We start from the raw sequence: 70881 nt of genomic DNA, 5'->3' as shown, positions 1-70881 counted from the left end.
ATTAGGTTTATTAATATACGAAGCTGTTCATGCGTGTTTAGTGGAACGTATATTTTGCAAAACAACATAATATTCCATACATCAGAATTTCAGTTTGGTAAGAAATGTTATTTTATCAAATGCAAAATACAATTTTATTTTTAATCAGACACAATATTATTATCGTTGAAGATAAGCATCATACTTCCCTCATCAAAATATCATTTTGAGTAAGAAACATCATCCCATCAAAAATAAAATACAATATCATTTTCAGTTTGATATGATATCATTATTGCTGAAGAATATCATTTTACTATGGGCATCCACGATGGGGTGCCCTATGCGATGTCCTAAGCCCCGCCCTATGCACCGTCACATCAGTATTTTATCCTCCGCCCCTTCCACCTGCAGTGGGGCGGACTATACCCCGCCCTAAGCGACGCTCTAAGTATTTTACTTCTATTTTGTATTTATTTATGTTTGCAAATGTAAATAAAAATAAACAAATAAAAACAACACAATTAAAGGAAAATTCTAAATTTACTTAATTAAAAAAAAGTTACAAAATTAGAAATAAAAAAAGCACTAAATACAAAAAAAGGAGGCTAGTCTAGAGTAATCCCAACTTGCGGCTGAAGTCATCGATCATCCGCTGGATGCCTTCGATTTGAGCCGGGTTGGTCGCCTGCATGAGGGCGGTGTGCGCGTCCAACAACGTCCTGTAGTCGCAGACGGCGTCGAACTCGGGGTCGATGACGGCGGAGGAGGATGTGGCCTTGCCCTTGCCCTTGGCAGCCTTGACGCCAGGGGGACATCGGTGTGCCGGAACTCTCATCCTCGAACACCGGACTGTTGAGGTCCATTGGAGACGCGCCGCTATCGCTACTTGCATAATCAGCGAAGGTGCGCTTCGACGCCCTCCTCCTCGCCGCTGTTGATTAGGGAATCACACCACCAACGAACTCCTGCTTGTCCCTCAAGAGCGCCCAGGACTGGTAGTGCTTGAAATCACCGTACAATGAAATGTACGACTGCATCGCTTTGTCCCGCACATCCGCGAGACTCTCGCCACTGCCCTGCTCCCTCTCGCACTTCTCGTATTCCCCCGCGAACAAATTTACCTGCTTCTTTATTTGATCCCAGTGCTTGCGGAGCTGCTCCCTGTGGTGCTTTTACGCGTACGCCGGCTTGGCCGCGTTGTATTTCTCGGCGATGCGCTCCCAATACGCAGTCACCTTCTGGTTGTTGGCGTACACCGGATCCTCCGAAACATCAATCCAACATTTCGTCAAGACGATGGATTCGGGATCGGAGTAGTTCGTCCTTCCCGGGGCGAACTCTTCACACACCTCCGTTGTAGGCAACTTCTGGGCTCGTGCCTTGGTCCGCTTCTTCTTGGTGGGGGACCCAAAGGCGGCGGCGGAGGGAGCGGCGGCGGGCCGGCCGCGAGGTGCGGCGGTGGCGGAGGGGCGGTGGGGAGAAGGCTCCATGTGGGACAGCCTATACGAGTCGGTGCTGAAGTCGGGATCATACTCGGCGTTGGTGTCGAATGGCCGGTATTCGTCGGGTTCTGTACCCGGCCATCGTGCACCACCGAACATCAGACTATTCGGATAATCTCCGGAATCCATTTTGCTTAAAATGTAGAAAATGTAGTGTGACGTGTGAATTTGAGAGTGAAGTGAGTGAAAAATGAAGTGAAAAGGAATATATAGGTTTTGAAAATTTAATAAAATAAAAAAAAAACGGAAACGCGTCGCCCACAGTGGCGGATGATGCAACGGACGATGGGTATCCTCCGCGCATCGTCCGTAGACGATGTATCGGGCGCGGACGATAGGTAACCCATTGTCCGCGATGCTGCAGTGGCGGACGATGCATCGTCCGTCGCATCGTCTGCCCCATTGCGGATGCCCTAAGAAACATCGTTCCATCAACAATAAAACACAATATCATTATATGAAGACAAACTTCAATTTCCTTTATCAAAATAATATTTTAATACTATAATTGAGAGATAAAATAATAACATATCTATTACCCATCCAAAATGGAGTACCAAATTACCTAGCACAGATCTAACAACATTTTGTTAGAGTGTCCACGGTAGGGAGGCCGTGGCGGCGCCACGGCGGACTATAGCTGGAAAGAATGGAGCCACGACGGGGGTTGGTGGACGGACATGAGCCGCATTTGCGGCGAGGAAGATTTTTGAATTTTTTTAAAAAAAAATTATCTATAAATAATCTATTCCCAAATCATTTTTTCATTCCATTCTATTCTATTTATTTTTGTCCAATTAATTTTGTTCCATTCCAATTAAAATATACCAACAATTGATAAAATAATGTGATTTGTGGCTATGGCATGGTCACTGTTAGGTTGGACAAGTTTTTGTGGCCATGGAAGAATTTTTATGGCTGTGCCTTGGCGAGATTGTGGTTGTGCCACTCTATTGTGGACACTCTTAAAACTCCAACCTTTGACCCCACTTTACAACCAGAGGCTTGAGGAGTGCTATTTCAAAGTGACAAGTTTAAGTACCCAGTCCCCAATTCAGGCCCCAAGTCCCCTTCACGTTATCATTCCCCTAAATTTGAGTCTCAGGCCACAACTACTCTAACCCTGCAGGCCCCATCCCAAGCCACAACTATTAAATTGCACTATTCACAACTTCAACCTATTTTACTCATAAAATAGAATAAGTTGAACAATTAAAATCGGAAAAATTCATTGTTCAGTCGAAAAAAGAAAATTACCAATCCTAAAAAAAGAAGCCGGAAATCGTCCATCTGTCGTTGAACGTTGTTAAACCACTCCATAGAAGCCGAAAATATTGAAATACAAGAGGATTGAAATGGAGAAAGTGTAGAAGAATGGTGCACAAATTGAGTATATATAGGCAAATAAAACAGAAAAAAAATGGAGGGGACTTGCGGCCCAGCCCGCAAGACATCCAACGCCGGGCTGGGACTTTTCGTGTGCTTGACGTGCGTCACGGGCACGCCTAACGCCAGGCCGGGACAGACCCTGGGCGCGGCCCCAGGACACGACTGCGTCACCGGGATGCTTTTAGTTGGTGTAAAAATTTCCGCGCGTGATTCGAAAGCACAATTCTAACATTTTCTTGAGTCTAGTATCAATAATTCGAAAATTGATCAAACAGTCTTACTTGGATAGAAATTGATTTCAACTCAAAAAAGCACCACCAAAATGCCTTTCATCGGAAGGCTCCAAACTTAATCAAGGAAACAAGAATAATATTTCTAGCTCGACACTTTCAAATCTCATCATTGACTATTGGTTTGAAACAAGGCGAGGACTAAGTTCCATTGAACTTAAATGGTTTTAGAGGGATCAAGTAAAACCCATAAAGCATGAGAATTTACTTCAGACGAGAGTTCGAAAGAACATGAGGTAGGTCATGAAAATAGGATGAAACTACCATAAATCTCAAATTCCATAGAAGACTGACCGATCAAAATTTGCAAAAATTCCGGACAGCAATGAATGATATCGTTCAAACATGTCAAAGCCTAAAACAATCAGTCGCGGCAGAATTTAGAAACATAGACAAATGTCATGAAGTAGCACTATCAATGGTTCAATGACATCATGTTATTTGAAAAATGAAATCACATCAATGGATTCACGGGTTTGTTGAGGGCAACTCAAAGTGATTGGAACATTTCAGAAAATTAACACGATCAAACCCGTTTTTTTTTTTTTTTTTTTCAATTGAACACCTTCCTGGTGGAGGGTTTGAGTAGGTCCCTCATCCCATATATATCATGTCAAAACAAATTACAGTCAGGCAAACCCAAAAGTGGAGTGCCAAAAATCAAGGAAAGGGATTACAAGGAAACTATCCCTTTCCAAACACAAAGCAAAAAAATCAAAGAACAAAAAAATCAACCGAAACTGAAACTAGACATACCTATCTGATCTAGTTGCGCTAAAGCTTTCACTGTAGCCGAGGCCGATCCTGCCGTAAATGTAGTTAGTATCGAGCCATATTTTCCCAGCGAAGCCAAATGATCTGCTGCTTTATTCCCCTCTCTCCGTATATGTGAAATCCTCCAGGTGGTATCTCGGAGTGCAATTCTAATCCTTGCCAAAGTGTGTCTGGTTTTTGCCGGCCCCAGTTGCCCTTTTTCAAGAAATGATCCCAAGGTCTCTACGTCTGTTTCTATCCAGATGTTTTGACTGTGACGTTTGGCCATCATGACCCCTTCCAGCAGCGCCATCACCTCGGCCTCCCATCCAGAATCTGCCTTCACAGGAGTGCAAAAGGCTTCTACTATATCTCCAAAACAGTTGCGAAGGAGGCCTCCTCCCCCAGCCCTGTTTGTTGAACCTTCAAACGCCCCATCTATGTTTAATTTCATCCAAGACTGCTCAGGCGGCCTCCATTGCACTTTCACTACTTTCTTAGGCTTGTTCCGACCAGCTTGAGCTTCCATAAAATCCACTTTTGGCACACATCCACTCCACTGCTCTGGACCAAGATGACCTGCAAGCACCAGATTTCTGAGGTGGGCCATAACCCGGTGACATACATTCTCAACTTTAAAAACTATTTCCCGATGAACACATCCATTTCTCTCTGTCCAGATGTACCAGAGGATCAGGCAGGGAATGAGATTGCAGATGTGGTGTTTGTTCCTTTCTCTCATGTGTCTCTGCCACCATCTCAGCCTAGCTTCTAAGTTGTACTCAGTTCTTCCGAAAGCCGGCACAAGGGGAAACCATCGTGCAAAATGGTTCCAGATCTTCCTTGCTGCCTCCCCATTCACGAACAGGTGTAACCTCGACTCGGTGTCTGGCTTCACACAACAACGACACTTAGACGCCAAGGATACCCCCCTCTATTGTACCTTTTCATCCACTGGAATACGATTGACTAGCAGCCTCCATAGAAATACCAATATAGTAGGATTGATTCCCTTGCTCCAGATGATTTTAAAAACTTCCATCTCCTCCCCTCTGTGACGTACTTCCTCCCATGCTGAAGCAACAGTGAAGTTACCATGTGGGGTCAGGTTCCACCTTGCCTTATCCTCCCCATTAACATCTACTGGGATGCCTCTAATTTCCTCCAAAACCTCCCCTGGAACTCCCCAATCATGAAGTAAGTCCTGGAGGGCGTCTTCATTCCAGCTTGCTTCTATCCAAAGGTCCTTTACCCAAATGAAATCTGGAAGACCCTCCTTCAAGCAAAGGTTCACAAGTGGCTGTTCTTTCACCCATATATCCTTCCAGAAGTTTAGTCTCCCCTTCCCCAGCAGCCAGCTGATCCTACTTTGACATTTTAGCCCAACTTTATACATCCTCCGCCACGTAGGGCTAAATCGACCAGAGCGGTAAATGGAGAGGGAAGATGAGATAGACCAGTATTTCCTATGCATATATTCAGCCCATAAAGAGTTTCTCTCACGAAATCTCCACCAAAGCTTGAAGCTAAAGCTTCCACTGTGTCTACCATGCGTCGTATTCCCAATCCTCCCTCTGCAGTAGGTTTGCAGACATCTAGCCATTTTATCCAGTGCGTTTTAGAAGAAGTGTTGCAAGATCCCCAAAAGAACCTAGCCAATACTTGTTCCATCATCTTCATGGCTCCTTTTGTGGGTTCAAGGACCTGGAAAATGTGGATAGGTATTGCCCCCAAAATGCTTTTTATTAAGGTTAGTCTTCCCCTAAAGGAGAGTTGTCTGTGACACCAACTATTAATCTTTTCAGAGATTTTGTCTCTGATGAACATATATAGATTTTTCTTGTTTCTTCCACGGAAGATGGGGACCCCCAAATATGTACACGGCAGTTGCCCTTGTTGAAAACCTCCAGCCGAGATAACACCTGCTGCCCATCCCTCGTACTTCTTGTCTATATAAAAACAACTCTTCCCTTCATTTATCAGTTGTCCTGAAACTTCCATGTAATGCTTGAGGCAGCCTTTGAGCTTCCGAATTGTTGCTCTTCTTGCTTGTGTAAAAATAAGGATATCGTCCGCATATGCAAGGTGAGACACACCCATTGTATACCGAGCTGTGCAGAAACACATCTCCTTCTTTCCTAGAATGAGCCGATCCAAAAGGCGTGATAGGTAATCAGCCGCAAGAATAAACAGGGAAGGGGATAGGGGGTCTCCTTGTCGTAGCCCCCGTGAAGACTTGAAGAAACCCGATGGTGATCCATTAATAAGAATCGAAAACCAACATGAGCTAATACACCTCTCAACCATCCCCAACCACGTCTCTGAAAACCCCATTTTTTCCATAACTTTCAATAAAAAAGGCCACTGAACCCGATCATATGCTTTCGCCATATCTAGCTTAAGTGCTAGGTTAGGAGAGGGATTACATTTCCACATTTCATGGAAAATTTCTTTTGCCAAAAGGACATTGTCACTAAGGAGACGTCCCTTGACAAACCCGCTTTGGTTAGGGGCAGTTACCATTGGGAGGAGCGGCGCCATTCTTTTAGCAATGAGCTTGGATATGATCTTGTTTGAAACATTGCACAAGCTTATGGGCCTGTACTCCGCCCACGTTGAAGGGTTTTTCTTCTTAGGAATCAGAATGATCATCATCGCCGCAATTCCCCTTGGTATCTGAGATCCCTGGAAAAAGTCAATAACTGCTTCCAAGACATCCGAGCCAACAATCTGCCAGCAAGTTTGGTAAAATAGAGAAGAATAGCCATCCGGCCCCGAAGCACTCTCCGGATTGATGCTAAAAACCACATCCCTGACCTCCTGCTCTGAAGGCCTCTTCTCTAATTCTTCCATATTAAAATCATTGGGCAGAGATTCCAGAATTTCCAGATCCGGCTCCTGTAGAACATCAATATCAGATGTTAGCAAACTTTGGAAAAAATTAACAGCTGAGTTTCTAATCTCTCCATCTTCCGAGAGGGTTTGATCTCCCTCTTCAATAGAGTGAATTCTAGCCTTAGTTCTTTTATGTTTAACCCATCCTTGAAAGAATTTGGAGTTTCTCTCTCCATCCACAGACCACCTTATAGCCGCCTTTTGTTTCCAATAATCATCCTCCATTTTCAGCCGTAGTATAAGCTCAGCCGCCTTCCTATTCATCTCTGCTCTGTCAAAAGGGCTCTGACTTCTTTCAAAGTTCATAATGGCTTCTTGTGCATCCACCTGTGCCTGCTTTATCTTCTCAAAGATGTTACCAAACACATTCTTATTCCAGATCCTCAAGCATTTCTTTAGTCTGCTAAGTTTAACTTGGAGATTTATCATGCCCCTTTCCCCGGTAGGAGTTAGCCAGCTTCTCTCTACCTCCTGCAAAAACGCGTGGTGTCTAACCCACATATTTTGGAACCTGAAAGGAGGCCGAACAGGCGGCCCAGGGACCTGGCATTGTATGAGCAACGGGTTGTGATCTGACATCACTCTAGGAAGGTTGGTGACTCTAGTTGTCGAGAAGAGGTCAAGCCATCCTTCTGCTATCAGAGCCGTGTCTAGTCTTTCGAAAGTATCCCCTCTGGACCAAGTAAATTTTGCACCATCTGCACCAAGGTCAAGAAGTTGACAATCATTAATTACATCAGCAAAATCCATCATTTCCCCAGCTCTGTTTAGGGTGGACCCCTGCCTCTCCTCGTCCGAAACAAAAATATTAAAGTCTCCCCCCACGAGCCACGGTAATCCTTCCATCCTAATAGCTATCTCTCTGAGTTTATCCCAGAGCGGTCTCCTTCCAGCTCTAGAATATTTACCATACACTATTGATAAGTGAAAAGGGGTTGGATGCACCATGGTGGAGAAACGAGCGTGCAACACTTGTTCCGAGATATCCCATTCGTCCACCTCAACCTCAAACTCTGCAAAAAGCCAAATCTGCTCATTCTCATTATTCCCCTTGTGTTGTAGCCCAAACCTTCTACTGAAAAACTCAGGCTTCGACTTTATCATTGGCTCAATGATGGCCAAAATCGAGACTCTATGGGTCCTTATCATATGTTTGATGATGCTTTGGGTGCCTGCGTTAGCTACACCTCGAGCATTCCAAATCATAATGTTGTAAGGCATATTAACACAACTGTGGTATTTCGGAGGTCTCAAACCTCCCTTTCTTCTGTTTTCCACTCTCTATTTGTAGTTCTGAAACTTCCTCCCTCGCCTCCCTCTTTTCCACAAGGATTCCTTGATCTGAGGTACCCTCTTCAACCTGCTCCTCATCTGGATCCTAGTCATTTTCATCCTCATATTGCTCTGTATCAAAGTCTCCATTAGGGAGCATTTTAAAGAATTTCGGATTGGATAAGATCATATTTTCCACATCCCCCATCGCCTCTCTCAAGTTTGCCTCAGATTTTCCATAAGCTTTCTCAAAATACCCAAGAGAGCTCTTATCCAGCTCTCTCTGAGAAGACCCTCTCCCTCCCCCTCTGCCACGATCAAAAGAAAGGGATCTTCCAGCACCTCTGCCTTTATTTCTTCCCTGTCACCCTCTTCTACTCCAAACCGTCTGAAAACCACCCTCGTCCCCCACACCAGCATCGTGTATGCCTGAGAATGGCAAAGAACACACACTTGGATTCCCTTCTTTCCCCCCCTCGCTGACCATTGCTATTATATCCCCTCTAGCCTGCTGACCATCTTCTACCCCTTCTATCTGCTTCTCCTTTTCTCTCTGCTGCACAACCCCTTCCACATCCATATTATTATTCCTGCTCACATTATTCCCACCTTTGTGATCTGTTTGTTTCCTACTATTTTGGGGTTTATTATAATCCCTCTTGGTCGGCTTTTCCTTGTTACCATTTGCATAACATGCATCTGTGGAGTGCCCCACATGCCTACACTCATGGCAATATTTCGGGATCCTGTCCCATTTGACCTTTTGTCGAAGCTCCCGTCCTTGGATGTCAATCACAATTTCCTCCGGTGGCGATCTCGATATATCAATCTCAACGCAAATTCTTGCAAAGGATAATCTCTCTTGAGAGATTGTTGCATAATCAACCTGAATTGGTGTCCCCAAAAGGCCTCCTATAGCAAATAAGGCTGACTTCTCGTATAGATGAATTGGGAGACCAACTAGGTTGCACCATATTGTGGCAATCGGGGATTCAAAGAAAGGGTCGAACTCCGGCGTCCATTTGAATGTTCTCATTGGATGTCTTTCTATAAACCACACCGGCAATCCATTTGGTCCACTTAGCATTTTGGCATAATCAGAGATCATCCTAAACTGGATTAGGATGTGTTTTGCATTGATATAACTCCAAGTATACCCCCCTAGAAATCGCAAGCCTTGAAGTGCCTTTTGGTTTTGTTGTGATGACGGAAAAGAATGAGAAAATTTCTCTACAATTGCATATCCAAGTTTCTCAGCAAGAAAGTCTGCATCAGCACCTGAGAAATAGATAGCCGGTAGGCCTGACCTCTCCCCCACCGTCCCAATTCGTTTGATCTTATCAGGCTCAAATGTAAACGGGTCTTTCTCCCCTGCCTTAAGAATATCTGCAATTGATTGCTTCTGTCCTTTCCCGATTATCCCTCCTGTAGAAGGAACCCGTTGTTGCTTCACTGACTCAGCTCCAAACTGAGGGGGTGAGCTGTGACCACTCTCTGCTTTAGCTCCAGCTCTCTGATTGTTCTCTCCCCTCCCCAACTTCCCCTGTTGCAGAGGTGGCTGGTATATAGCCTTGCCCTTTCCCCTCATGCTAATCCCTTCTTTTAGAGTAGGGAAATCCTCATCTAAAAACTTCCCTCCCGGAGGGGACTCAGGCTGAGTTACTCCCCCATTTGCAGCCCACATTGAACCTTCCCCACCATTCCCTATTATAAGCGAACCGTTCACCCTCTCATCCTCCCCAGTTTTTAAAAAATTCATGTTCTGGAGGGGCTGAGCTTCACAGAGATCCAAAGCAATGTCGGAATCATTCAAGGCCAGGCCATCGTTCACCACCATCGTCAAGCCCTTTTCTAGCCCCTTATCTAACCCCCATTGCACCTGCTCAACCCCTTCCTCCACAGACTCACACTCTCCATCCACTCCACAGATCCTCAAGTCAAGAGCCATACCCTCAAACCCACCCCCTGCCTCAGGCAAAACATCAAGCACATTGTCTGCAAAAATCTCAGAAGACCCACCCTCACCCAACAGCCCATTCTCCTCCTTCTCAGCCATCACAACAACCCCTCCACCAGTGGACTCAATTCCACCAGAGTTAACCTCTTCTCCCAAGCCCTCCCCCAGACCAGCATCATCCTCACCACATTCCGAGATTGTCGCCAGAATCTGTAAACCCCTTCCTCCGTACCCCTTCTTCCCCTTATTGGTTTTCAGGTCCGACCCCTCCAAGCCCTTCTTCCCCGAGCTGCGCAGAGCTCTACCTCGCAAGCCACCTTTTCTCATTTCTGCCATTCTCATCATTGGCGACTTCGGCCCAGATTTTGCCCGACGGCCACGAGAAATGGCGGATCGCAAAGAAATCTTCCTCTCCAACCTCCTAGATTTGGGCGAGTCGATCTCCACACCTTTGCTCAGAATCGGAGATCCCTTCTCCTCACTCTCTGAAGGTAATTCCTCAATCCGCGAAGCTCCATCCACCGGAAACGCCTCCATATTACCCGAATCAGCCATCCCACCCGAAACACCACAAACAACAGCAAAGGACACTCGCTGGAACCAACCGCCTCCTCCCTCCCACCGAGGAAAGCGGCTATGGAACAGAAATCCGATGAGACAAAAAACACCCCGATTACGAAGAAAAGAAATCCGATGAAACAGTAACGAGAACGTAGCAAATCCCAGCGAGAATTAGGAAAGAGTTACTGTGTGAAAATCGCACACACTAGGTGTGTAGATCCCCCATTCTCTGCTTTTGATTATACACAATCAAACCCGTTAACGAAGAAGAGAACATCATATCATCAACTTGGTGTTGGCGAAAGAAAAATCATTGAGCTACAAAGAATTTCACTTCTGCAAGAACGAACTGGCGAAATGAAGAGGTGAACAAAATTCCAAGTAGAATATTCCATCATTTGAATAAATCAGGTCTGGAGATGTGATCATACTAAAGGTCATAACTGCAAACAACTTTAGGATCAAAGTTCAATGACGGAGGCTCATAAAATCAAATATCGTCCTTATGAATGACGAATTAAAGAAGACTACTCAATCCAGATGTCCAAAGTTACAAGGGCAAACACCAAATTTTCAAGCCAAGTGAGTCATGACTTGTTATAGGAAAAGAAATAATGGATATCACTTGCAAATTGTGAATCAACTAAGGCGTTTAAATAGACAATGGCTCACGGTTATTCAAAACGTCCCGAAGAACTTAGGATCCAAGTAAGTACTGTTGATTTAAAGATCGGTTATTCAAGCTACGAAGGTCGCACTCTCTCGCACATTTTTCGCGAGCATGAACATGGTAACATCGTTCTATGAAACCGTGGATTCCAAATTGAGATTCATCGTATCATCGAAATTAATAACTATTTTTTATGGTCGCATCTTCAAAGTCTTCTTCTTGCCATGCCACATGGTCATTTTCGATTGCCATTATACACGCGATCTTAATGTGTCATAAACGTCGTCGTATTTGTGTCGCGTCGCCACTTTGGCAGGGTATGCAAGACTGCATAGTTTTATTAGCTCTTAGGTATGATCTCACCATTGTAAGGATACACCAAGTTCAACATATATATATTTTCGTTGGTTTTATCACTCAGGAAAGTGATATTGCAGTTGTCATCTTGCAACTGAGTTCTAGCACGTTCAGTCTGGCCTACTTCTTAGGCACTCTATAATTTCAAGCATAGCTTGAAGTCTCACACTTCAACGTATATTTGATCATTACTTAACTCAAGCTCCATATGGCTTCTATGTTCGCAACAGAGTTCACAAATTTCACATTTCACTCTCGTAGTGATTCTATACGATACCTTGTACTTCATTGGTCATAGATTATCACCACATGAAACTTCATTCATATATTGCACAATCAAACATGTTTGTCATATAACCCATTTGGTGTTTCATAACAAGCATCGTAAATCGATATATGTGAATAGCAACACTCAGTCAATCAATCATTCATGGAATCGCATTTCATAAATCATGCAGTTCATGCGCATCTACATCACAATCACAATTCGCAACCACACGCGTATCATGCTTTGCCTTTCACAGTTTCATAGTCATGAAATTTCAACCACATAGGCACAAAGTTTTGTCGTTCATGGAAGCAACATGTATTTCCTTCAAGTTAATTCTTTAGTTTCGCAGAAGTGATAACAAATCTCAACATCAACCAATACAAGTTCACAATCATACTTCAATATCCATCACATTCAACGCCTTCATGCCTCATTGTTAAAAACAATTTGTATATTCTCATAATGTCTCCCATTTCGTATCTTCACACCATTTTTCAAAAGACATAGTATTTACTTCACATTTCTCATAGGTGTTGTTTCACATACAATCAAGAAATCACAGTCATATAGGATTTCATTCATCCAAGCACATAGAAGTCTAACACATATTCGCCGATTTTCTTTATCGAGTAAAATACAAGTTCACTTGCACAACATCATTCATCATTCTTTTTGCATAATCACACTTTGCAATTTCGCATGCATGCATAATCATCATTTTATACTCCAACACAAATTTCCAAAAATCACAACAACTCCCATTCGCTTCAACTTCCAACATTTCATAATTCAAATCAATATTCAAAGATACGGGTTACCTCATTCATCGTGGTTGAGCGGAGACGAGTCGTGGTGTTGAGTCTTCGACGATTATTATTTAATCAATTTTCCCAAATTTCAGATTTTAAGACAACAAGACTCTTGGGTCCAGAGCGGAAAGAACTGAGGCTCTGATACCAACTGTAACAGCCCGACATTTCTAGGGTATAATAAATACGGCGACTGTTAACTAGGCGAACTTAAGGCGACGAAAAAATTAGACTAGGGTTTCATTTAAAGAGATTTGACCAAGTATTTAATGAAGTATCAAGGCAATAAGTCAACAGCTAACTCACGAGAATCAAGATTTAATAGATATAATGGACTAAGCTCAAAAGTCAAAGGTTTATTGTAGCTCCAACAAAACGCAATAATTTCCAATATTCCCAATCAAGGAGCAAGTTCAAAACAACCTAAAATAGTAAGTTTCAAAATATTCAGCGGAAGCATTTCCAAGAGAAAGCGGAGCCATGTATGAGGACACGACTACACTCAAAATCCCAACCATCCATATTATTTGATTCAACCATCTCAACACCACCGACCGCCCATCGCCGCTCAACCTGCACATAGGGAAAACACATGCAGGGCTGAGTATTTTAAGCATACTCAGTGGACTCATGCCAAAACATTTTATAGTTATGCCACCCTTACCATAGTGAACTCGAGGTTTTGCATTTATTTAAAGATAAGCATCGAGTATCACAAAATATATCATGGACTGGCCAGTCAAATAATACCTCCCATTTTCTCATCAATTATCATTTCATTTGGTGCGACGAAGTGTGGCCACACTTTCGCCCACGAGATCGGCCGACTAGCAAGGACGGCTCCCGATCTCCCGTGTACACTAGCCTGATAGGGTTTGCGACCCTACTCAGACCCGAATTCTTTTTTATAGCCCTTTAGCCTAATGGAGCGTACTCACAATCTAGGCATCAGGCACACAAAATATCCAAAATAATTATAGGCATGGCATAACAGTTTAATCCACCCTTATTGCTCCACTTTCATATATTTGCAACATAAGAGAGAGTTTAGAATAAAGCCCACCTCGATTTCCTTCGAGTTCAAAAATGCACTTCTTCTTGTTATCACACCGGGAACGCGAACTATCACCTTTAGTTCATATATTTCAAATAAGTCTCAATCATGGATCAAAATCATGCATGTTCTCACGTTTCCCTTTTCCCATCGATTATTTTCAATATCACCAATCAAAATCAAAGTACGATTATCATATCGTTTTTATTCACACAACAATTCCAGATTTATCATCAAATCGTGTCACGCATGAGTGTTTCCCACACACAACACATGCACACACACACAACACACATGTGCACGCATACCGAGGCGTGCACACACACACACGGTCACACACCCACACATGCATCAAAATTCACTGATTAATTTCCCCCTTCACTCGATCTAAATGCATGTGGACTCAAGAACACCGATTGATCGGTAGAAGAAGAGGAGATCAAAATAAAAATACCTTTTCAATAGAACAATCGGTAGGAAACAAGTAGGATCTTGATTCTTCAACAAAATCTTGAATTGCAGCTTCAATTCTTCTCCAAAAGATGAAGAATTAATGAAGAAAGTAGGAGAAAAATTTGAGAGAGTGGGGAGAAGTGGGAGACGGTTTTTTTCCAAGAGTGGGAGGCGTGATTTTGGTGTGCTAGGGTTAGGTCTCTCACTCTTATTTATAGAGTGCAAAATATAATATCTTTAATTAAATAAATTAAAGATTTGGAAGAGATTTAAGGAGTAGTTGGCGTTAATTTGGTTGAGGAAAAATAGGGATTTCGAAATTTAGGCCTTTTAATTAGCCTATGATTTAATTTGAATATTTCACGGAGTAGAATAAAATATCACGGAGCAAGAAAATAATAAATATTCTCCCCAATTTAATAGTGAAAAGTGGCGTGTAGTTTGCCTTTCTCAAAAGGGATTTAATTAAAATCCTATTTAAATTAGGATATGGTAAGATCTTCTGAGATTTGGCAAGATATGCTAGGATATTTGAATTTATTTATGGAAGAGAATAAACAAGGGATCAAATAATATAATAAAATAATCCCTTCTCCCATAATATAAGGGATTTTCGAAAATTTCATCAACAAACAAGGAATAATCGGACTTTGGATTTAATTTGGATAATTATCCACGCAATAATTAAATCCAAGAAAATAGGATTTCTTTCCAATAAATAGGAGGGGTCGAAAATTCCACATGATTAAATAATACTCCTATTTAATTCTCACTCATCCCTTAGGAAAATAATTCACCACAAATATTATTTCTTCCCGCATCAAAATATTCATCTATTCGAATTTCACCTCCACTTCACATTTTCCAACGACTTTGACCATTCCACGGCCACGTCATATTTTCCATAATATTGACTATTCAATAGCCACGTCACATATTCAACAAGTTTGACTATTCAACTCAAACTTAACTCCATATCGCAATTAGGTCACAACGAATATTGCAATAAATCATTTATCATTTAATTCCCCACAATCATAGCATTTAATGCAAAAATTTCCACGTCACAAAAATTAGGATTCGAAAAAACGGGTCGTTACAAATACTTCAACTATTATGCTCCCAATTCTCTCTATTTTACTATACTACTATATATTAAAAATATGTATTATTCACGACCAATATTATATTTTTTTGAACGGAGATATGTATTAATCCTTAATCATGAATATCTATTGTGAATTCATCAATTTGCTAGGATGATTTCCTAATCTTGTATTCGAGTTCTATTAAAAAAAAGTTTTTGAATTTATACATTTTGAGTGCGAATTCTTATATGTTTCGCATAGAATATGTGGCTGGAAAATAAAATCCTTCCTAAAAAAATTATTCCCTCCGTCCTAGATTTATAGTCACATTTAGTTATGGCACGGATTTTAAGGAATTTGTGGAGTGTGTAATTAATGAAGTGAGATGATAGAGTGTGTAATAAATGAAGTGAGATGAATGAGTGAGATGATGGAGCGTGTATTAAATAAAGTGAGATGATGGAGTGTGTATTAAATGAAGTGAGTTGGTTGAAGGTGGGTCTCTTTTTGACTTTTTGGTTTCTTATTTTTGTTTTGGTCATTTTTGTATTGATAATGATATTTGGGTGTAATTTAGTGAATAATGAGGTAAAATTTTATGTTCAAGTATGGAAAATTCTAAATATGACTATAAATGTGGGTCGGACTTTTAGGCAAAATGTGACTATAAAACTGGGACGAGGGAGTAATAATTATGATATGAATATGTATCTACACGCACCTAGAAGATGGTCATTCTCGTATATAATTGTGTTGTTTCAAATTGTTGGTTGGACCATTGTTATCTACCCATCAAATCCAAACCAGAGATGGTACACTATTGAATGCAGCAGCAGCAAGCACAACCATCTATACACATCCAATCTTACTATTTAGCTAAGATCATACATATCACAAATTCACAATCATGGTGGTTAGATGGAGGTGAAAAATAACAACCACAAGTTTCTACATATTCTGATACTCACATTTATTACTCATTAATGATATATTTTTTGATTATGTGATGACGAGTTTCCTTCACTGTTAATCACTTACATTTTTTACTTCCTTCTCATTTTCTAATTTTCTAATTTTCTTTCATTTCAATAGCTCCTACTTGATTTGTCTTTAAAATAATTAACTTCCAATAAAAGAATTTACTTACTAATCACTATCTAGTTGTTGTAGTTGTTGTCTTGTTGGAAGTTGACATGGCGATGAACTTAGTGATTTGCATTCTTTTTTTCACAATTCACTTATTTCTCTATTTAATTAAATCTAAATAAGCAAAACTAATCGTATGCCGTATAAATGGATACAAAATCAATTTGTATACAATCCCAAAATAAAAATAGAAAGAATAGGAAGTACTACAAATGAAATAGAACTGCAAATTGAAGTTACAACTGAAATTAAACAATAGAAAACTACCCGAGTCAAGATATTCCTATTTCCACAAGATGTGATATTTCCTAACAATTCTCTCGGTTCAGACGTGTCGTCTCCAAATATAAAAATGATTTTGTCTCATTTGTAACAGCACTGTTCACATAATATTTCGACAATGAACTTATCCAATTACTATGAAATATGCAGTATGGAATACATTAGTGACTACACTATTTATAGGAAGTACCCTAAATCTATCATCTTGGCTCATGTAACAGTTGGAGTTACATACGTTACACATCATGTCTAGGAGACATGCACACATCGAGATGCGCCGGGACAAATTATGGGTTATATCCTATCAGGTGTTGGCTGCGTGCATAAGCGGGTATAAGATTAAATCAATTGGATATTTTAATTTTGGACCCGAACCAAGCTTAAATACCATTTGTTAAGATCGAAGTTCAAGGCTCATAGCCTCGACGTTTCATCTCAAATATTTATGTATCAATTATCTCAAATATGATATGATCATGAACATATCATTGACATTTAAATCAACATCGAACAAAATATCGCCCGACTCATTATATACATGTATGTACTAGTACTACAGCATAGTGCTAATACTTATGTAAGTTTTTGAGTAAACAAGACACGTATGCATCCATGGATTCTTGTTTCATGTGAATTGCGTAAAATCACATAAATTGATTTAAATTTAGATAATGACATTTTCCACTAAATATAGCAACACTAGTTGACTAAGAAGTGGGTAGAAGGATGTTTTTAATTGGTCTATAGTCAATTTATCATGTAGTTACGTGCGATGCATCAATGCTCTAGAACCCACCATTTGAAAAATGAAATATAATGTGGTACAAATTCTACTTATACTTATCATTTGTACTAGCTAGTAAGTTGAAATTTGAATTGTAAGGCATATAGCCAACCTACGTATGAATATCAATATTGCTTCAAAGCCAGATTATTAAAAAAAAAAAAACAGAATATTGAAATTGAATGTTTGAGGTGAATAAATTATATATCTACATATATATTGGAAAATATAGTATGCTGGAGAACGCTTAAGTATGTTTATAGTTAATGTGTTGTGGCATATCCTTGCTGATCGTCTTAATAAATCCTTGTTCGCCATCTTAATTTATTTGATATATTACTACTAATATTTATTTATAAAGACAAATCAAGTAAGTGTATGCTTTTTCTAAAATTAGTAGGAGAAGAACATGCATCCAATAATATATCCAAAATACTCTCTTACAGTGTTATCATAACAATCTTCGTACATATACTCGCGTCATTGCATTAAAAACTCCAATGATATAGAAAGGTCTCAATTATTGATTATTGTTGGATTGGGATTTCAAGAAAATAATGCCAATGTATCAATATGATGTACCACGCCTACGTGTCGAAAATAAGCTCGAGCTGTTATGCTGTCAATTACCTACTAGTCTAGTAGTACGAGAATTTCATAATCAAAGTTCAATACTCTTCCCATCCAAAAAGAAATAGACTAAGTTTAACACTATTCACCAAAATTAGATTAAGTCTAAATATAGCAAGTTTTTAATAAATAATAATCTTATGCATCATTTATAATCTGGATCTGCAATCCACTAATACTCATTCCACTATCTTCCCCTCCCCTCTTTAATTTTTTCCTATCTTTCTTTTACTTTACCAATTGTACATTAAAACTCATGTCATTTATAATTTTGTCTATTTTTTATGAACGGAGTAAGTATTATTCCTGTGAAAGTAAGATGGCAGTTGAAAATGAAATTTGTATTAATGAAATGAAATTAAAATAATCATATTTCTCAATGATTATCAATCAGTTGCTTATATTTAATTCCAAAATCATATGATGGAATCTTGATTTTATTCGGATATATAACTACTTCTCCACAAACTGTTGGCATGATTAAGGGTTTTCATAATATCGACTATTGTTGTATTGCAATTTGTATTGAAATAGATGTATTTGCACACTTTAGTATGATCAAGAAAGATAAGACCAACCTGCAATTTCACCATCCATATGGATAGTACAGAATCTTGAGTCGAATGCTATGACTTGATCTCTATTGACATTACAAAATCATCACCAAATCTTTGCTAATGTAAATCAAACTGTGTTAGCCATTTCAAACTATTGCTCTTTGAACACTAGGTCGGTCTATTCTAACATACAGTATATACAAGTAGGTTAGAAAACAAAGCATAGGCTAGATACGAAGAAGCCCATCTATCGTTTCGACTTAACAGAGAAGTTTTCCTCAGGCTGCTTTCTCCACAAAAAGTTGGAAGCCTCGATCCACCCCGGATTGACCAGGAACTTGTTCTCCCTCGCGGCCCAGCGCGATTTATCTGTCCCAGCATCCCCAGACACCACGTGTGTGACAGACGGATCAACTTCAGTCGAGCAAGTAGCTCCCAGTTGCTCTGCTATTTTCCACAAGTGATGATGCTCAGCTGTGAAGTTGGTCGGGAAAACATGTGTGAAGACTATTTTGCAATCCTTCAAAACTTCCTTTCGAATGGTTTTTAGCACCTGCGAGTAAAGTATGAAATATGATAATCTCATATATCAGGTAGAACATCTGAATGTCAAGCTAGCAACCTCTTGTTTTCATCACCTCAAAAGGTGAGATAAAAGCAGCTAAAGCTTACTGAATGAATAAGCAGATCATCACATAAGACTACGTAGTATTTCATCGATTAGAGGAAGATGCGAACAAAATGATTTGGATATTGCCTAATTAAAACATCAGCTCTGTCAGGCCCACTTCAGCTATTTTATGTGTCAAACATTCCATTGATTCTATAGATAAGCTCGGTTGATGTAGATAAAACAGGCTTGGCTTTCTTGAACCGATGACCTAAAAGGAGCCCATTCTACTTTCCTTTATTTGCTTATTGTGTTTGCATGTAACGGATAAATCTTAGTGTAAAATACTAAAATGTAAAAAGAACAGAGCCTTCTCAGCCATTCAAAAAAGATGTACCTGTCTCACATCTCGGTCCTCTATATTATCCTTGCCGCCCTGAAAGGAAAAATAGAATATTAACGAATGGAGCTTAAAAATTAACCAGTTATAAGTTCAACTTTAGTGAATATGAGGAGATACCTTGTCAAAGAACAAACAGTGTACTTGCTGAAGCACCTTTAAAACAGTGGCCAGAGCCCCCTCGGTCTCACTTTCATCAGTTTTTAGTAGAGAAAGAGACTTATGGCTAAATCCAAAGTTCTTACAACTTGAGGCAAAAAAGTGATATCGGTCCATCAATATCAAATTCTCCTTGTTCTCTTTCCATACCTAAAACACAGTTTAGGGAAATCTACAATCATGTGCTAGCAAACAACATATTTGACATGGATTCAACAAGTAAAAGAAGTTACAGCAAGATTAAAATTAAAGTATTTACCGCTTGTGTGTCATCAAGGATGAGGACTACGCTTTCTCGCCCCAAAACAATATCAAGACCCTTTTGATATTTCTGCGTGCAATCACCTTGTGCAATTATTCTTGAATGGAAGTATTTATTTCCAGGGTCAAGTAGATCCGCCATTGCCAAAGCATAGGGACGTTCACCCATGGTATATATGTACATCTCAAACAAGTTACTAGCTTCTTCCAGGAAAGTGTGCACAAATGGCCTCAACTTAGTCATCATGTGCATCCTGTCTAGTCTGAACAGACTGGTCTTCAAGGTATCTAATTATTATTATAAAACTGTTGAGTCGAGGAAATACCATACATATAGTAGAATTGAAAACTGAAGAGATAAGTAAAGTCAAGGCCCCGTCATAAAATTAGGAAGTAAAATCACGCTCAGCGCTAGTTACGAGACCAGGTAACATAGAATATCTTAAGAAGAAAAGTACCAGGCAGAGAATCTCTTTGGTTGATCAAATATGTTTCGTCCTCTTTAATATCAGTTAGCCGAGCTGAATTGAGTAGTGTGTGATCTAAATCAAGGACCAAATAAAGCTTTTTTCTATGACAAAGCAAATCCTTGAAATCTTTGTCTCGTAATCGAGCCATTTCATCATTAGCAATCCTCAGATTCTGCATGGAGAATAATAATTTCATAAGATTTAAGCTTACAATTGCAATAACTTTACATCTATATTCTCAGCTATTCGGTTATCAAAAAGAATGTAGGCTAATATTGATAAGATCTTCCATGTCATTCATGTATAAGAAGCAAAAATATAACTAAGATGTAACAAAAATAAACAATATGTTCCAGAATACCTCATTAATGTATTTAAGCGAAATGGCAGAATCATCATCTACAAGTTTCCCACATTTCATACACAATCCACCATAAGAACCAGGATGTGTACAGATTTCCTCCTGTGGATTTAATGTGCCCGAGTATAACTCCACTTTCTGCCTTTTAACTCTACAAAAAGGCAACATAAATGGTGTCAGTGTTGGTGAGGTGATTTTGCAAGTTTAGAGACTAAAATTAAATATTTGCAGAACATTTTGGATACAAGTCTCCACCAGTATGTGGACAAGAGTATTAAGTACACCTCTCATGATCCAAGTCCAATTCACTTCTGTCACCACTGTCTTCAGCACTACTCTCCTCTTCTTCTGCACCTTCTTCAGAATTTCCTGATAAATCAGAAGCAGCATCCAGCTCCGCATCAAGAATTGCTGCGAAGTCATCGCTGCTTGAAGAGTGTATTGGTGAGTCTTCTGCTAAACTCATCTGTCGTGACATCCAGAAAATTTTTGACTAACAACTTCTACCTCACAAATTCTATCTTCTAACCCAGTTAAAATGCTGTGACGCAGTTTCACAGAGGGCTCCATCAACTTTACAGAAAAAGTAATAATAACAATAACATTCATCCTATCAACCATCTCATGGCATCAGCTGAACACAGTGTAGTGATTCTCTAGGAACATACCTTCCATTATTAACCGTCAATGAAAAACCAAACCACATGCAAAAAAAAGTGATCTCAAAAGGCAGAGGAATATACATGTGAATTAGTACTCTATGATGGTTTTCACAATTTAATTTCTATCAGCAGATATTGTGACTCAGTTACATGAAGAGCTCGATCAAAAGTAACAATAATAAACATTTGTCCCATTGGCTTCGAAATATCTCCTGCAGAAATTCTATGCTATAACTAAATCACGTGTATTTTTCCATTGTACGTATTGTTAAACATACTCAAACAATTAGGTTATACTCTTCAACTTTCTGATTTTTGAAACAATTTTAAGCATTTCATGAACCAGCAATTGCATGAAGTTTGTCTGCTACACAGTGTAGTAAACTATGAAAATACGTTATGAATTGCGAAATGATTTCAATATACATTACATACACACACGCAAGGAAATTGGAGTTGGGAGTAACATATGAATCAGAAATTTAAGAGTATGGCTTGGACAATGATGCACGTATGAAGATGTAAGAATTAATTCATTAATGTGTCCCAATTTATTGGTTAACGGTTTATTAACTTAAAGCACAAAAGCTATTAAGAAATATTTAAGCCCATTCCATTCTTTGATAAACGGGCTGAATAACTGTAACAGTGATTCATTCTCTAACAGGAACATGTGGTGTCAGAGCATGGCAGTGTGAAATCTCAGATTCACGATGAATTTTAATTTCTCATTTATTGTGTGCATGATTCTTGTATGCATCCAATTTTAGTGTAAGGGTTTATTCAACTATTGAAAGAGAAATCTGGATGTTATTAGGAGTTAAAGATGGATGGAGAGTAGAAATCTATGCATAGAACAAAGTCATCAACAAAGTACCACATAAATTCTGAGAACAAAATAATACTCCAATTGCTGGCAAGACTAATAACTAAACGGAACAAGCACCAATTGCTGGCAAGACTAGAAAATTTCTGCGCACTTTAAACTGCGAAACAAAAATAGAACTACTAAATAAAGAGTATAGCTTGAAATAAAAGTAACAAACAAAAGATTCCTAAACATACTCAAACGTGGAAAAGATAAACTAAGAGAAAAACTTGAATATCTCGCAGCGAAAGGCAGGAACAAGATGCATCAGATGCTATTGTTGATCAACCAAATTCGCATGAATAATTGGGAATCGACATGACAGAAATTTGACGAATCCATTTAATTTAGAATTGGCCTTGAGAAATTGGGATTATACCTTATTCTCCGGCGGCTTCCACGTCCGCCAATTAAGTTTGTCTGCCGTTTTTCATCCGCCTCGCCGCTTTGGTTCCACGTCGCAGTGTTCAGCTGGATTGCGGCGTGTCAGGGATGATGGCTGTTAATAGGCATAGACATTAGAAGAGAGAATTGGGGTAGAATCGGATGATTGAGTGAATAGAGTCCCTTTAAATAGGGTACAAAACTAATTTTGTATATATGCTAAAGATACCATCTATTTATCCACGAGTATTGGATATTGTCTCTATAAATTTAATTTATTATCTTTAATTTGTTTAATTTTTATCCTATAACTTAATTCCACCCTTAATAATTAAAATCAAATCGATCTCAAACTATTTAATTATTCCAAAATAATGAAAACTACCTTAGTTCCAAAAATTGTTAAAATTACTAAGATGCAAGAGTATTTGTAAAACTTATTAATACAGATTTGTCATTGGTCGATAGAGTATATAAAATTGATAGTGAAAATAATTTTCTAAAATTTCAAGATATGACAATTGGTACAATTATTATCTAATGCTTAAAATGGTAATGTTTTTATGTGTGAAATTAAATATTTTACTACTATTATTATAATTTTTAAAATTTTTAGCTCTGATTTACTTAAATTTCTAGTGTCATCACTGCCCTTGATGTGTGTAATTAATTCTTTCCTTTCTAACAGTTGCGTACGGATATATGGAATAGATACGATGATTGCTGAAACGGATATTGCTCCCCCCGAACCATAGAACAGTGACTTGTACTATATTGAACCCAAATAAGCTACGACCATGTTGCCAGAAAATTACCCTAGTATACAAAATATTACTTCCTTATGTCTCATAAAAATATGCATTTTTAGTGAATATGCACTTTTGATTTGAGCAACATTTTAATTCACGATTGATAAAATAAGACGGATTTAGAAAGACAAAATTATTAAAGTATTGTAAGTTGAGAATTGATCACACCTGATTAAAGAGGAAATAGTTACAAAATTAGAAAGTATATACTCTTAAGGGACGGACTAAAAAAAAGAGTGCATACTCTCGCGAGAGATAGGGAGTACTCCACATTAAAAGTTTGGTGTTTTCATTTGTGTTTTAATTAATACTAGAAAGAGTATCACTCCTACCTCCTCTATTTGGCTCGATGTTCCAGTTTAACGATCTACTCCCTATGTCCCTGAAATTTTGTCACACGTCCGTTCCACAAAATTTGTCACATTTTACTTTTTAGTACCATTTTTTATTGTACACCGCATATTCCATTACCTCATTTCACTCACATTTTATTATAAAACTAATAGATAAAAGTATGACTCACATTCCCATAAGTTTTTCAACTCACTTTTCAATACATTTCTTAAAACATGTGCCCGATCAAAATGTGATACTCCCTCTGTCCCACCAAAGATGCCCCACTTTTCTTTTCGGTTTGTCCCAATCAAGATGACTCATTACTAAAAATAAAAACACATTTATCTCTACTTTATTTCTCTCTCTTACTTTACTCTTTCTACTTATACACAAAATAAAGGTACATAAATTCTCGTGTTGCCCAAGGAAGGGGTTATCTTCCTTGGGACAGAGAGTAAAATTTATGGGACGGAGGAGTAGTTTAATCCCAATCCATATGATGAACATAATTGTCGACATTATTTTTGTGTATTGATAACCGGGCAATTGATAGGCTCTTGTTTGTTCTGAGAGTGAAAATTACTCAAATAATGTCAATACACTTTTTTTAGTTTTTCTGTATTTTGTATTGTTGGTCTATGACTTACTAGGGTCGAGTTCGACCCTTGGCAAGAAGAATCTTGACAGTTGATGGCTTCGTCTTGGGCCCACCCCTCTTCGATCAACGACTGCTGATAGTGCTTGAACGCCACAAACAACATGAATACTGTATACCAAATCATAAGATGAAGTGATGAATATTTCATTTTATGAGTAACTGCAAATTTAATGGTGTACATAATAATAAGCAATCAAGCATAATTCTTGTTCACACTATTTACCATATCTTAATGGAGTACATAATAGTAATAAGCAATCAAGCATAATTTTTGTCCACACTAGTTACCATATCTTATTGGTCCACTTACTTTATAGTCTCTCTTTTACTTATATTATTAGTACGTAAAATTAATGATTCTCTTCTATTTTTGGACAAATAAGGTCTCAAGACTCAACTAAATTACTCTGGTCTCCTATAAAAAGACTAAAATCCAAAGTTAATCTTGTATACATTTGTTCAAAAAAAACTTTTTGATCTTACACATTAAGCTTTTGAGCGAATGTACGTGATTAATTTGTGGACTTCAGTCTATTACTACAGTATAAATTATAATTCATCCGTTATGCATTAGTATAATCATTTCTCTTTTCTACTTTTTTTTCACACACTTATTTTCTATTCATTTATTATATCATTATCCATCTACTCAATACATTAAACATTATTTTTTAATTTTCGTGTTGAAAATAAACGTGTCATTAAGAAGAGACGGAGGGAGTTACTTACTTCTTAACAACCACAGACAGATCTTGAAGCTATTGAAATGAGAGAGATGAATACAATGAAAAATGGAATGAATAAGTACCTGCCCAAATTCGGGCGACGAGGGAGGATAAGTTCCACACAAGAGCAAAGATGGCAAATCCCACTGCTTTCTTGTGAGAACATGATGCCCATGCATCTCCAAATCGTTTTATCCAAAATGTACCTTCAAGTTCAATCATATTTACACACTCAATTCTTCCACTAATTTTGGTTTCTGACTTTCTTCAATGTGGATTAACGAAATTAATCATAAATAAGTGGTCCCATTCACCACCCACCACATTCAATTTTTAACTCCTTTAATTATTTGTTACTACTATTCTATAGTACATAATTACAATAAGTTTAAAACCTCCAAACATTTTCAATGTGGTCCAAAAATTATCTTTCTTTTTATGTATCTCAATCCAAAAAAGCAAAAAGAATATATTCGTGTGTATCCACCTTAATGTAATGCATAGATTTATAATTCCCAAAAATTATGAGGGGAATATGTAGTTATAAATTACAGTACATAGAATTCAGAGATAATGTGTTTTTACCGTATGCAGTAATCTGATAGGAGTACGCTGAGCAGATTTTAGGCACTGTAAATACTCCAATAAAGCCTGCGCCAGCCCGTACACCCATAAAATAAATCAAATTAATTATTCAATGCCCATTTATTTTTTATAATGGACTCATAATTTCTACTAGTAGTATCAATTATTCATAAAAAAAATTAAGTTTGAATCCTCTCAATCATAATAACCTAATCTATCATAGATCTCACAAAAAAGTATTCATAATGGGCTGTTGATATGCTATAAAGAAACATGTCAACATCACTTTGCATGTGATCTCAAAATAATGATACCTAAGCTCTTTATTTAAATTATGGAGTACTAAAACAGGAAAGGAAGGAAATAAAGAGAATAAAGAATATCTCAAAATAAAAAACTGACCTAATTTGGCCGTTGTCCACACAGTAATGGAGCTTCCACACCTTGCCAAAATGAACAGCAGAAGTGCCAACTGCAGAGGAGACAAAGCTTGTCATTTTTCGACTGAATTTCATTTCATTTCACAGACACATTATACCTTCATCGTGGTGGAAGGGTCGCCTGAGAAAAGGGCTCTCAATTTGAGAAGAAACTCATTTATAAATGGCAGAAGCATTTTCATCACCCAAACTGCTTCCTCTTCACCAATAACACAATCTTCACTTCCACTCTCTGATCCTCTGCCACATTTTCATTCCAAACCCTTCATTTTTTCCCATATACTAATTGCTACTAATAATTAAGGTCAAGTATTTTACTAATTACCTGCTAATAAGGGATCTGAAAAGGAAAATTGCAGCTAAGTACACAAGTCCCAAGTAGGATAGCACAGAGATGAAGCTGAAGAAAATTCGGTGTCAGTTTTTCATCTCCTAATCAGAAAATAATTAATTAAATCCAAATTAAACCTGATGTTTAGCTCCTTTGTGTATGAAGATGATATGATAGCAAATGTTCCAATCCCAAAAACAAATGCAGATTTTGATATGTCTCTCCACATTACTAGGTGGACTGATTTCAACCACCCAATAAAAATATTAACTGCAAACAATTAAAATACACACACATAATTGATAATAACAACTGGCTTCAATGAACTCACCAAAACTTTGTAGTTTGCTGCTTCTTCTTGGACAATTTTGTGAATCTCGAAATGGATCAAATGGGGCATGATTTGCATCAGGAGGAGGCTGCTTTGTGGCAATTGATTTTTGATTTCTCACAACCGATTTCTTCTCCTCAATCACAATTTTCTTGTGCTTAATCTTTTCTACATTTTCAACTTCAATTTCCTTATCTTCATCGAAATCTGGCTCATCTCCGCCATTGATTTCGGGCGTAATAGCAGACTTGATCTCCTCACAATCCTCATCAGATCTCGGCTTGCTCTCTCTGTCAGATTTCTCTACAACAGACGCTCTAGGTTTCACCTCAACAGAGTCGGATTTCGCCTTCCTCAAACTCGATTTCCTGATCGAAACGGGGCTTTTCAATTCGTTGATCTGCTCATCCAAATTCGTGCTCACTTCAGATCTCAGACCCGCAATCTTAACTGGACTCGCATCATTACTCTCGGATTTCCAAGTTTTCCTCTTCCCGTTAGGGCTCTGTTTGGGAATTGCATCTCTGCAAATCTCAATCTCGGCAGTTTGAGTGGTGTGTGCAGAATTCTCATTGAAAACTTTGATGCCGCCTTTGACTTGATCGATTTTCATTCTGCTCTCCCAAACAGAGCCTGCTTTCGGGGCGCTGCCTCTTCTTCTGCCGCCGCCACCTAAATCCATTGATTCTTTACTCCTCGTGTTGTTGAACCAGATATCTCATGAATGGGATTGTAGCTTCAAGCTCAAGAAATTTCAGCTGCTGTAAAGATGAAAGATTATTCCCGTTTGTGTTTTCCCTTTCCGCAAAGAAATAGAACCATCAATTTTTATTGACGACAAGTCTACTGCTACATGATTTTAATGATTTTGTTCTTCTCCTACATTCTTATTCATTTACTCCTCGGATATTCAGTAATTCATTAAATAACATTTATTCATTTTTTAGTCGACTTTTGTAAATATTTAGACATGGATTTACTAACAAAAAGGCTGTTGTCAAACATTATTTCAATTTTTGACACCGTCTCTCTGTATAAAATAAAATTAGGACTATATAGTGGTGGGGTGAAAATTGAGAATGAAATAGAATGTATAATTTAATATTCATTTGCCACTCTTCGTTTTACGAGGCACACAAAAATTTCATGTGCTACTGTCTAATAATTTGTTGATATAATAATGATATTAATAATAATAATTAAAAAAAATTGTCGATAAAATATAATTTGTAAAGATGTAATAAGATTTTTGCACCAGTAACTCTTAGTTGGTTGAATTATAAGAATTTGATCAAATAATTTTTTTACTAATTAATTATTTTAATATATACAGAATCTAATATTTTTAAAAAAATATGAAGGAAATTTTATCAAAAAAGATAGTGAAAAGAGAGTCTTATTTGTATATAGGAGTAGTATTAGTTTTATAAACAAATGTAAAAGTAAGATTAGTTAACTAACAAAATGAAATTAAAATTTTAACGTGGGACAAATAAAATAGACAATCAGGATTCCTATAATGATACGGAAGAAATATTTAACGTTTATTTTCCAGATCGTGACTATAATTTCTAAACTTACAGAATAAGCTATTTCCACATAGTCCATATGTGAAATAATAATAACAAAAATTATTAATATTGTGACGTTTATTCTTAATTGTGTCTGTGGGCCATTTTATTAATGTTGGCCCAAGTCAAGTAGGCTAAACATTGTTTCTAACTGTTTAGGACTCGTTTGATAAAAAAGATGGGATATGAGAAGATATGTAAAACAAGATAACAAATACGGACTTTATGTCAAGATATGCAAAGATATGATTTTTTTCTGTTGTTATTTGATAGAAAAGAAATTATCTAAATTTGTATTGTATATTAAATAACATGGCTTAACTTGACAAATTGGTGAGATACATAAACAAGGTTAATGTTATAATTTTGGTAAGATTAGATAGGGTCCTGGTCTTGTATTGGGTTTTGAGTTAAGCTTAACTATGACATCAAACAATTAGAAATGTCCATATATAATTCTCTATCTTGGTATTACTAACTTATCAAACATGCCCTTTATGTGTATAATAAGGCCGCTATGGGATTAACTCGAACCCAATTGTTGACGTTTTTTTTCACTGGATTTAAATAACTATTGAGCTTCAAAATTGAAATTTTGTTTGATTATCAATTAAAGTAGCATTAGTCGAAACATATGTTCAGCTTGTGCGAGTTTATTTTTCACATTTTTTCTTTGATTATTTTATTAAAGTAGTTAATCCCTCCATTCCCTCGTGGTTGAGGCGAAACTTTTCAACGTATAATTTAAATCACATTTAAAAAAAAACTATAAAGTGTAAGCCTACACAAATCACATTTGGTGTATTAAATAGTGTCAGGTGAAGGTTGTGGTGCGGAAGACGACCCCACCGTCAGTGTACGAGGATTGTAAAATTCCATTACATTCGACTTGTAGCCAATTCCATGACAATTTTTGCCTCTGCACTTAGTGCAATACCTACATCACTCACCTTCGACTTTGACCCACAACAAATTCTCCGCTTAAGATCTCATACTGTATAGTGTATTTTATGTATGGGTGAATGGTTATATGTGTCTTAAGATCTCATACTATATTGTGTATTTTATATATGGGTGAATGCCTGAATGGTTGTATGTGTCTTAAGATCTCTTACCGTATAGTGTGTTTTATGTATGGGTAATGGTTGTATGTGTCTCATTGATAATCTTCTTCTCTATTTAGAGATCTCTCATTATGATCTTTGACAACACTGATGCCAACAAAAACTTTGAAATATGCCGCTTTAAAGAGAAAAAGAAAAGCTTCTAAGAGCATCAATAACGCAGGTGGGCCGGACCACACTTGGCTCCCGCCCCGCAGCCTGCGCGTTGGAGAATGGAGGGGACGGGGCTGGGCCGTGCCTGGGGACTAGCCTGCAGTCTGAGGTCGGGCCTGGTTGTGGTCCGACCCGGCGTTGGAGTCTCCCGGGACGGGCCTAGTCGGTGTTCGGCCTAGGGTTATGGGTTCGGGCCGGACTCGAACCCCTAATTGATTTTTTTTTCAAAATTTTTCCTTTTATATACCATTTGTTCAACATTTTTCCACCAATTTCTCACTTTAGGACTTGTAATATTTTTAGGACTTGAAATTTTTATTTTCTAGGATTTGTAATTTTATTTTATAGGATTTGTAATTTTTTATTTCTAGGGTTTGTAATATTTTATTTTCGACTGAACAATGAATTTTTCGTGTTTTAATTGACCAACACTTTCTATTTTACGAGTAAAATACCTTATAATTGTGAATAGTGCAATTTAATAATAGTTGAGGCCTAGATGGGACCTACAAGGTTATAGGAGTTATGACTTGGTCTAGAAAATTAGGAATGATAATGTGGAGAGGACTTAGGGTCTGGATCATAGCTGAGGTTAATTATGCTATAAGACAAAATAAGATTACAAAAAATTGGCTCGGAGATAATTGCATATTCCTTTTACTGGATAGGGAAGATAGGATGCATTAAAATGACAATCCCTCTTAAAATAACATCATACCACCATTCCTAGCCAATCGTTTGTACATATAGACGAATAATCAGCTGTCATGTGGCAGTCATAAAAAATTCGCAAGGGTAAATTTACGCGGACTGCAACATTCAATACTCTAGACTGCAATATCCAATACTCTAAACTGCAAGATGACGCGGACTGCAATATCCAATACACTAGACAACAATCTATAGATTGTTGTAGATTGCTGTCTAGCGTTTATACTATTACAGTCTAGCATATATAATATTGCAGTCTAGCGTGGTGTTACAGTGTCATTTTAAGAGTGTTGTCATTTTAATGTATCTCTAGGGAAGATATATAAAGCAAACCAGATTACAACACATATGACCATCTAAATCAATATGTGATAGAGTAGTTAGCAGCACTATTAATTTCTCTTAGCTTATACTCCTATTAATTTCTCTTCTTCTTTTTTTCCTTGATGGGTGTCAGACAAATGTGAAAACTAGAATAATATACTTGGGAACCTGACTCTTTCTTTTATAGAAGGGTTGACTATGATTCATTGTGCTAGCATAGCAATTAAATTCTATCGTGATATACTATCAGTGATATTTTTAATTTTTTTCATTCAAACATCAATCTTTAAGCAGAGTTTGTGGACCTAGTAATTAGTGTAGTGCAACAAATGTTAAATCATTATTGATTCATTAATTTAAAACCTTGGTTTCTGGTATTAGTTAATTATCTCATTTGTTGTGCAAATCGCCGGCCGAAGTCAATTCTGTACAACTTGTTTTATAAATTCAATTTTTTGTGGGGCTACCTAAGTTGGGATCTGCTCCCACTACACCAGTTTGAAATTTAAATTTAGTGGAACACAGATTAGATTATGTAACAAAATTATGAAGCAATTAGCATTATTAAATTCAACAAAGTTGTGGACATCGATGAATACTCTAGAACCCTTTGATTTATGTTGCAGACAGTAAAGTTTTCCCTTTAGCTTTATATCTTAAATCTTGAAATTCTGTTTGAAAGATGTACAAACATCTATTGTTGGAAATATTACACATTTTGTATTTGATATCGTACTAACTAAAATTAGTAGTAGCTCTTTGGGACATCAAACCAAATTGTTTTAGGTATATATCATCATTATCATCTTGGATTATAGAATAGCTTAAGACATAAGGCTTTTGTTAGTTAGGTTATGATGATTTCATCAAGTTTAAGTTTAATCATTTCTATCTCTTTATGGTGTCACCTCTCTACATCCAACTCAATCTCTTAATTATGTGCCGGAACTATCATTAATTAAACCATTTTCTATTACTACTATTTTTAGCGGTTAAGAAGAGTTGGAATATCACATTCCATGTGACACGGTAGTAAAACAAAATAAGTACATTGAAATGTAATGGTACGTATATGGATTATAAGATTCAATACCTAGGTTACAGTAGATATGTACCTGGATCTTTTAAAACTCTAGATAATATTAATAATAATAATGATTGAATATAGAGTATATAATATCTAGGATGGTTACTCAGCATTAGAGTTGACAATTTTATTTTTGTTTATTTAGTTGAGCATTAATAGAAAGGCTTCTTAACATGGAGATGTGATGTGCCATCAACATGTTAACAAATTAAGAGGTTTGTGTCACACCTAATAAATTGAATGACACTTTTCTTTTTTCCATAGTACTATAATTCACTATTTATAAATCACTTATATGACAATTTATTCATACAAGTGTGAAAATCAACAGGATAACACTGTGCTTAATGTAAAGGGAGTACTGTTTTGTGACAATACACAATATTCAAATCACTACACAAAAGATTAATACAAAAATTTATTAAGGGTCTTGCTACATCAATTTTTCCATGAACTGTCCAATTCGCCAAAACACGTGTGTATCACACGTTAATGATTTGGAAACACACAATTTTGCTGAACAGAGTTATAAGATATAAAAAGATAATAAGTTAGTATTACTATAAATGTAGAAATAGAAATTAAAAAGATTTCCAAAATATTACGTTAAATGCCAACCGGTCAGCTCAAATCCCTAACTTCAAGTAAACTTCAATCTATGGAGTATTATATAGTAGCATTAAATTCTATAGACATAATTAAAAAAAATAGCAGATACTAATAATTTATTTTCCTAATAAAGCGTGAAGTATTTATGATAAACGACCTAATTGTATAAGAGCTGACTTGATTGACTTAACCAAAACTCACGTAACCCCTTCGTACCCTACACCGTTGATTCAGTCCTCAAAGATCCAACGGCCACAAACTAAAGAAGAAGAAACTAGTGCTCCACCATTTTCAGATCATTTGATTTTTATAAAAACTATTTTTGTTCAAATCCCATAATTCTACACCTCAATCCTCTCTTTTCCAAGTTCCTCGAAATCAAAAGAAATTCTCATCTCTCTCCAAATTTTCCCCCAGATTTCCCGAGATCTTTCGTTTTCTGGTCGTTTTTCTCCTTCTTCCTCAGTTAATGCGATGGAACTGATTGAGTTTCAATCATGTTTTGATTGCGTTTTCCTAAAATCATCGGATATAATAGTAAATGTTTGATTTCCAACGATTCGTCATCTCTGATTGATGCCAGTACGCGCTTTCCTCCAACTGTTTATGCGCGATCGTTATTACCAGAATCAATTCGATGTTCAATTAAAGATCTCTCGTGATTAAACGAGTTTTCAAATTTTTGAATTCGTATTCCCTTCCCCCTTTGATTGAAAAATCATCGATTTTTCATCACAAAACCGTTTCTACAGTCTTCTTCCATTTGATTCGATGGGAGTTCAGAAGGACAGAGTGAAGTTCAACGTAGGCGGCAGGCGCTTCGAGACGACGGCGACGACGCTGGCAATCGCGGGGCGGAATTCCCTCTTCGGCGCCATGTTTGATGAGAATTGGGATCTGGACCCCACCGCCGCCGCCGACGAGCACTTCATCGACCGGAATCCGGACTGCTTCGCCGTCCTCCTCGACCTCCTCCGGACAGGGGAGCTCTACATCCCCCCAAACATCCCGGAGCGCCTCCTCCACCGCGAGGCCCTCTTCTACGGCCTCTCCGACCACCTCCGCGCCGCCAAATGGGGCCAATTCGACGGCAACACCCTCCGCCTCTCCCGCTCCATCCCGGGCCGGGCCCCAGGCGACGGTACCGCCATCCGGGCCGGCCCGGATGGCGGGTGCTGCGTCGCCCACGGGAGCATGGTCCATGTCTACGACTGGGCCATGGAGGAGCACCCACCAATGAATCTTGATTACCAGAGGGTAAACGACGCCGTTTGGGTGGACTCCAACAGCATCGTTTTGAGCGCCTGCGAGAGGCTAGGGAGGGATGATGGTGGGATGGGATTGTTCAATGCCTCTACTGGTGAATTGAAATACAAATTCCACGTCACTCATGATGATCAAGTGAAGAGCTTCACCGGTGGAGCGTTGAGCTTGAATTATTCTGATTTTAGGCTGTTTGCTAGTTGCAGAGGTAGGAGCAATGAGTATGGTGTTGGTGTCTGGGATCAGGTGACCGGGAAGCAAGTCGACTTCTTCTACGAGCCCCCGGGGTGGTCCTTGGGCGAGGCCGACAAGCTGCAGTGGCTGCACGGCGCCAATTGCTTGATGGTGGCTACCTTGTTTCCTAGGAAGGACAATTGCTACATTAGTTTGTTGGACTTTAGGGACAAGGAGAGGATGGTGTGGGCGTGGTCGGATGCAGGGGCGCCCGTGGGGGACGAGCGTAGGGTGAGGGACGCCATAGCTATGGAGGAGTGTGGCTCTATATGCGTGGTGAATGAGTATGAGGATCTAGGGTTCATGGACTTGAGGAGATCTGGGGGTGCGATGAGGTGGAGATCGAGGAGCCGGCTCATGAAGGGGAATATGCCAGATGAGCCGTGCTACCCTAAGCTCGCCCTGCACCAGGGGCAGCTGTTCTCGTCTATGAACGACACCATATCCGTCTTCTGTGGGCCCGATTGGGTGCTCACTTCACGGCTGAGGAACGGTTACGGTGGCTCCATTTGTGACTTCTCGATTGGGGGAGATAGGCTCTTTGCATTGCATAGTGAGGAGAATGTGTTTGATGTGTGGGAGACTAGGCCTCCTCCAATTATGTGATTCTTGAATTTGACTTAGTTTTATCTTGGTTTAGATTTTACTTTTTCATATATCAGTTGGTTATAGAAGGGAAAAATGAGTGTATAGATCTAACAAGTCATATATGGAGTATATGATTGGATTGTCTTTGATGCTACTGAATGATGTTTGTGTTTACATATGCAACAGTTGATTTAGGTCTTGGTAGATGATGTTGTTGATATTTAAATGGGACCAATTCTATCTATTAGTATTTCTCTATTGATTATTCTGATTGTTTCTATGGGACCATCAAAAGTGACAAGGCCAAGCTTCTTTTGAACAAAGAGGGTTGGTTCAGCAACAGCAATCTTTTTTTCTTTTACTTTAATTTTTTATCTTTTACTTTAGTAAAGATGATTCCTTATAGTATTGGATACTGTAATATTTTGTGGAATAAAACACCTCCCAAGCATGTGAGCAGTTAGAACTGCTACTTGGCATTAGGTCCAAAGCTTTGGTGTGTTTTTGTTTGAGTCTCAATTGCATTTAGTTGCTTTGACTTTCAACATAAAATTAAGTGTAAAAAGAGATCAAATTTCTAAGTGTGAGCAGAGGGACATCTCATGGTTGACGCATCTACAAGACTGTATTCGTTTCTGGAAACTTTAAAAAAAATTCACCAAACAATACAAGAGAATGGAAAATAATTCTTATTCCAACCACTATTTCCATCTCCCACCAAACAAACTGCTCATCTACGCCACGTCTACCTTTTCTTATTCTTTTTTTAGTAGAATAGAGAATATGTAATGATTCACACTCAGCACATCCACCTTAATTAAATCAACATGCTAATTGTGAATAAGAAACACCCTAATACAGGATTAATAGAACCCGATATACTGTAATTAAACAAATTGTATGGTAGTAGGGGTAAAAGTAACACTATTATGGAAATCATTAAACGAGTTTCTTCAATATAATTTAACAACATACCATACCGTTTATTTGTTTGATAGGGATTTTTTCCAAAGTGTTACAACAACAAATTCGAGAGAATGAAGGCCCTCATTTGAATTCCTGGAAGTTGACGTGTCCCGTCGCTTGGGCATGCTCGACCGCCTCCTGCATCATCGAAAGTCAAGCCCTGTTCTGTGTCGTCTACAATTCAAGAAACGAAGAAACCAAGATCATATTCATACCTTCTGCCCCTTAACTCCAATTTGGCACACACCACATCGCAGAGTGAAGTTTGCAGTATCTGTATAGCTCCTCTTCCTCCATTTTACCAAAAACATAAAAGGATATAAACATTTAGAATTGGTTGCAACCTTGGCCAAAATGAAGACATAAATATCATAGTACTAATTAACCCCTCTCATTAAAAAAAAAAAAGCACTTTGAACCTAACATAAATAGTAAACGTGATAGCGGTGGAGAGAAGGGCATAGAATCAGCAGACGAGAAAAGTAAACGAGAAAAGTAAACGATGCTATTTCGGATATTTTTTTCACCTCTGCTGGTCTTGTACAAGATTAAGGGCGAGTCTCTCAACTACACCCACACTTCGGTCACTCTGCACTGCGAATATTGTCTGGTCAAATTCCTCCGGAGCTCCTTCAGAGGGTGACATCTGTTAAAATATACATCTCTCAGTTCAAAATTACACATAAATATTTGTTGAAAATCAGATTCTCGAGACAAATCTCTGTATACTTTACTGCAACAGAAAAGGAAGCCCTACTTAATCAAATGTAATAACTCAAAATAAGTGAGACTGGACAAGAATTGCACCTTGAAAAGACAAATCAGCTAGAGTTAAAAACTCTTTAATAAGTTAATCACATATCTAAAGGCCTAAATGCATACTCATGAAAGCACAAATATCTTTAGGAAAAATGGAAGAGAGATAAAACATACGGCTAGAGCATCATAATGGAGGCCATCGTATATAAGCATTGCTCTTTCCCCAAAGTTCTTTCCCTGAAACAATTCAAATGAATGAATGGTTAAGAATCCCACCCAGGACATATTTCAAAAGAATGAAACTAGATCGGACTCCTAGCTGCCAGCACTTACTTGCCCATACAAATCACATCTAGTGGTTTGTATATCATAAGCCGCTATCTCTCGTCCATAATAATCAGCCAATATTGCAAGCTCAATAGCACCTATTAACCAAGAAAAAGATCAGACCTTGATGAACGTACTCCACTGCTTTATATTTTTCTTTGCGTGTGAGGAATACCAATCACTCGTCACACATCTTATCACTAAGCTGCAAGGCATTTGTGTGTGTCTAAAGAAGGTATGTTTCTAATATGTTATATAAAGAGTGTATATCCAGATAGGGGCAAGAAAAGTTTCTACATACTTTGAGCAACAATTTCAAATAAACAAGTGTTCCCACTCTTGACTGATTGCAACAAAAAGGCATCAATACGTCCTAACCAGCAATAGATAAGGCTGTTATACATACATAAATAAGCATAAAGACATAAACCATACTGGACAAAATTTAAGGGGCATGAAGAGATTACATTAGGAGCTCCGTCAGGATTAAAGGGATAAAACACACAGTCTCAGCAATGTCTTAAGACCTCCACTAACCCCATATAGCTATTCTGTCAAAGCTTCTGAGTATTACTAGTAATATTTACCATGTGTTTGATTTATAGATTTATAAGATAATGATAAGACTTCAACAAAACAAAAATCAATGAAAAACATCAGACTGTTATAGGTAACAAGGAATTCAACAGAAGTAGTTAGGCTCTTAAAATCATGTACAGTTCTTCGTTAGGAGATTCACATAGTTAGACTTAACTGAATCATTTTTTAATGTCTGAAATTCCAGCAGCTAAACTACAAATGTCATCTTTTGCCAACCACAACTGCCAATAATTGTCACAATTCCTTATTCCTATTTTTAATGTTCACAGAATCAATATTCTAAAAGCTGGCCCAAACTCTCATTAAATGCCATCTGACAGTTTCATAAGGATCGGTTCTTGACTTATATGTATATTGCCTTGTGGAGAGACAAGGAAAACATGAAATGACTGAACATTTATCCCACAACAAGAAGAACAAAAAATGTATGACTCACTATTAGCAGAAAGGCAGTTCAACAACTTAAAACCAACATGGCTACAAAAGCGCATGACAGCACTGCAAGACAACAGAAAACCTACCAGAGTTGATTGTATAGGCAACATACAAAATACTAACACATGGCATACACTTCCTAAGTAGGGAAACATATGGAATGTGAACCCAATACAATACATAACCCAAAGTATAAAATTCTGTGCAATTCAGATGTGAATCATGTGATACAAAGACCCAACTAAGAATCCTCAAAGCACCAACTAACCTCCCCACTTTTCTGGGTTTAAAATCCAGGCACAGTATTCTTCATTAGTCTTTCCAAGAAACGCTTCGGAATACTTCTCTGGATCACTGGAAACTGTCGCTGCTATAACCTTCACCATTTCAAAATCACAATTGTCATAAATAAAGAAAGAAATAAACCAAAAAGAACCAAAGAATTAACATTGTACATACTCAATGTTCACTACATGTGTTGTGATGCATTGTATAGTTTAGAAGTCAACAATGGCCAGTTCAAGTACAAATTGTATAATTTCAATACAATAAATTAAGTTAGCCACACCAATGTCACTCTCGTACCATAGGTAATTAACTTAATAGTATTCATTAGACAATCAAGATTTAAAGATCATGATTCTGAAAAGGATAGTAACAATATTTGTAAAACATACCTATTATTGGTTGCCTATTTTACAATGTGTTTAACTATAAAGAGGATTGATTTAGGAGCATGAATTTCATAATGCAATCCTTCCAAAAGTATCCGGCCATGTGAAAGTCATGATATAATTTGATTTCCTCTAAAATCCCATCCCACCTGTTAAATGGCAACTAGAACTAGCACATTCGACTATGAATACGTGCAACTTACAAAGGGAAAAAAATCAAAAATCAGGTAACAGGTTTCAGAATCTAAATTTCCCTTCCTAAAAAGCAGAAAGGATCACATAGTTAAGAAATCCTATATTTGCAAACATAGAATGTAATCTAATTCGCGACCTGTCTCAGCTCGGAAGCCTTGTTTCTGTCGTGATCCATGACATAACTGCAATATGAATTCCAAAACTCAGTTATTCCATATAAAAGCATGTGACCGCCATAAAACCAAACCAAATGAAATCATGCCATCAAATACAAGTCATTAGAACTCCAGCTTACCCTACTGCATTGAAGAGGCAACTATTATCAGAAGCGATAACTCTCCTAACAACGATGCCTTCCATTTTAAAGCCTGAAACGAAAAATCTCTAAATCAACCCTCAATTCAATTTTTAGGTACAAAGCATCCACGATAAATCTGGAAATGACAAATTTTTGCCACCGAGAACGATACGTGCTAAATGAAGTAAATTAACCGGAAAATTTGAAAAGGATCAAAGAGAGAAAATCAAGAAACCATGGATTCCCAACCCATTAGTTCTTTAATCCAATAACTCATAAAGAACAGTAGAAATTAACAAAAAAAGAAATCATAAGAACTAACAATTAAGCTCCAATTGATCAAGATAAACTCAGGAAAAAAACGAATTGACAAAATGGGCACCTAATAGATTTTGCAGAAGATGGGGGCGAGCTGGTTGCGTTGGAATCGAATGTTGCGTGGAGTCTGCAAAAGCATATAAAGGTAAAGGGGCAACTCTGGCAAGAATGATGAATAATGCAACGGTTTTATAATGGAATGACAGCCATCGTTATGCAACGGTTTTTGGAGTATCCAATTAATGATACCGGAAAAGGGGAAAAGGGGAAGAATATTTTCAATTATCTCAGTGCAGCTATAGATTGATTTCTTGCTCATATTTTAATTCAGCTCAAATGATTTTCTAACCATTTAAAGCTTACTACTCTTGTATGTATATTGAGTAAAAATAAAAGAATATATTTATCGAAATATAATGCAATTAATAAACAAACGTGTTACGTCAGCCACTATCAATTTTCGATTATATCATACGTGTATAAAACTTATCTTTTAATCATGTTCACATCAACATCGTTTTATTTTACTACTTTTTTTTCTTTTCCCTAAGTCTCATAAAGTGACCTTGTTTTAAGGTATCATTAAAAGTCTTCATTTTATATACATATGAAGTCATTAAAATTTCATAATTTAATACTCTCTTTTTTTTATAAAAATAAGAATTTTAGAAATACCATAAATTTTAATGTAAAATTGGTAACATAAAAGAGATTGAAAGAAAATGTAACCGAAGTATTATCAATAGAAAATGGAAAACAGAGTTCATCAAAGAAATTGACTAATCACGTGAGACAAATCAAAATGAAAAAAATATTTGTTTTAATGGGACATAACAAGTATTCTATTATTGAATTTGATTAAACTTCGTTCAAATAAATATCCATTTTATATTTCCACTTTGATTTAAAGAAAATTATAATTAGGAGTACCTAAAATATCAAATTTGAAACAATGAGTGTTCATACTAATATAATGATATCGAGAGTCATGTGTGGACTAAGGTCCAAAAAGAAGGTGAAGAGATGATAAGGATCAAAGTCAAAGTTGAGATACAGTACTAAGTCTAATTTCTACTATCTCTTTCCTCTGAATTAGGAGCAAACATAGATAAGATAGTCCAATGGTAGTATAGAGTCCACTATCCGTCTGTAGAGCTAATATAATAAGATGGTGTTCGGTTTCAAAGATAAAATAATACTAAGATAATTTTAGGATTAAATTGTGGGATTGAATTTCATGAACCAAACACATTATAAATTTAATCCCGGATACAGTCTTGCAAAACGAACATCCTCTAATATAACTGCAGTCCTGAAGATGTGATTAGCATATTCTGAATGTCAATTTCTCCAACAAGTGATCAAATGCGGGTGAGCATAAATAAACACTATCCTTAATTGCATAGATAACTTTTGAAGGAATCCGGATACATGGACTTCAAGTTCTCATATGGGTCTTTTTAATATATGTTTTATTATCAGTGTTTAATCAAATTTTGAAACAAACAAATTTTATTTCTTTTTTATTAGTTTAATACTCCTCCGTCCTGTAAAAACATGAGCTTTTGGAATAATATAAAAATTAATGCACAATTAGTAAAGTACGAGACAGAAGAAAAATTATAATTAAAGTAGTGTTAATGGATAGTGATATCACATTAGTGTGTAATGGTAAGGCATAGTGATATAAGTTCTAAATAAATTGATATATATATATATATAGGGATGTATTCATATCCTTTTTTGGTTTTATGTTCTATTATCCTTTTTAATCTTGGTCATTCAATTTAAAGATCTTATGGCCATAAATAATGCCACATGTAATTAATTAAAATGCTTAAAAAAATCGTGTAGGGTGTTTTAGGAATTCACAATGGAGTTAGTTATGGAAACTTGCTTGATTTTCTCTTCACAATATACTTCATCGATTTTTTTCATGGAATTAGCAGAATCTTTCTTCTCTCTCCAAAAAATCTTTCTGTATCAATACATCACTGAGGAATTAATAAGATTGGATGCATCGTAAATCTGGAGAAATTCGTGAATCAAAAGAATTGAAAAAGTTCCATCGTTTGTGATTTTTTTCTTATTCTCCAACAATGGAAGAAGGTAATTTAAGGTCTTCACATGTCTATTATGAATCTAAGTTCGTTCATCTCATTCATATTTTAGGAGTTTTGCGTTTAATCATTCGTAGGGTTTTGTTTATTTTCTGTCGTGTGTGAATGTATTGGGCGAGTTTAATATAATCTTCTAGGGTTTAGCAGTAATGGGTGGTCATGGTGTAGTATGTTGTTGAGCCGACGAGTTTCAGTTTTCTGTCTAGAGTTTAGTTATTTTCTCGGCTACTGTATGGTGTTTATCGACGTATGTAATGTACAAATATTAGACTGTAATGCACTATTTCTTATCAGTAATGTACGATTTATATCATGTAATGAAACCTAATTCACGAATGCTTGTTTTTTTTATCTGGTTTTGAGTTCGTTCATCTCGTTGACATTTTAGGAGTCGACGCGTTTCATTGTTTTGTCTAGGGTTTAGTTATTGTCTCGGCTACAGTGTGGTAATATTCGTCGTATGTAATGTTCAAATATTGTATTCTAATGCACTATGTTTAAGTTGTAATGTACGATTTGTATCATGTAATGATAATAATTTCTTATATGTTTTTTCTTTCGTTTTATGTACAGTGTTTGTTATACCTGAATGTTCTCCACAATTGAAGCCTGTGATTGGTCAGAAGTTCCAATCCCTAGATTTTGCGTTTGCGTTTTATGATGTGTATGCCCGCGCTGTTGGGTTTGATACGCGAAAACAAGGTATGAGGAAGGCGACGGATGGTGTTACTACTTGGTATTATGTGGTATGCAATAGGGAGGGCTGCAAGAGGTCAAACGAGGAAGACGATGTGAATGCACGCTCTGGTTTTACTCTTAAACGCAGGCGGCTTTCCAAGCGATGTGGTTGTAAAGCTTCTATATCCTTCAAGTACTTTTCCGAAGCAGGAATACCGGGATATATTATTCACGAGTTCAACGAGGTTCACAACCATTGTATGGTGGAGTCGGAGCATCAGCAGTTTATGACACTAAACCGGAAGTTGGATGACGTACATCACAAATTCATTCTTGACTGTTCCAAGGCTAATATAGTCCCCACCCTTACCTTTAAGGTGTTGAAGGAAATCCTCGATGGGTTTGATCTAGTCGGTTGCAATCTTGGGGATATCAGGAATACATCTCGCGACATCAAAGCATTCGCACACGGTTGTGACGTGCAGATGGTGTTGGACGACATGGCGAAGAAGAAGGAGTTGTCGGATGCCTTCACATATCACTACGAAGTTAATGCTGCTAACCAGTTGGTTGCCCTTTTTTGGTGTGATGGTTTGATGAAGATGAACTACCATATGTTTGGTGACATAGTGACGTTTGACTCCACCTACAACACAATCAGATATACATTATATTCTGTTTATTTGTACTTTACTGAGTGCATTATAAAGCCAAAAAGGTGCATTACAACTTTATCGTTATGCATTATTCTGAATTAATTATGCTAATGCTACATTCCTGTGTGCATCGTAGGTATTGCATGATCTTCACACCTTTCACGGGGAAGGACAATCATGGTAAACCCGTAACATTTGCTGATGGTTTGGTCTGCAACGAGAAAACAGGGGCATTTGCCTGGTTGTTCAAACATTTCGTCGAATGCATGGGTGTAGCCCCCAAAATGATTGTGACCGATCAAGACTTGGGCATGAGATCAGCTATTCAAGAGGTTCTTGTAGGAACTCGACACCGCTGGTGCATGTGGCATATAATGCACAAGTTGGCTTCCAAGGTTCCAGGCAGGTTGCTTAGGGACGAAGATTTCAAGAAGGAATTCAATGCATGCGTTTGGTCGGACTTGCTTGAACCCGATGAATTTGAAGAGGAGTGGAATGGAGTGATTGAGCGTTATGAGCTGGAAGACGTTGATTGGTTGAACACATTGTACGAGTATAGACAGATGTGGATACCGGCATACTTCAGAGATTTCCCACTTGGTTCGATGATTAGGACTACGTCCATATCAGAATCTGAAAACAGTTTCTACAAACATTTTATGAAGCCCCGAGCGAACCTTGCCGAATTATACTTGTATTTCAACAATGCTCTGGACTTTCAGCGGAATGCTAGAACAAAGCTGAACTACAACGATGCTACTTCCGTGCCCATACTGGCCACTAAGTTGGGTTTCGAGAAACATGCTGCGACGATTTACACAGACAGTATGTTCAGGAAGATACAAGAAGAAATTGTTGATGGGAATGACAGATGCCGTGTGCTTGGTTTTTCATCAACAGATACGATTGACACCTACAAGCTTGGGGATAGCCGACGGAATTCGTATTCCGTGACACACGACAAGACTGACGAATCATACTCGTGCGACTGCAAATTGTTCGGTAGGCAGGGCTATTTGTGTTGCCATATTTTTTTCCTATTCAGGAACAATGAAGTGTCAAAAATTCCAGAGATGTACTGCAACAACCGATGGATGAAGACTCCCTTAGCCAAGGTCGTACATGGACTTGATGTCTCTGTAGATACAATGTCCACCGTAGATACAAGGTCCACCATTGACGATAGGCAGACTGTTACCAATCAAGGAATATCCCTGTTCTACGGTTTTATTCGACGTTTTGAGAGTGACATTGAAGTGCTTCGTGGTTTCGTAAGTGGTTTGGAAGAACTTGGTAATTCTCTTCAAGCTGGAACTCCTCCAACCTCTGCGTTTGAAAAGAGGCGCATGATTGAAGAATTTTACGGAATGCCAAGGCCTGAAGTTGTAGAGGTCCATCCTCCAGATGTTGTAAAGACGAAGGGTCATGCTAGCAGCTCCTCGAGCCGACTGGTTTCAAAGAGAGAAAAGGCTATAAAGGAGGCAGCTAGACCTCTTAGACGTTGTAAGGCGTGTGATGAGTTGGGCCATCACGACTCTAGAAACTGTCCAATGCTTAAAGAGATGGAGAAGGAGAAAGCGCTCAGTAAAGGCAAGCGGAAAGCTTGATGTGTTTTGTAACGAATAAAATACTTTTTTCGCCTCGGTTCTGTTCTTATTATTTGTAGCGATGTCGTCAATTTTTTCGTAACAACTCTGTGGACTTGCGATGTTTACTGTTCGTTATCGACTTACAACCTTGCATTAATAAGGATATTATGTGCATCACTCCCTCAATTCATTGCATTAGTTGATTTTCTTGGTTTTGTGCATAATCGCAGTTATAGGCTTGCATTAGTGAGGATGTTCTATGCATCACTCTGTCGTTTTGTTCCATTAGTCGAGTTCGTTGATAATGTGCATTCATGATAGATATCCTTGCATTAATTTGTATGTTCTATGCATTACTCCGTTTTTGTGCGTTATCGTTTTTTATACTTGCATTAAACACGCCATATTGCGCAGCACTCTCGTTTATTTATTCCATTACTCCATTAATCTGTTAATATGCATTATCGTTTCATAGCATTACATTAATAGTGCTATGTTGTGCATTACTCTCGGTTATTTCATCCATTGCTGATTAAGTTAATCCTATATCACTGCACTACATCACACAATAGTACCAAAATATGCATCAGTTATCAAAACAAGTGTATGGTTCAAAGCATTCGTCATTTGACCAAATCAAAATAAGTTACCCCAAACTATCTGTCTTCAACTTAAAATCCACATCGTTTCTAATCAGTACTCTTGCAATCAATCCAGCCCAAACTCGTCGACCCACTTATCGAAATTGAACTTTGGCGGCTTCTCTTTCCAGAACTTGGCGGCATAAGAGATGTTGGTGTCGCGCTCAGAATTGTGTGTAGAAGACAGCAGTGCGTTTGCTACCTTCATTCTGTACATTTCCAGATTTTTTGTCCCTTTGCCGGTGAATCCACACTGCCAATCTTTGTCCTTTCCGCCGAAATAAGTCTCCATGTGTCGCATGATGTACACCGCCGTCTCCACAGATGGGTCGTTTCTCCTCCAAGTCATAGCCACCACATGTGTCTTACATTTTCGGACCTCGGCTGCCTTTTGATTAGCTTTCAACTTCACCAGCGCTTCTGCGAAAAATTGTTTCTGCAACAAATTCCCACAAAAAAATGCATTAGAAACACAAATAATGCACAGTTATCCGAATGTAATGCAACTTAATGGAATACTCTCAAACACGCACCAGAAGGGAGGGTGTTTTCCCATATTTTGCCTTGAAAGATTTGTGGGAGTCAGCCAATGTGTGGTCGATGATGTTCATGTTGCCATCCGGCAGATCAAAACACACCACATACTGATGTGTAGAACCCCAAACCGGGAAGAAAAACTGTACAAATGAAATTAGGTTAACGTATGTACATCAGATGGCTTAAGTGTAATAGAATTCACCATGTCAAATTTCTCCCATCTGAAGATTCCCATTCCAAGTACATCATCGAACAACCGAGTCCAGAATGTCTCCCTCAACTGGTCCTCTGACCATTCAGCCGGGGTATCAATCACGGTGTGTCTCTACAGTGTAATGTGGTAAACAAGTTAATTATTTATAATTGCAATACTGAATAGCAACTAGGGGACAAGGTATTTCACTAACGCATGGTTTTGTCGAGAAGAAGACCCTAGCAACTGTTTCGGGAGCTTTGAGCTTCTCCATGTTATTCAAGTGGGCGCTCCAAGTGTCTACAATGCTGGGCTCACGCGCTTGAACGGCGCCAGCGACAAGAATTCAAGCTGCATTGTCTTGATACAGTCGTCTACGTAGACAACCGTCTCCCTGCACAATAATAAAGTGTGCATAAGTTACCCATTTCACACGAAATAGTCGAGCAAAACTAAAAAACTTACTTATTCACTTCGGCTGTGCTCAGCACCCAATAGTATAGCGACTTGTCCGGATAGTTTGGCTTTGCCGTTAGTGTAATCGCCCGGTTGTGGAATGGAGAACGGGCAGCCAGACTGGCTGTCTTGAAACGGGATGATGCCAGCTTCCCGGGATCCTGCAATAATAGGTGACAGGGTTAATACAGTTCATCCGCAAACCCACTTTTAAAATACAACATACCTCAAAATCACCATCTGGAGTGTCCAAGCCCGACACAGCAACACCCTTTCCCTTTCCAGCCACAACCTGTGGAGCAACACCCTTTCCCTTTCCGCCACCCACCTTTCCAGCAGCCTCATTTCCAGCAAGAACTTCAGGTTCTTTTGGTTTTTCCCCCACACCAATCTCAATACCCTTTGCAGCATTTAATGCATAATAAGTATTGTATACTTCAACAAAAAACCTAAATAATGCGCACTAACAACACCTTGTAATGCATTATACACACCATGTTGTTATGGTTAATACAGCCTATATAATGCAACCAATGAATACTTTTAATGAATCAACAGTTGAATTCAATGCACGCAACCTGTCAAATAATGCACAACATTATTATTATAATATTTTATTAAAGGAATTACTTTTGTATTGGCAGCCCGTTTTCCCTTCAACTCCTTACGACCTACAGCCTTATCAGATGGAATCTCACTGCGTTCCAGGATTTGTTTTCCCTTCGCCTTCTTTGTTTTGCCTTTATCTCCGCAGCCTCCTTCACTATCACCTCTAGCCTCATCCTGCTGTAAACAATGGAATCACAGTTAGGTATTTTGTAACATGAAGGATTAGTACACATTCAATGATGTAATTTTCTTACCCCATGGCTGATTTCAACACCACCTGCGGTTGTCCCAAATGCCGCTCCAGATCCAACATCCAAATTAGGCTTGTCTCCTGACAAAAGTAAATAATGCGTGAATTATGATTTAATAAAGCAAAAACCTCTGTTTACAAGGCGTTGTAAACTTTACAAAAAACAACAACACCATCATGCTCACCTCCAACACCATCAGCTCCGGTCTCCTCGGCATTAGTGTTTTCCTCTTCCCTAGAAGAACCCTCTGCCCGTTGTTCTTTCTGCGTAGCAAAAGGGTCCGGAAAATCAAATCCATCCAAGACGAACGATGGCCTATCAAATCCCCGGCTTATTGTTTTCTTTTTGTCGTATGGCTGCATCATCTTCTCCATTTCAGCAATCCACTCGGGACTGTATTCTTCCTCGTCTTCCCTCGCTTGTGTTAGTGTCGTCATGATGTCCTCATCTTCCACAGGCTTTTCATCTTCCATCTCTAACAACTTCAACCCAATCTGACTCCCCAATCGGAAGCACCCATCTTCAAGCAGTTCAATAGGTATCTGCTTAAAATCGTCGACCCACCTCGAAATGGCGTGTCCCATCAAAGAACTCGAAGCGACAAAACGATCTCTGAGTCTCTTCGCCTTGTTCCTGCTGGGGGTTCCACTCACTCCCCTTTCCATAGCGTCCAGCCTCCTTGCTTCCTCGTCGATAAGATACTGATGTTTGTCAATGCGGCCCTCTAACCTCCCCGTTCCGAACTGATCAAGCTCTGCATCTTCCCTTTGCTTAAGGGTCTCCGCTGTCCAACCTTTTATTGTGGGCCAAGCACGCTCGACTCGCCTCCGTATGTGAACCACACGGTCCACGTACGCACACTGACACAAAAACAATTCACAGTAAAGGCTATTTTAATGCAACATATTGGGTTCATTAATGCAGCAAAAAGTAATGCATGTACTGTAACATATAATGCAATGCCACAATTACCTACCAAAAGAAAATGGATTGGCCCGGTGAAGTATGCAGTATCCCCCTTGTCCCAGCCCGGATAAGTGACTTCCAGCACGGATAAGACGTAACCGCACCAATTCATGTCACTGATAGCCTCCACATCGTCGATAAAGTGTAGTATTTTTGGCTTGCAATTGCCATCTGACGGAGTCTCCATCAAGGCATTCTCAAGTAAGAACATGAATAGACGCTTGAAGACCGGACCACCATCAGTTTCTTCTGTAATCATATTTGCAACATCTGTCGCGTTCAGCTTGTACCGAGACTTTTTACACCGCGCAGCAACCATATCGTTGAACTCGAAGTTTGATTGATATTCTTCTTTGCGTGCAATCTGAATCCGCCCTCTCGGGAAGCCCAATGTAAGGTGGACATCCTCCTCATCTAGTGTTAGGCGGTCGCCACCAGATAATGGAATCTCACACCGAGCCAGATTTAACGACTTCAACACCCGGTAAGCTAGGTAACCTGGGTACTCCCTGATGTTGAACTCTAGGACAGCGCCGAATCCCAGTTCGATCACAGCTTCCTTCTGACGGGGAGTCAGGTTTTGTATACACGATATGAACTCGGTTGGGTTTTGACGACAGTAAAGGTGGTCGGCTTTCTTCCCCCTGGGTTTCTTTTTCTCCAATTCTTCATTGCGTGAACTTGTTGCAGCCTCTTCCTCGGCTAACCTTTTCCGCAGTTTCTCAGCTAATCCTATGGGAATAACATCCTCTACGGCTTGGTCAAACTCAGTCCGACGGTGCTTGGAACCTGCCCAAAACAGGTGAAAAGATGTTTTGGATCAAACAATCTATACGTTGAAGTAAGTAATGCACGCCATGTATTTGTCAATGCACAGAAATGAAGCTGTAATTCACAAAACACAAACATTCCAGCATATGATTTGCTAAAGGGATGGATCCCACAAATTCATGCCAAGCTGCCACATAACAAAATAGCCAAAATACCCTATGCGATTAAGTAAGTAATGCATGTCATCTTTTTACCAATGCACAGAACTGAAGCTATAATGCATAAACCCAAGCATTCCAATGCAAAAGGGATGCATCCAACAACTACATGCCACATTACCACAGAACATAAATTGCATCTACTCTATGCGTTTAAGTAAGTATTGCAAGCCTTTTATTTTGTAATGGACAGAACTCAAGATGTAATGCACAAACATGAATAATAATCCACAAAAATGATGGAATGATGCATAACCTTCATTCTGTTCTGGCTGGCTTTTGTAAAGGCGTTGTCTTTTAGTCATTGTATATCTGCGCGACGATAGGGAAAAATCGGTGAGTTTTCACCCTTAACTCCGTGCGGTTTCACCCAAAAAATGCTGAAAAATGTACAAAAATGCCCGAAAAAACAAGAATACAATAAATGGAATGCTCACAATACCAACGTCTCCAACAAAACAACAACGTCTTTTTTGCATTACACCTACGGCAAAACCCAGATCCAAAGCAGAGAAGTAATTGTTATATCAAAGATGAACAAAACCCTATCCTTACCAACCGCAATTTCAACTTTCCCAACAAGATCGAGCCAAAGAATTTTGTGCATTATTTCGTTTATAAACTAAGAATCGATGTTTCAGAGTGTTTGTGACTTCAATCGATGTTTAGGGCTGTTTGTGCCTACCAAACAAAAAAAAACAGAACCAAACCTCGATTTTGGGAGGAGATGTTTCGACTTCCGACGACGAAGAGCGCGTAGTGATTTCAAGTAGGGAATCGTCCAGCGACGTAGATTCCACGGCGGGAATGGTGCACCAACGGAGCGTTCGAGGCGGCCGGCGTTCGTAGAACTTGATTCTAATTCACCGATCGGCGGCTAGGGTTTTGTGGATTTAGGAGAGAATATTTCAGAAATAGTGTTGATGGGATGGAGTGAGACAGAAGGGAGTTGAGAGGTCGATGAAAATGCCGCGTTAATTTCGGACTTGCCGTTTTGAAACCGATTATGTATTATGTTGTTTTACTTCTTTACCCTTTTAATGCACGAAAATGGACAAATAATGCAATACGGGATCAGATTGTCACTTTTAATCTACTCCATCCATTCCATCAATCTAATGGTTGATATTAAGAAGAGGAAAGACACTTAGGGGGTAATAGGACCTTAATGCTCCCCTATATATATATATATATAGATAGATAATTAGTTGGTCACTATTTTCCATAAATAGAAATATTCATATTTTTATGGTACTGTTGGAAATGCTAATATCTTTATGGGATGGAGGGACTAGATTTTTTAATTTAATTGCTTATTGCATTTTGGCATTGTTCTCTTACAAATAATACTCTCCAGTCCCAACTACATTGTGTGAAATAAGTTAAATAAAGATAAACTAAAATATAATAAAGAATAAAGTAGGAGAGATAAGAGAAAGTAAAGTAAAAGAAGAAATAAAGTAAGAGTGATTAAATATTTTGTTTTAAGCTAAAAAAAATGACTTAACTTAGTTGAGACATACGTTACTAAAAAGTAATATGACTCAAGTCAACTTAGTTACGACAAAGAAACTATAGTATTTTTGTGATAATTATAACTTGCTTACGTGAACCTGTGTTGCATATTTATACCTTAAAAATCACAACAAGTATTTATTGTCGTTGGTGGGGAAGCTTTACTTTTTTAAGTTTTATTTACATAATTTATTATTGTTTTTTTATAAAAAATAATAATTTTTCTTCTTTTTAATTTTTTTTTTAGTTTTAGTCTTTTCTCTCAACATAATACCGTTATCTATTTTCATTTTGCATACATCTCTATTTTAGCAAGATATGATATTTATGTGGACAGCGCTTTATCAATGGTGATCAACGATTAACTATAGCTAAAACCACTACTTGTGGGATCTCTACTACTAGTACACTTCTGGACACACTTTTTCTAGGTGTTTATCCTAGAGTTGTCGAGGTTCTCACTTCAGGTAGAAAGGTGTGATCATCATGTGAGCCATCCCTTTCTTGCATTCCATATTCTAGAAATGATTCCTTCCTTGAACGGCATGACATTTCATGTAGTTTTATTTTGTGTTAAGTGGAAAGAATAAAATGCGAGAATGAATAAAGTAGAAATAAAGATATTTTTATTTTTGGTAATGAGTAACCTTAAATGGAACAAATCACAAATAAAAGTTGGTCATCTTCAATAGAGCGGAGTTTGCTTGCAAAGTTTAGTTTAGGCACTAGTTCCAAAGGTATGCCTAAATTTGGTCCTTTTGACAAAAAAAATCAACCTAGAAGTATTGAGTTAGAGAGACTTTCATCTGGGGGTTTGGATACCATGTTGTGCATTCAGACGAGTGTTGTTACAACATTAATATTTAGAGTGAACTACATAAATGGTACCTGATTTTTCACTTTCGCACATAAATAACACCTGATCTTTATTTTATATCGTTTTTGGTACCTTGTGACAAAAATAACCCCAGGTACCAAACATGTAATTTTTTTGTAGAGGATATTTTTGGAAATGTCAATTAAAGAGTACAAAATATGTGATTATTTTTTCTTCCTTTCTTATTTCTTTTTTAGTTTCTTCTTAATTTTTTTTTCTTCATTTTCTTCTTTTTTTTAGTATTTTATCTTTCTTTCTTCTCTCTTTTTTTCTCCTTAGTTTATATTTCTTCCTCTTTCTTTTTTCTTTTATCTTCTTTTTCTTCTTTCCTTTTAGTTTTTTATACATACATCAATTGCATTCATAATATAAATCAAGAACAAAATGTCTAATTAAATTAATTATTTAAAATAATTAAATCAATTGAATATTTTTTATTAAATTACTTTATACTCATTTTAAGATTGAAACACCTAACTAAAAATATTCAACTCTTTATATCATTATGAATACAATTCACAATTATTATTACATAATATTATATGATTCACAATTTATATAATTATACTATATTTATTTATTAATTACTAGTTTTTAGTATTATAATAATAATATTTTTATAATAATTAAATATAATTATAACTATAATTGTAATTAACTATATTTGAATGATATTAAAATAAATTAATTATTAATTTATAACATCAAAATAATAATATTAATATTGATTAATAGTAATTGTATAAAGAGTGAGGAGAATGAGAGAAGATATTACAATATCACTTTTGGTACTAATTTTATGTATATCTAAAATATCCTTTATGACATAAATGAGAAAATGTACTCCCTCCATCCCAAAAAAAGTTGCGTCGTATTCCTTTTTAGTCCGTCCCAACAAAGTTGAGTTATTTCCTTTTTTAACAAAAGACAAAACATCTAATCACTTTTTTTATTTCATCATTTACTTTACTCTCTCTTATATTTCCTACTTTTTTCATTTCTCCTATTTATTTAATATAAATTCTTAACCTCCGTGCCCAAAAGTTTTGTCTCAAGTTTTACGAGATAGAGGGAATTTTTGTTTAGAGGGCATTTTAGAAAGAAAATTGCATCAGGTACCAAAAATGTGATTTATAGGTACCAAAAGCAATATAAAATAAAGTTCAGGTACCATTTATGTGCAAAAGTGAAAGATCATGTGTCATTTATGTTGTTCACTCTAATATTTATCAATATACTAGTAGTGTGTATGTAACATCCCTGTTATGGCTGAATGCACCGCAGGAGATCCAAACCGTCCGGATAGGTCTCGAACTGAGGTTAGGCAAAATACAATATTTGAACATATAGTAGTTCTGAGTCAAGTGAATCAATATCAGAATCCAAATTGGACTATTGGACTTTTCTTTAGCTAAACTATATACTAGTATTTGTTCGGTAATTTGAAGTGCAGCGTTTGGAGATAAATCAATTCATGCAATTGTATCTTTGTACAAAGATGGACAGTTTGACAGTTTGAGGGAGTCAGTTGAACATTATGCAATTGTAAGGACACGGCTTATACAATTTCACTCTCTCACCCTCACCCTAACCCTCACCCTCACCTATATACCCTACCTACCCTCCTTCCAGCTTCTTCTCAAAATGAAGCTGAAAGCAGGAAATGAATACATCACCAGAAGTTCGTTCTTATGAATAGAAAACAAGGAAAAATTGCAGAATTCTGGTCTTTGGAAGCCTTGTGACACCACCTCAACAGCAAAAATCACGATAGCTGCATTAGGACTACACAGTAAATGTAAGCTTATCTTCCATGGAATGTCAAGACATCCCCGCCTCCCTCTCCCAATTATCATCATATCCTAAATGGCTGGTTCCCATCTCTGGATCTCTCCAGCTTCGATCTCTTTGTTTTCAATCTTTTGTCTGCAATTTCTTGGAACAAATTTGGTCCATCAAAGCTAACAGCAGGAACCCTTATCTTCTTTCTCTTTCCTCTGTCATACTCCTCATCCCTGTCAATGAGGGATGTTGCAACCATTACATAAGTGTGCTTAAGAACTGAATAAACTTCATCTTCCATGGAAGATGCTAAAATGGTTGTCATATTTATAAGGAAAATTTATTGTATTGAAGCGATGGGCAGGCTTAAACAAGAATTTCAAGATGATCTAACAGTTGATCTTTTGTCTACAAAAGCTCTCGGTAAGTGTGAGATTGCTTACCATTCATCCCCAATATAACCGATCTGCACAGTCCCAGGTGCTCTTGTTTTAGATTTAGTAGATAGTGCAGCACCATTATTGTTCCAGCGACCAACTGCAATCAGGCTCACAGACTTAAGAAAACAAATGAAAATAAATAGAGATTATTGTTAGTTCGTAAAAAATCACAAAAACTGTTCTTTACCGGTTGTCTCATCTAAGCCCCTGGTAAGCATGTTCATGATATCATTTTGCCTCAATTCTCTTTGGTGCTCTTGAGATATCCCAGTTCCTTGAGCAGTAGAGTGCCTTGTATCAAGCTGCTTTCCAGCAGAAACTGTGAATCCATCGAGAAGAATTCTCTCTCTGAAATCCTTATCAATAGCAGCACTTAATATGCTACTATCACTAATAGTGTTTTGTATGCTTGGGTTGTGGTTTTGCCCATCTGAAACACGTTTGCCTTTTTTTGTACGAGAGCAGGTAGATTGGTCAACAGCAGGAGGAATTGCTTCTACTGACGCAGGTTGCCCCACCTTTGATGGTAAGGCATTCTCAATCAAGATAACCTTCAGACCAGGAGACTTCTTCAGTATAGAACTATGCGTTTTCTTCAGTTTCTTCTTGTGCTTCTTGTGCTTTTTATTTTTTAAGCAGAGGCCCACACCTAATACAATGTTTGAGCTGAGTGATGTGGCAACTGCCTGATACTTCATGAGCTTCCATTTTACTTTAAGATCCTGGCTTTTCTTCTTAGTTATCCTGAGTCTGACAGGCTCTGTGGTGGCTGAAGGTAAGTTTGATAACTTGGATTGCACATCCATTCTTTGCCCATTTGCAACAGTTACATCAGTAGTTGGACCAACAGCCTTCATTGTGGAAGCTTCAATGCAAGAGGAGACAGGCTCTGTGGTGGCTGCAGGTAAGTTTGATAACTTGGACTGCACATCCAGTCTTTGCCCATTTTCAACAGTTGCATCAGTATTTGGACCATCAGCCTTCATGGTGGAAGCTTCAATACAATAGGAGCCAGGTTCTGTGGTGGCTGCGGGTAAGTTTGATACCTTGGACTGCACATCCAGTCTTTGCCCATTTTCAACAGTTATATCAGTATTTGGACCTACGGCCTTCATGGAGGAAGCATCAATGCAAGAAGAGACAGGTGCCCGCCCATCACAAATGTTTTTCTCTGGTTCGTCATTTGCTCCCATGGGCAAACTTTTGGTGCTAGCATTCTGAGTGGATGAAAAGAAGCAATGAGAGAAAGCAAAAAATGCAAAAAGAAACTGTATTTATTTAAAATAATGCCATTAGCCTAACAGACTATATACGAGCAAAATACCGTTTCAGAAACGGGGGCATCCATTTTGCATTGATCTCCAGATAATCTGCTGAGCACAGCGCTGTCCAGTGCCTTCTGAGCTGATTCGCTAGGTTTTACCTTGTTGTTATCCTTGCAGTCTGCCGGCATGGCAACAGATAATACAATAGAACTTGTACTATGCTCTTCTACAACACTCAAGATGTTGTGGCAGGTTGCAACATAACCTCCACTTGAAGCATCACCAGAACCATTAACGCTTGAATTTAATTCCACTGGAGAATCTTCCTTCAGCTGAGACTTTGTTGGTGGCTTCATTGATGCACACTTGGCATTTATCGCAAGGTCTAAAGGCTCCACTGTCAACTTGCCATTAGGTAGATCTGTCGCTGGTGCTATCCTCCCGGATAAAGCTGACGAGCCATTTAACTCTCTCTCATTTGAGCCAATTTGGATTTTCTCTTTCAATTCCATGTTCAAATTTGAATATGCTACATTTCCAATAGCATTCATCACCATGTTATCTTTATCTTGCTGAAAGGTATTAACATGATTCTTTCTACCAATGTCTTTCCTATCACGAACATAGAAAAGCATATAGGCCTTCTGTTCCAGAACTTTCCTCTCATTAACTTGGACAACCTATTAAATGTCAGAATGATGGTACCCGGAATTAAGTCTCAACCCACAACTGAAATAAGATTGCAAATAGAAATGGAAGAGGGGCACAGGCATTTTAACTGAAGAACTTACTAGAATTGCTAAAAATCCCCACATCAACAGCCATCTTCTCATACCTGATTGTCATCAAGGGAATACCACATGCCACTTGATGTGCGAACAAAGCAGTAATAATGGCCAGAATGAGTGCTCCAACCATAATGAACAAGAACTCCATACAGAGTGTATTTTAGATCCCCATCCTGAAGTTGTTACATAAAAAAAACATAATATCAGAATGCATGCACATAGAACAGGATGTCCAGGGTGGCAAGTTACACCAGTGGTAATCTCAAAAGAACTATTTTAAAAAGATTTGCCCTAGATCACAAATCTTGTGAGAAAATATGACGAAAATAACAAATTGAAGGAATTTAATAGAGAACAAACATAATTGGAGAGGGGAGAGGTGAGTAACGCGGACAGCAATGAATAAACAGCTATATAGAACTGAGGCACTACAAGGAAGAAAAGACCCAGACAGGAGGATGAGCAGGAACACGGTAATAGGAGCAATAGATGAACAAAAAGATTAAGATATCAAATTGGCGGAGAACATCATAAAAAAAATAAGAGTAGAACTTACATAGGGGTCAGAGACGAAAGGTTTTAAGTCCAAGGTAGGTTCAAAAGCAACTCTTTTATCAACTTTTTGGCCAGGAGCATATGAACTAAAACGCTTCAGGTGAACAGCAAGTACTTGGGGTGCCTTTTGAACTGTTAGTTGCTTGGAAGCCTTTACTTTCTCCTTACATTGATCACACTGATATTCCCTAGCACCTCCATCTAACAGTTCTCTGCTGGTGAAATGATCAAGTGCTTTATACAATGAGTCTGATTTATGTATTTCTAGACTTAGATCCAAGAATGGATCAAATTTGTTTGAGCAGTGGGAGCACTGCATGCATTTCACCTGGGAAATGACAACGTATTAGCACAGAAGCGAAAACAAAAAAGACTGAGAGCCTCAACTTCAGTACAACAAGAAAATAATGCATCAGCCACAAAAGTACCTGACTACGCAATTGGCCACCAAATATCTTGTGGACTAAGCTTTTCTCATACGCACTAGGAGATTCACTTGGCACTCCAGAGGGTAAGCAGCACCTGTGCATTGATTCAAGCAAATTCACCATATACTCATGGGCATCTTCTTGCCTGGCGTTTCGAAAACTCCGAGATATGCCTAATATTTTTATTAAGGACTCAAACTTAAGAAGGAAAGAGGCAACAATGTGTATGGTTATGATACAGATATGCCTATAGGATATGCATACTTAGTTAAGTTTAGTTAGGATTTATTATTATTATTTAAATTAAGTTTGTTAGGATTTATTAATTAGGATTAGGTTACTATTTAAATTAGGATTAGATTTGTTGCTATATTTTCTCACTTGTAAGCCTATAAATATCAAGTCTCCACAACGATAAAATCATCTTTGGAGAGATCAATATTTGGGCGGTTTTTACCGTGGCCTCCTGCATGAGGATTGGCCTCATTCGTGAGGATTATTTTCTTTGTATTCCGTCAGTTCGATTAATTCCAGTTGTGTCAGAAACCAGTTTCTATAGTTTCTGTTCTTTAAATCTTAGAGATTTGTTCTTGTTCGTCAGACTCTAGCCTTTACTCCTATCAGGTTATGCGATGCTAGGAGACTCTAAACGACTACTTTCACATTAAATACTTTAAGAATATGAAGTGAGCAACATCATCAGTAGGACCTGGCAAAAGTTTTTAAAAATGATATGCCTATACATGTATGCTAGATTATAGGGTCATGAACTTATTGGAGTAGGCTAACAGAGGGAGATAAGTTGTAGTACAGTAGAGCAAAGAAGCAAACGTATGTGCTTAACTTGGATCAGTAACAGAGAGAAGCCAGTACAGCATCCTTCATGGTCAAAAAGCAAATTAAACAATCAATGAATTTTCATTAGATAAGTTTTAGAATAATAGTAATAACATTGGTAAGCATATAATTAGTGAACAGAGAATTTACGGAGACAGAATAGATTCATAGCAAGGGTTGGTAGAGTGATTGCAACTTTCAATCTGAATCGAATGCAATGCAAAGCACATCTCATTGATAGGATACATCTTAAGTTCGAAACAAGATCCTTGGGCTCTAGAATTCTCCCACTTGACTGCAGAGCTCGGCTAACATGTTTCTGGATAGCACACAACGCACAGAACCCCGCAGTACGACCTTCATAAATTATAGAAGGTCAGAATAAACAAATACGAGTATTAGAAAATGAGTTACAAAAAATATCTGCCCGGTCATTTTTTTCAGATAGGATTATAGGAAACTAATGTGATAGATAATTGATAAAATGAGGAAGACTCACAAGAATTTTGATGCTTCCCACTTTGAAGATAGGCGGCTAATGGTGCAGTATAGGTCAGACATTGCAGTACTGAATTAAGGAAACAAGTGTTTCCGAGGTTACGCAAACCTGCACCCTGAAATTGAAGTTTGAACCTTTTACATGCTATGTGAATCCATAAAGAAGAATTCAAAACTGTAGATCACAATAGATAGGACTCAAAGTGCAGTAAATAACAAAACCCCTAACAGCCTCATCAATAGACAAGTGAAACTAGGTAGGTGAAGCAGGGACCTCGTTCCTTTTATTACTTTTTGGACTTAAGCTCCTCCTTTAGGAACTTAATTTTAATCATTACATTTTAGAGGGGCAGTCATGTTTAGGAGAATTTTTAATCAGAGCCGGTAGGAGCATTACTACAGATGTCAAGGGACAGCCTTTGAAAGTCATCAGAAATTTAAAGAAGCAAAATGGGAGCCCATGATATAAGTGCATTAGGGTTGGCAATGGCATTCTCCCACTCCCTGAAAAGTGAAGCCGGTAGGAGCATTACTACGCATGACTGCTGGTCTGCTACATTACAGGAAGAATCCATTTAAAGTAACCTTTGAAGCATTGCTCATTTTATACTTTCAGCAATGATCTGAAGATAAAATGCATTCTTAAAAGAAAATAACCAGAAGCAGACACAAGCATGGTGTGCTGGGAGGAAAAGTTGCAGTCGATTCCATGCAACAATGAAAAGATAAATTCAGGGCAAACATAGCAGATTGGTGACATGTACAATTTCCTTTCTCCAATTGGTACCAAATTATGAACTTTCCACTCACGTGAAACAAGAACTACTGTAATTAGGTTTCTATCTTATGAAAATTCTTCTAAAATTTTAAATATCACTATAAACCACATTGCACAATATAGACAACCAGAAAATTTTAAATAGCGAGTATAAATATTTGAAGCACATTATTAAGAAACTCACAATTCTGCGGAACGTAATCTCGAAACTGAGCTCAGGATCCAACCCAGCCTCAGAAAATTCCGATGATTTTTCGGTTATCTTTTCCAAACCGCAAGACTTGAGCCCTCCGGATGTAGGGTTCAGCGTCACCAGCTTAAAATCACTGCAGCTTTCGTTTCCAAACCCATTGTAATGCTTCCTCGCCTGATGGAAATCAATACTCCTATGAAACAGCGCTGAGTCGGATTCCGGTTCGTGGGGGGCCGCCCCGTTCGACCTGATCATCGTCTCCGTCGCCGTCATATATAAATCCAAAACCCCTCCCTCTCTCTGACGAACACAGCTCAAAAAAAAATCTAAAATCTAAAAAGTTACAATCTGTTTTGATCAAAAGCACCTAAAAAAATAAAAATAAAATTATGTGATTGGATTTAAATTTCATGCGAAACAATGAGAGATATTGAGAAAAACGTCGGCGTCGACTTATAAAGTTATAAACCCTACATACTAGCGGAGTAGATGGTGTGGTGTAACTTAATTGAGCATATATATATATACTACTTCTACTAAGGGCTTGATTGGTAGCTCTTAAAAAGTGTGAAAAAGTCAAAAAAGGTACTGTTCATCATTCTTCTACAATGTTTGGTAGCTCATTCCATTATCGGCCGGTCCAGTAGAAAATGGTCGGGTTTCCGGGTTTCCAGGGAAGTGAGATAATTTTTTGAGTTTGAGTGAAAACACTATCACGGGAATTTTGTGATATAAAGTTTCCTCCTTTTGTGAGAAATTTCCCGAAATTGCCCTCCCAATTCTCCAACTGCAATCACAGCTTCGCCGCACATCCACCCCAAAAACACCCAATGCTACTGCCGATCTGAACATTCCGATTTTTGTGATAAATCTTGTTTCCGAATTCGCCTTCCCATTTCTCTAACTGCAACACAGTTCCGCAGCGCATCCACTCCAAAAATACCCAATGGTACCGTCGATCTGAACATTCTGATATAGGTACGTCGGTGGCTTTGACGCCTAAAATTATCCCCCAATTTCCTAGCCCTAATCGCAAAATTATCCTCCAGATTTGATGTTCAATAATGTGTTTTGTTTGTTGTTGCAGTTTTTATTAATTTTATTTGTTTATCTGTGTTGTGAAAGTTTAAGGAATTGGTCTGATTGTTCATCCACTGCGATGCGCTTCGAGCCCTACCTCAAGAGCGCCTGCAAGGGTTTCATCATGGAGCTCCGCCCTACCGTCATCGCCGACGACAATCCGAACAAGGACATCAATTTCGCCTTCTACAACCTCCCCTTGGTGAAGAAGCTCAGGGAATTGGCCACCGCCAAGATCGTCAAGCACGTGGCCGTCAGCGGCGTCGTCACATGCACCAGCGAGGTCCGACCCGAACTCCTCCAGGGCACTTTCAAGTGCTTGGAATGAGGAAGCGTTATTAAGAAGGTCGAGCAACAGTTCAAGTATACCGAGGTTTGTTTCGCACTCTGTCACTGGAATTGAACGGATGTATTTGCCTATATCTTGTTGTTTAATTGAGAATTTTATGAATTGAAACCGTAAATTTAAGTATTTGATCTCTGTTTATATTGTTGCTTTTGTGCCTATGGTTTGTCTTGATTTCTCTAGCAGCTTTAACTCCATTTGCAACACAATGAATCATATTGTAACTTTGGGAGATTGTGTGAATGATTAGGGGTGCAGATTGTGGCTCTGCAGTGTTGATAATGCATTTTTTTGGATTTGTTCTGCGATATGTCTGAGTAATTTCTCAGATAGTAACTATGGTTGTGTTCATTCTGGACTTATATCTTTCGGTTGTTGAGTCTAAAGTGTGTATTGATAATTTGAGCTGTTATTTGTCAAGTCCCATACCCTTTTTTGTTGTTGTTTGTTCAATGTGTTTGCTTGGAGCTGTGTTCTGTTCGTTTTTGTGGAAAAAATCAATATTGCAGTGATGATATTGTTGTTTTGCCATGAACTTTCATTGTTTTCAAATTATGTAGGATGGTTAACGAAAGTCAACAAAAGAGGTCGGAGTCAGAGACAATTGTTATTATAATCGAGGTCATCGTCCGGACTCATATGAACGAGACGTTCTCAGATTTGAAAAACAAAAACTGATACTCGACGGGCTGCCCTAGTATGTGAGTTTTTTCTTCGCATGTGTAGACATCGCAGCTGTATTGGATGGAGAAGATGTATTTTGTGGAATTGTGGTGGAATGAGGGTACCAAGAAGGTGTTTATATGCATGGAGAATGAGAGAAGGATGGCGCCAAAGTTAAAGAAAGTAGCCGCCAGTTTACTTCCCTGTAGAATCAACATGTAGAGCTGCCCCATACTCAAGGATATTATTGACATTTCCCTTATTATCCACATGAGTGTAACTCTTAACCAATTTCTACCAAACATTTGATAGTGTGGTTTCTCAATTTGGAAAAAATGTACCAAACACTGTTATACCATGGAAAACATTATCCGTAAAAGTAAGAAAAACTCTGTATACGTGAAACCTTGAAAACCCTTTTTTTTCTACCAATCACACCCTAATAGAATAACCATATAATCATGAGCATATATATATACTACTTCTACTAATAGAATAACCATATAATCCTGTAAATTTGGCCAGTGAGTTTTCAATGATTATTTCCCATTAATTGATTGTTAAGACAGTGGAACCGTTACAAATTACTACAAGAATAAAGTATAAATTTAGTCTCTTATTTTCAAACAATATGATTTGGTCCCAATTAATAAAAATTATATTCCCTTCCTCCACAATAAGAGTTCTATTTTACCATTTTCATCTATTCCATAATAAGAATCATATTTTACTTTTACTATAAATAATAGTTCCCACATTCAATTAACTTATTTCAATTACATTTTATTATAAAAGTAATATATATAAGTGAGACTTATATTTCACTAACTTTTTTAACCTACATTTTTTGACATTTTCCTTAAAACTCGTGTTCAAACCAAATAGGACTCATATTATTTGACGGAGTGACTATTTTTAAATATTTAATAAATTTTAATTCAATTTAATTTTTATATCAAGTAAAAGAATATGTTTTGGACAAAATAGTAACATAAGAAAGATTAGATATAAGAAGATATGCAAAGTAAAATAAGAAAAGCAGGCTTCGTGTCTAGATAAATTAACTTAGATTATGGTCTTTTCGTTGTTGTTTGGTAGATAAGAAATGAGGCAGAAATGCTATTCGACCAAATTTGTGAAATACATATCCTTGTATTTTGAGAAAAAAACTGAGGGTTTGGATGGATCATAGAGGATAGCACATGCTTATATGATAGGTTTACTATCATACTAAAAACACTTGGAAATAGAAATTTAAGTATATTATGCATTATCAATTTATCAAACAGGTCCTAATGTATTAGACCAAAAAATTTAATTAAAATAAATGTAAGGGGGAGTGATCAATTGCTAACTCATCATATAATTGCTAACTACAACTAATTTAAGGCCATAGGATTTTAAAAAACGTGTGGTCTATAATTTGCCATGTGTAATTTTTGTTTTTATTAATAAAATAAAAAAAGATAAAAAAAACTCCAAATTAGGGTTTTGGATGAAAATGTCAATATAGTGTTTCGAAAATATCAACACAATGCTTTGAGAATGTCAACACAATATTTTACCGAAATACTGTAATACCGGTCTTATCGTACCGAAAAAATACTGAAAATACCGAACTTTCGGTATACCGTGACTTTCGGTACGGTATGATACCTTACCGAAAGACTGCGGTAAGGTAACGGTATGAATTTTCAAATACCGCTGCATACCGAAATTCAATATATAAGGTATATACCACAAAAATATAAACACAATTATATATAAAATATATTTTATATATTTTTAAATTATAAAATCTATTTTAAAATATAAATAAAATTATGAATAAATTATATATAATTTATTTATAAAATTATAAAATATAAATAATATTCTAAAAACTCTAATTTTCTATTTTAATTAATGTTGAAAGTTAGGTATACCGCAAAAGTAAGGTATACCGAACTTCGGTACGGTATACCCGTTGATAAGGCTCGTTTCATGCATTGGTTTTGGGTTAAAATTCTGTGCATTTGGGGCGCTAATGTGTGTTCATGAGTTCAGGTGCGTAGTAAATCTGCCGGACCTAGGAGTTGCTGTTACCTGACCTGGCAGATGTAAAAGAGATGGAATTGAAGTAAAAACCAGAAGTCGTCGTTCGGACCTGGGAGAATTAAAAGTTGGCGACAGGAGCAGAATGAAGCAAGAGCAAATTATTTTAGAGAGTCTTATCCAAGGGCAAAAGCGCCTAATTACCAGATTGATACCTTAGGGATTAGAGCCCCACAGATATAAAGAGCTCAACCTTGAAGAACAAGGGAGCCACTTCTACACGCACTCTTAGCTTAAGCTCTCGTTCCATTCCTTAGTTCCACACTTCAAATTTCTCATTTCACTTGCTGCGCACTTGGAGATGGAGTGATCCTGGCTACCGTGGTTCTCATCATCGTTTTGCTGCTGTGTAACACCGCCTTGTGAAGGCGAAGAAACAATCTTTATTTTGCTTTGTTTAGTTTGTTTTCGTTTCAAGTACTCGTTGGTTTTAAGTTTCGTAACTCTAGTTCTTGCTTTGATCTACTGGATCCGAACCTATTTCTCGTTTTTATGGAAGTTTATGTTAGCTTTTGTTGGATCTCGTCGAGTTGATGTTCATTTCTTGCTTTTAGCTTTCGTTCTTGTTGATTGTTGGATGTTTGGCTGAGATATGTTGGTTTGTTGTTGGAGGTTGTGGATTTACGTATGGAGGTGTTTGGATTTGTTGAATCGTGGTGTATTTGAGCTGGAGTTTCATGTATCTGGTGTTTGCTGTTTACGTTGTGCATGATTATGGCTATTTACTTTTTGTTTCTGCATCCTTTAGGTCCAGCAGCATAGATCTGTTAGTTTAGGCTTTAATTTCTCGTTTTAAGTTTAGATCTGAAGTTTGCTCTGTTTTCATGGTGTTTAATACTTTGTTTTATTTGCTATTCTCGTTTGATTCCCGAAGAAGATGAAGTTGTTGGTAGTTAGAATCAGATGTGCTTTTGTCAGTACTTTCTGCACATGTACTTTGCTTTTTCTGCATGTCCCCCAGACTCTGTCAGTACCATCTGCATTGTCTTTTTACTCTTCTACATACTTTTCCAGACCCTGGTAGTTTAAGGAAACTTGTCCCCACTTTTCGCTTTATACTTGTCTGTCCAAATTAGGAAAGTCCGTCTAGTTAAGTTAACTCCAAAATATCTCGTTTCTCTAAGTCATGCATGTTCCGTACGTTCTCACTTCTTAGACCCAGTAGGTAGAGTAAAGTTTTTCCTATCTCTCTGACCCAGTAGTTTTAAGTTCTCGGCCCACAAAATTGCGTGGCAGCAGCCAGCCCTCTTTTCCCAAAACATCCTCAAATGCAGTTTCGTAACACATTCGTCCTCGTGGGATCGATCCTTTACTTCCCTGTGCTAGTTGTAGTATAGTGGGTTGAGGTTTTGAAGAAATAGAGTGCATCCAACGACCCCTGTCTGATAGTTTCACGATCTTCTAGCCTCTGAAGTCTACTCGAATCCTCTGGACCTGCTAGATCGAGTGATCTCAAAAACTGCACTGCACATTTCTAGCTCTTCACCCGTATATGAGTGAAACTCTCGATATTTTTAAACTGCGTGCACAATAAGGAATGTCAAGCTTCCTGGGTCCAGAGAATCCACTAGATCATAGGGTCTAGGAACTCACGTAACGTTGCAAGATCTCGGTCGTCGGACACACAGAATATCTCTTCAAAACCCTCAACCACGTATACTAAAATTAGTATAGGGAAGTAGGGATCGATCCCACGAGGACAGATGTGAAAGTACGCATTTAAGGGATTTTGGGTGGTATGGCTGCTGCCACGCAACTTGGGGTTGAGGAATTTATACTAGACTTGGTAATTGAAATTTGCTACGCTAACAACTAGATCTAGGCAGGAACAGAAAACATGCATATAAAGTGAAACAAGCGAGACAATCTCTAGATCTAAGAAAACTATTCCCTAAACTACCTAGACCTGGGAAAACAACTGCAAGTGGGGACCATTTTCTGAAAAAGGTAGAGTACGGTTAAAAGGCTGCAAAATAACTAACTAAAGGACTAACTAACAGCGACATCATCTTCTCCAACCTTTGGCATGAAACAATCAGTAATACAGAGAGAGAACGTAAATTAAAACGAAGCAGACTGAATTAAAATAACAGTAAAAATGAAGAACAGTTAAAACTAGGCAGATCTACGCTACTAGACGAAGTAACATGAAAACGAAAACAGAAAACCAAAATCCATGCACAACTCAGTTTCCCCTGTTCAGATCCACACTTCGGATGCTAAATCCACTCTGGATCCAAGCATCCGAACCAAAGTACGATAAAAACCATCTCCATAACTACAGATTTGCCAAATCACCACAGATCAACAACGAATTTCCCAGATCAAGCACCAGAAACCTCCAAAACAGAGAATAACGTCAACCTTCGCAATAAAACTCCTCAGAACATAAAATCAACGTAGATCAACTCAAATCAACACCATCATGACATAAAATAAACTTCATAGAATAACGATAAGTAGCACGAGCAGTCGACTTCCAAACGGTGAAGTTCGACGGAAATCAAAACGCAAAAAACTGAAAAGTAAAAGATTGTATCTTCGCCCTCCGTGAGGACGGTGTTGCAACAGAATTTTTCCGAAGATGAAACCTCTTTACCTACCCCTGAATCCCCATTCTCCCAAGTGTGTGAGTGTGTGTATGAGCTAAGAGCTAAATCATGTATATATCGTGTATTGCATGCTCCTCTTTATACAGGCGTGGAAGTGGGTCCAGCAGGGGCTCTTTTGTGTGAATAGTCTTATTTGCCGTCAGCTTTGGACTTCCTTCGTCCAGCCATTTTCTTCCTTAATTCTGCTCACTTTTCGTCTCTCTCCTCCGCTGGTCCACTGCCTTCAGTACTTCCTGGACCTAGCGAATTCCTTCACACACCTGGCTTAAAATTTGTGTTAGACCCAGTAAATAGTGACTTTTCATCACATAATCGATGCATGAAATTAGCCTTATCAATGAGGTACGGTATCGATATGGAAATTCGTCATACCGAAAATAAGGTATACCGAAGTTCGGTATACCGAAAACTTTGGTAAGGTAAAGGTATGACTTTTTCGCATACCGTATTTACGGTAAGGTTTACGGTATGGTGGTTTCGGTAAGGTATACCGTACCTACCCACCCCTAATGTTAACCTATTGCTTATATTGACATTCTACATGTATTATATTGACATATTTTATATAGTATGTTGACATTTCTGCTTGTACGAAAAAATTAAAAAAATTCAATTTTTTTTTCAAATTTTAACGTCGGAACATATGCATGTAGGATATCGTTGGAATCCTTATTAAATTATCTTTAATTTGATATATGTTATATGAATTTAAAGTTTTGAGATTTCTTTTAAAAGTTAGTTATAACTAAACATGTAGTTAATTGATATTAATATCCCCTATTGATATTTTTTGGAAGTAATCATATGGTCTTATTGACGTTTTTCGTTGATCGTATTGACATTTAGGGATTAATGATCTAAGCCCTTAATTTGAATATCTAATGACTATTATTTAGTTGTAGTTAGTAATTAAGTTATGAGTTAGTAACATAACGCTCCCTTAAATGTAAGAAACTAAATTTGCGCTTTAGTCAATTATTAATAATGAGTACAGCATGTACTAACATCAAATAAAGATGAAAAAAATCATTACTAATTCGAAATATATTTTTTATTTTGTTTTCTTATTTTAAAAGACACCAGACTATAGGTTCCCTAAAGAGGAGATTTTTTTTGTCTCTCCTTTGGGGAAAATGCAAAAAAAATCTGTGTATTTAAACACGCGAAACAAATATGTGTGTTCAAACACGCAAAATGAATATGCGTTTTCAATTACTCAAAATGAATCTGGGTTTTTAGTCACGCAGATCCGAAACTCTTTGGTCTCGCATATTGGATCTGCGTGTTCAACTACGTAATATAAATATGCATTTTCGCCTTATCTTACCATATCAGCCACACACCATCCTCCATTCTGGACAACTCTCTCCAAAATTCTCGGCTGAATTGCCGATTTTTTGGCCAGCATCCGTTAAGTCTTCCTTTTTTATTTCTATTTTCATGTTCATATATGTATAATATAGTATTTGTGTTATTATTTATCCATTAATTGTGAAAATTTGTTTCTTATTTAAATATCTAGGGTTTTGTGTTATTTTATGAATTTTGTTGAGTAATTTTGGTGTTATATTGCTAATTTTGATGGAATTGTTATGTAGTTTTGGTGCAATATTGTTAATTTTGATGGTATTGCTAGTATTATGTTGAATATCTATATTTGGTGTTATGTTATTAATTTTTATGGAATTTTTAAGTAGATGCTGGTGTTACGTTGTTAATATATTATTCTTACTTTTGATCAAATTGTGTTAATTAAGTAGAATTTGGTGTTAATTTTGTAGATACTTCCTTCGTCCTCAAAGAATACACACTTTGGGTTCGGCACGAGATCTAATATAAAATTGGTAAAATAAGACTGACGTAGAGAAAAAAAATAATTAAAGTATTGTTAGTGTGGAATGGATCTCACCACATTAAAGAGAAAAATAGTTTCTAAAATTGAAAAGTGCAATTATTATGGGACGGAGGAGTACTTTAATTTAATGGTGTCTTTGAAAGCTTGATTTTTCATTCTCTGTTCTTCTCATTCTTTTTGTATCGTTGTGGCTTGCTCAAGTTAAATCATCAAACTGATCTAACTGGGCCTATACGTGTCTTCTACCTGCAAAATGCCGGTGAGTAGATCCACTGGAAACTCAGGCTGATCAACTCGACTTAGATTCGACTTGAGTCAGATGAATCGAAGATCTAAAAAGTGTGTTTTCAAAACCTTAACTCACAACACTATTAACTAGTATAGGGAAGTAAGGATCAATCCCACAGAGATGATGTGTTTGACATTTGTTGTTGGACATGGATTGGGAATTGTTGTTGCCACACTTTCTAGGGGGTGGGTTAAGTTAACTACTGGACTTGAGAAATTAAACTGATCAACTTGCTAGACGAAATTAAAACTACCTGATCAACTTAGCTAAATTTTCCATAAATGGGCAAACAGAATAAATGGGGGACTGACAGTCCCTTGCAAAGTGTACGATAAAGTAAAAACTTTTTAGCAACTTCATCTTATTCACCAAATCAACATGAAAAACATAGCAAAAAGCAGATCTAAAACGTTACTAAAAACGAAACATCATAACAACTTGTAAACTTGGATCTACTCCTAAAATCTAATCTACGACTACGTAAACGAAAAAATTAACCCATGATCATGCAGAAATAAGACATCAACTACTAGATCTAAACATCCTAAAGTAACTCATTCATGATTTCTTCGCAATTAAAAAGAAACATAACTCGAAAACTCAGATCTAACTGAATCAATGCGAAACAAAATATTTTGAGCTAAGACATGCAACATCAAACGAGAATCAAAACAGATCAAAAGTATCATGCATGAAAATAGAACACATTAGCTGGAAATGAAAACATAACTCTAAATTTTACTGAATCAAAAACATCAAAGAGTCAACATCATCAAAAGTAAACTGAAAATGAACAACGAAAGCTGGAAATTGTTTCATCGCTTCTTCTTGAAGCGGAATAACAGAACCGAAAGCTAACAGTGCAGAAAACTACCACCAAAGGCTAACTAAATTGAACTAAACTAAAACAGGACCAAGGGTGTGTGACGGAAATCAAGAAGATGAAGTGTTGAGAGCTCCCAATTCCAGCAGAGCTGAAAACTAATGAGTGTCACCGTTGGAAGCTGTTTCCTTTCTCCTTCTCTATCTCCATTTATAGGAAAGGCCAAAAACTTGATGCACTATTTATTAACACTAAAAATACTTGCAAGTATACAAGGTAGATATAGTATAACTAATGGTCAGTATGAGGATATCGAACACAGGGAATAAGATTGCAACTGTCTATTATGTACTAAGCGTCATATACTATTTAGAGACACGAATTTTTGGGTTGATTAATTAAACTAGACAGAAAGAAAGAAATAAATAACTAAAAACACAAAAATATAAATAACAAATAATACAAAGCAGACTAAGGAATGTAGAGTTTTGGAACCACAATCAAAAGCTAATATCCAAAGGACTTCCTTGAATTACGGTCTCTAGAGTTACTAAGCTATCACAGATGTAAAATTATATCTTCTCCCGAAGCATACAATTTGTAGATTGCTACCTAGAACCGAAGTGTCCTTCCTAAAACTAAGGCAACAACTCCTAAGATAAATTTGTTTCATTCAGAGGCTCAAATCTCTCGATTATAACTTCTCTTCTTTCAAATTAAACTACTCATCTCTCGAGTATTGTAGTAAAATCCACATGCATTTATAAGATGACCAATCAAACAAATGTATAAGCACAAGAGAAATCGAAATAACTACAAGAGCTAACAAGGAAAAACAATTGAATAAATAACTTAAAATCATAGCATGTTTACCAAAAATTCTACAAAAGATGTTTAATACTCATAGACAAGTAAAACTACAAAAAGTACTAGACATGAAGAAAAATAAAATAAAACCCAAGGTTGAATTATGCAGTTTTTCAGTCTTCTCTTGTCTGGATCTACAGAGCTCCACTCCAACGGAGGAATAATATGTGGAATATGGGATGGAAGAAATATAGAGATGGAGAGGATTGGAGTAATATTGGAGGCTCTGAGATGGAAGAATGTGTAGAGAGGGAGAATGATTGGAGGCTCTGAGATGAATATATGAATAAGGTTATGGGGAATATATAGGCTTGAAAAGGATTTATAATAGGTAAAAATACCCTCCAAGTAATGGAAAAGATGGTAAATTCGAAATCCTCAACTAATAGGAGAGATTTGGCAATAATTTCTTTCCTTCCTTAATTTCCGGCTAATTTTGACTGCACTGCGCAATGTTCGTAAAAAGACCATAACTTTCTCCATAGAACTCCGATTTAGATGTTCAAGATACCCACGCGAAGCTATTTCGAAGAAGAATAGAATGCTATGTATTAATACTGATTGTACATCAAACTCGTTAGCATATGGGCCCGAACAGAGGCTGCCGCACCTTGGCCATTTTTGCACCTTTTTTCTATTTTTTTATCATTTATCAACAAACACGTCAAAATACCAAAATGTATAATATACGCAATTTAAGTACATAATTTGCAAGATTGACATTTAAAACGAGTCAAATCTAGGCCTTATAAACATGCAAAAGCCGTGTTTATCAAAGTCTTGATCCTTAGGGCATTTGTTCTCTGAAAAGTCTGCTTTACCCTTTGCCCTTGCGGATCTTTCTTGTGCGACGCATTAGTCTTCTCATTGGGTGTTCCCGCTGCATGTCTGATAAGGTTAATTTCATGCATTGGTTATAGGGATTAAATCTGTGATTTCCTGGGTCTAACGAACCTTTTTGAGCCAGGTGTGTAGAGAAATTGCCAGCCCCAGGAAGAAGATAGAGATCACCTGGTGAAGGAAGCTGGCAAGGAAAATTAAGCAGAAGGATGAAAAGACACTAGACCGAGGAGCATCGATTGAAAGGCAAAATGGGAATCACAAGAACAGTCTAGAAGCTCTACCCTCTATAAAAGGAGCACGCAACCAACATGAGAGACACACTTTTTTCAGCTCTTAGCTTAGTTTTCTACTTTTCTACACACTCATCTGGGGGAAATTTTCTGGGGGTTCACGTTTCATAGATAGTTTCGGTGCAACACCGTCTCTACGGAGGCGAAGAA

General features: G+C 37.6%; 7 protein-coding genes across 10 annotated transcripts; 2 read left to right on the top strand and 5 right to left on the bottom strand.

Moving 5' to 3' along the window:
* Nucleotides 1-3893: 3893 nt before the first annotated feature.
* LOC148928576 (uncharacterized) lies at nt 3894-8032 on the bottom strand. Its single transcript, XM_089056712.1, has 3 exons — nt 5568-8032; nt 4860-5490; nt 3894-4808 (listed from the first exon to the last, which is right to left on the bottom strand). Exons 1-3 carry the CDS (start codon nt 8030-8032, stop codon nt 3894-3896), a joined length of 4011 nt encoding a protein of 1336 aa, XP_088912838.1.
* A 10668-nt stretch (nt 8033-18700) lies between these two features.
* CPL4 (C-terminal domain phosphatase-like 4) lies at nt 18701-23054 on the bottom strand. Its single transcript, XM_048094964.2, has 8 exons — nt 22873-23054; nt 21248-21429; nt 20964-21114; nt 20591-20774; nt 20131-20420; nt 19833-20021; nt 19710-19748; nt 18701-19255 (listed from the first exon to the last, which is right to left on the bottom strand). Exons 2-8 carry the CDS (start codon nt 21427-21429, stop codon nt 18950-18952), a joined length of 1341 nt encoding a protein of 446 aa, XP_047950921.1. The 5' UTR covers nt 22873-23054; the 3' UTR covers nt 18701-18949.
* Nucleotides 23055-24522: 1468 nt separating this feature from the next.
* On the bottom strand, nt 24523-27964 carry LOC125192332 (uncharacterized). 3 transcript variants are annotated; one of them, XM_048089873.2, is made up of 8 exons: nt 27093-27962; nt 26899-27031; nt 26756-26830; nt 26529-26670; nt 26393-26462; nt 25991-26056; nt 25489-25611; nt 24523-24788 (listed from the first exon to the last, which is right to left on the bottom strand). In XM_048089873.2, the coding sequence occupies exons 1-8, from the start codon at nt 27772-27774 to the stop codon at nt 24616-24618; spliced, it is 1464 nt and encodes a 487-aa protein (XP_047945830.1). In that variant the 5' UTR covers nt 27775-27962; the 3' UTR covers nt 24523-24615. The 3 variants fall into 3 exon arrangements, with proteins under 3 accessions (XP_047945830.1, XP_047945831.1, XP_088912454.1); XM_048089874.2 differs by having other exon boundaries at nt 26899-27001; nt 27093-27961; XM_089056328.1 differs by lacking the exon at nt 25489-25611 and having other exon boundaries at nt 27093-27964.
* A 5039-nt stretch (nt 27965-33003) lies between these two features.
* LOC148928575 (BTB/POZ domain-containing protein At2g24240-like) lies at nt 33004-35021 on the top strand. Its single transcript, XM_089056476.1, has one exon. It carries the CDS (start codon nt 33443-33445, stop codon nt 34772-34774), a length of 1332 nt encoding a protein of 443 aa, XP_088912602.1. The 5' UTR covers nt 33004-33442; the 3' UTR covers nt 34775-35021.
* A 648-nt stretch (nt 35022-35669) lies between these two features.
* Nucleotides 35670-39657, bottom strand: LOC148928574 (OTU-like cysteine protease family protein). Of its 2 annotated transcripts, none has more exons than XM_089056477.1 (9): nt 39393-39657; nt 39008-39080; nt 38849-38894; nt 38112-38220; nt 36815-36906; nt 36656-36718; nt 36250-36368; nt 35938-36013; nt 35670-35860 (listed from the first exon to the last, which is right to left on the bottom strand). In XM_089056477.1, exons 2-9 carry the CDS (start codon nt 39070-39072, stop codon nt 35804-35806), a joined length of 627 nt encoding a protein of 208 aa, XP_088912603.1. In that variant the 5' UTR covers nt 39073-39080; nt 39393-39657; the 3' UTR covers nt 35670-35803. The 2 variants fall into 2 exon arrangements, with proteins under 2 accessions (XP_088912603.1, XP_088912604.1); XM_089056478.1 differs by lacking the exon at nt 39393-39657 and adding an exon at nt 39333-39355.
* A 1770-nt stretch (nt 39658-41427) lies between these two features.
* On the top strand, nt 41428-44389 carry LOC148928573 (protein FAR1-RELATED SEQUENCE 5-like). The gene is made up of 3 exons (XM_089056711.1): nt 41428-41437; nt 42022-42783; nt 42915-44389. The coding sequence occupies exons 1-3, from the start codon at nt 41428-41430 to the stop codon at nt 44387-44389; spliced, it is 2247 nt and encodes a 748-aa protein (XP_088912837.1).
* An 8454-nt stretch (nt 44390-52843) lies between these two features.
* On the bottom strand, nt 52844-59462 carry LOC125195657 (ubiquitin carboxyl-terminal hydrolase 23-like). Its single transcript, XM_048093800.2, has 10 exons — nt 58961-59462; nt 58000-58114; nt 57747-57857; nt 56664-56836; nt 56237-56563; nt 55728-55853; nt 54952-55572; nt 53815-54844; nt 53631-53724; nt 52844-53420 (listed from the first exon to the last, which is right to left on the bottom strand). Exons 1-10 carry the CDS (start codon nt 59240-59242, stop codon nt 53261-53263), a joined length of 3039 nt encoding a protein of 1012 aa, XP_047949757.1. The 5' UTR covers nt 59243-59462; the 3' UTR covers nt 52844-53260.
* Nucleotides 59463-70881: the final 11419 nt, after the last annotated feature.

Source organism: Salvia hispanica, chromosome 4, assembly GCF_029641045.1.
Source record: "Salvia hispanica isolate PSC_SH4W2 chromosome 4, Shi_PSC_v1, whole genome shotgun sequence".
Classification (NCBI taxonomy): domain Eukaryota; kingdom Viridiplantae; phylum Streptophyta; class Magnoliopsida; order Lamiales; family Lamiaceae; genus Salvia; species Salvia hispanica.
Note: the sequence above shows the minus strand (reverse complement) of the source record. Positions and strands in the feature narration are given on the sequence as shown.

Excerpts from the sequence above, each read along its gene's own strand:
- CPL4 (XM_048094964.2), bottom strand. The coding sequence starts at position 21,429 with ATGAGTTTAGCAGAAGACTCACCAATACACTCTTCAAGCAGCGATGAC. Across the intron at positions 21,115-21,247 it reads TTGGACTTGGATCATGAGAG|AGTTAAAAGGCAGAAAGTGG; the intron begins GTGTACTTAATA and ends GCCTTTTTGTAG. Across the intron at positions 19,256-19,709 it reads AGGACCGAGATGTGAGACAG|GTGCTAAAAACCATTCGAAA; the intron begins GTACATCTTTTT and ends CTTTACTCGCAG.
- LOC125195657 (XM_048093800.2), bottom strand. The coding sequence starts at position 59,242 with ATGACGGCGACGGAGACGATGATCAGGTCGAACGGGGCGGCCCCCCAC. Across the intron at positions 56,564-56,663 it reads GTGGCCAATTGCGTAGTCAG|GTGAAATGCATGCAGTGCTC; the intron begins GTACTTTTGTGG and ends GTCATTTCCCAG. Across the intron at positions 53,725-53,814 it reads GGGCTTAGATGAGACAACCG|TTGGTCGCTGGAACAATAAT; the intron begins GTAAAGAACAGT and ends GCCTGATTGCAG.
- LOC125192332 (XM_048089873.2), bottom strand. The coding sequence starts at position 27,774 with ATGGATTTAGGTGGCGGCGGCAGAAGAAGAGGCAGCGCCCCGAAAGCA. Across the intron at positions 26,057-26,392 it reads GTGGACAACGGCCAAATTAG|GCTTTATTGGAGTATTTACA; the intron begins GTCAGTTTTTTA and ends GGGCTGGCGCAG. Across the intron at positions 25,612-25,990 it reads CTATCAGATTACTGCATACG|GTACATTTTGGATAAAACGA; the intron begins GTAAAAACACAT and ends TTGAACTTGAAG.
- LOC148928573 (XM_089056711.1), top strand. Across the intron at positions 42,784-42,914 it reads TGACTCCACCTACAACACAA|GTAGGTATTGCATGATCTTC; the intron begins TCAGATATACAT and ends CCTGTGTGCATC.
- LOC148928576 (XM_089056712.1), bottom strand. The coding sequence starts at position 8,032 with ATGCCTTACAACATTATGATTTGGAATGCTCGAGGTGTAGCTAACGCA. Across the intron at positions 5,491-5,567 it reads ATGGAACAAGTATTGGCTAG|AGGGAGGATTGGGAATACGA; the intron begins GTTCTTTTGGGG and ends AACCTACTGCAG. Across the intron at positions 4,809-4,859 it reads GTATTCCAGTGGATGAAAAG|CCAGACACCGAGTCGAGGTT; the intron begins GTACAATAGAGG and ends TGTTGTGTGAAG.
- LOC148928574 (XM_089056477.1), bottom strand. The coding sequence starts at position 39,072 with ATGGAAGGCATCGTTGTTAGGAGAGTTATCGCTTCTGATAATAGTTGC. Across the intron at positions 38,895-39,007 it reads TGCCTCTTCAATGCAGTAGG|TTATGTCATGGATCACGACA; the intron begins GTAAGCTGGAGT and ends TTCATATTGCAG. Across the intron at positions 36,014-36,249 it reads CTTGTACAAGACCAGCAGAG|GAAGAGGAGCTATACAGATA; the intron begins GTGAAAAAAATA and ends GGTAAAATGGAG.
- LOC148928575 (XM_089056476.1), top strand. The coding sequence starts at position 33,443 with ATGGGAGTTCAGAAGGACAGAGTGAAGTTCAACGTAGGCGGCAGGCGC.